Genomic DNA, 72,089 nt, shown 5'->3' with positions numbered 1-72,089 from the left:
GCTAAATATTTTTTTCAAAAACATTTAGCTAAGTTACTGTTTAAAGACAAAATAACTTTATCTCAGCTAAAAGTATCTCTCAAACTAAAGGAAGAATTTTGCTTTCAAAATTATGATCTCACCTATCTAAAAGACTTACAAGAAAAACTAAGTGTTTATCAAAAGTAAATTAAAAGATTGGAAGATAAGATTGAAATTTATCTTTGAAAGTTAAGCTAAGGCCCAGATTTTCTTCACTCTCTTGGGTATTTTGATATATGGCAAAGGGGGAGAGTAGGAAGAAATTCAAAGAAGATTATAAATTAAAATTAAAATTTTGTTGTGAATGTGCCTATGCTTTACTTATGCCTGTGCTTATTTATGCGTATCTTTATTGCATTTTTACTTAACTTTGAATTTCGGTTGCCATAATCAAAAAGGGGGAGATTGTTGGTGCAGTAAGCATCCGACGATCGAACCTCAGTTTTGATAATGGCAAAGGGATTCAAAGTTAAGATTCCTTGTTATCTAACGTGGTTAAATAAGGTTTCAGGAAAGTCCTAACTGCGGTTAGGTAAGGGAAAATCCTAAGGGGGGGTAACCTTAGGTCCTAGGGGGTGGTAACCCTAGGTGAAGGAAAATCCTAAGGGGGGTAACCTTAGGTCCTAGGGGGCGGTAACCCTAGGTGGAGGAAAACCCTAAGGGGCGGCAACCTTAGGTCCTAGGGGGTGGTAACCCTAGGTGGAGGAAAACCCTAAGGGGCGGCAACCTTAGGTCCTAGGGGGTGGTAACCCTAGGTGGAGAAAAACCCTAGGGGGCGGTAACCCTGGGTCCTAGGGGGCGGTAACCCTAGGTGGAGGAAAACCCTAAGGGGCGGCAACCTTAGGTCCTAAGGGGTGGTAACCCTAGGTGGAGAAAAACCCTAGGGGGCGGTAACCCTAGGTCCTAGGGGGTGGTAACCCTAGGCGGAAAGTCCAGTCGATCTGGAGGATCGTACTGGCAACAGGTAAATCTCCTGAGTGGAGTAGGTGAGGACGCGTTCCCCGTAGAGGGAACAGTAGGCGTCGGGTCGACCTAGGGTTTCCGGTTGGAAACCCGAAGTCAGACTCGGACAGTTCGGAGACTGTCGAACTTTCATTCATATTTATGATATTATATGTGCTAACTTTGTCTTGCAGGATATGTGTATATTTTGTGGACTAACACATTGTGCAGGGACAAAAGAGCAACATTAGCCTCGGATGAACAGTGTCCGAGGCGCCTCCATGGAGCTTGGAGGCGCCTCGGGTACAAAGGAAGAGCTGGCTGCGAAACAGTGTTCAAGGCGCCTTGAGTGGTGATGGAGGCGCCTTGGACCTGTTGAAGGCGCCTTGAGTGGTGATGGAGGCGCCTTCAACTGTGATAAGCGCAGAATGGTCAGCGCTTATCTGCACGATGGAATCGGAGCGGTGGAGGCGCCTTGGATGGCTTCCAAGGCGCCTTGGATGCCCTTTATAAGGGGACTTCGAGCAGCTTCTTGGAAAAAGAACTGACAAGCGATCTTTCTGCTACAAGTTACTCACGAGACGATTCCGAAGTGCTGCTACGAGACACCGACGACCCGGAGCTCCGAATTTTCCTCCACCCAGGAGATTTACCTGTTGCCAGTACGATCCTCCAGATCGACTGGACTTTCCGCCTAGGGTTACCACCCCCTAGGACCTAGGGTTACCGCCCCCTAGGGTTTTTCTCCACCTAGGGTTACCACCCCTTAGGACCTAAGGTTGCCGCCCCTTAGGGTTTTCCTCCACCTAGGGTTACCGCCCCCTAGGACCCAGGGTTACCGCCCCCTAGGGTTTTTCTCCACCTAGGGTTACCACCCCCTAGGACCTAAGGTTGCCGCCCCTTAGGGTTTTCCTCCACCTAGGGTTACCACCCCCTAGGACCTAAGATTGCCGCCCCTTAGGGTTTTCCTCCACCTAGGGTTACCGCCCCCTAGGACCTAAGGTTACCCCCCTTAGGATTTTCCTTCACCTAGGGTTACCACCCCCTAGGACCTAAGGTTACCCCCCCTTAGGATTTTCCCTTACCTAACCGCAGTTAGGACTTTCCTGAAACCTTATTTAACCACGTTAGATAACAAGGAATCTTAACTTTGAATCCCTTTGCCATTATCAAAACTGAGGTTCGATCGTCGGATGCTTACTGCACCAACAACTGGGATGTCCGATCAGTATCAATTGAGCGGAGACCCGCAAGTAGCCGAGTGGAGAGCTAGGCTTCAATGACATTTGAGTGGAAAGTTGGGCCTTAAGATGTCCAATCGACATTAGCCGATCAGAGAGTGATAGGTAGCAAAGCCCCGTAAGTAACAAAGTGGGGAGATGGACTCCAATATCATATGAGTGGAAAGTTGGGAACTTGGGATGTCCAATCGGCATTGGCCGATCAGAGTATGATGGAAAGTAGAGCCTTGGCATCCAAGTGGGGAGCTAGGCCCCGATGACATCCAAGTAGGGAATTGGGTCCCTAGGATGTTCGATCGATATTAGCTTATCAGAGCATTGTGGGGAGCAAAACTCCCGGGATGTCCAACCAACACTAGTCGCTCGTCGTAAGAAGAACTCATCAAATAAGTTACTCAAGTTGACCTATCTCAGACTTTGACTACCCTCTATCCTGGCCTATTGATCTTCAAACCCTACCTGAGAGCTTTTCATCATTCACCATATGGAGCCCCATATAACCCAAGGGTCACATCACACCTGTCGCGTCAAGCGTGCAGCAGCTGTGGGTGTGACACGTGGCGCACCATCACAGGCCGTCATTTAAGGAAGATGTGGGAACATGTTCAGCCTTAATGAGCGGGGATTTGCATGATTCCCAAGAAATTTGGGTGACGTTAGTCTAGCTTGCGCTCGCTCGAGACAACCCGAGGAAAAAGTTTTACAAGTGCAAACCTTTGTTCGTCCAATCGGATCGAGGGAGCGTGCTTATGATCGAGCGACAAGCTTCAAAAGGTCGATTAGCGAGAATCGGGCCTATCATGATCGGAGCCCATATAGTGACGAAGGCTGATTGGGAGGGAATCTGCTCACACAATGGTCCAGTCAATCGGACTACAGCCTCCTTCAATTAGACTTGAAGGGGAGGCTTGTGATGCGGTGATAATGAGGAGCCCCACCCTACTGCCACGGTTAAGGTCAAAGGAGATCAAAGTCAAGACGGTCAATAGTTGGACGGTCTTGGCCAGTCGGGCGAGGCATATTCTTATCACGGGTTAAGCACTGACCCATGTCTCTGATATGGAGTAATTAAACTGACGCTCAAGGGACGCACAGGAACCGAGCTGATAGGCTCCTTCGCTCCGCCTAGCAGCAGACTCGACATCGACTGAGCACGTAGACAGTGAACTACCCACTGAGTGGCTATCCCGCTCGACCTGACAACGGACGATACTTGGATAAAGGACTTTTAGTCGAGCGAATATCCGGTTCGACGCGACAGTGGACTTTCAGCCGAGCGACTATCCCGCTCGGCGTGACACCAGACAGCGCAAGGATAGTAGAATTCTGGCCGAGTAGCCACTCCGCTCGGCCAAGCAACAGACACAGCAGGATATCCTTTGACATCCTTTCAGGAGCTAGTGCCACTGACAGGCGACATGGTCAGACAAAATATTGTACGACGGAAACTTCCACTGTCACTTCGGAGATATGCTCGGCCTGTTAAGGTACTGTGTCAGGAATACTTTATTGACACGTCTTTTAAGGGAGAAGCTTTGAAATACGTGTTCATCTTGGGAAGTGTGCACACGCGCTTCCGGAACTCTATATAAAGGGGGTCCAAGCATCGGCGGAGGTATGCTTTACACGCGATTTCTACTGTTGCGCTGTAGTTCTCATTTCTTGCTTCGTGGGAGATTGACTTGAGCGTCGGAGGGCCATCGTCGGGGACCCCTTCCCTGACTTAGCACTAACGCTGCTTGTGTTGCAAGCGGGAGCGAAGTCCACCGGAAGTCAACAGGAGCGCCACACCCCCATCATCCATCTCTTCAACTTTTGGATAGGATCTTACAGCTTGCATGTAAAATATTCTCTGTCTTTCGTGACACAAAATATAAAAAAGAATATAAGGTCGTTGAGTTGAGGGATTCACCATATGCTTACATGGTCAGCCGATCGAGTTCCTCCTATGACCCGATCAACAATCGCTTATAAGGACCTGCCGATTGAACTTATATAGTGTTGTTGGGAACTCATCCTTCACTCAGCCTATTTGTTTTAGTCAAAGGATTCAATTGCACTAAGCGTTCATTCTGTCCAATCGAACTATAGTTCCAATCTGCTGAACTACTCGACCCGACTAGTTAACCATGGTATCTTCAAGTGGCAAATAAGTCTTGACTATGGAGAGTGTTGACTCGTTGTCTTGAGTTATCTATCAATATTTAGGGACTTGGCGTCGACCGGCCCAATGGTCCAGTCAGTTAATCTCTCAGTCGCGATAATCGACTACGTTAGCTTCAAATGTTGACCCTTCTTTGACTTTTACCTCCACGTCAACCGACCTTCTTGACTTTGACCCCATCTGGAAGCTCCACATCATCCATCATATCAATAACAATGCATGTAATGCATATTGATCCCGTTTAGAAAGTGAGAGGTGAACTATTGATGAGTTGATTAGGAGGTTGACTTGAAGAAAACTTTTAGCTCGGAATGCCTACGAGCATAAATAAGAGGAAAAAATATCGTCAGTAAGTAGGTCAGGGAGTCCCTGACACAGTTACTTCAACAGTCAAATCAATATCCGAGATAGAAGAAGAACAGTGGAATGAAAAGTGAGCACGTGGACTAACGTTTTTGCGCCAATGGAAAACCTCTTTTATAATACCTCGGTTATAATCCCAGCGTTAATGAGGCATCATGTCACTGTTAGACATTACATTTAATCATTTTACTTTTGGTGTATCCAGTAATCCCATCATGGGTATCAGAGGAGTATTTCGCTTCTGTGCAATGATGTAGTCTCCCTGACTCTCTGACAAATCCATGTGAATTATTAATGACTAGGTAGGTTCATGGGTCAGAAAGCCTTATGGATCGCTGGTCGTCTATCCCACTAATAGGGAGATGGACCAAGAACAAGGAGCCCATTTTCAATTGGGGGTGATTAGGCTCGTAAGTAGCTAAATGGAGACCTAACCTCTATGACATTTAAGTGAAGAGTTGAGTTACTGGGATGTCCGATCAGTATCAATTGAGCGGAGACCCACAAGTAGCCGAGTGGAGAGCTAGGCTTCAATGACATTTGAGTGGAAAGTTGAGCTTTAAGATGTCCAATCGACATTAGCCGATCAGAGAGTGATAGATAGCAAAGCCCCGTAATTAAGTAACAAAGTGGGGAGATGGACTCCAATATCATATGAGTGGAAAGTTGGGACCTTGGGATGTCCAATCGGCATTAGCCGATTGAAGTATGATGGAAAGTAGAACCTTGGCATCCAAGTGGGGAGCTAGGCCCCGATGACATCCAAGTAGGGAATTGAGTCCCTAGGATGTTCGATCGATATTAGCCGATCAAAGTATTGTGGATTTGTGGGGAGCAGAACTCTTGGGATGTCCGACCGATACTAACCGCTCGTTGTAAGAAGATCTCATCAGATAAGTTATTCGAGTTGACCTATCTCAAACTTTAACTACCCTCTATCCTGACCTATTGATCTTCAAACCCTACCGAGAGCTTCTCGTCATTCACCGTATGGAGCCCCGTATAACCCATCCCACAATCATACGCAGAGAGTTAAATCCGAAAATTGAACATGCCATCACATGGAGGTAATTAACCATTCACCGTATAACGCGCGTATTATATAGATAGAGATAGATTTATTGATCACCAATTACTTAGTAACTTATCTATAAGAAAGGACAACAGCGTAGAAAAAAAGTAAAAAGAGCTAGGAGTTACAATTCTCAAATTGTAAATTAAACTAAAGATTAACCAACAAATTATTTCCTTAAACTTCCTCAATTCCTGTCATTTGTTCCTTAATAGTAATCGTCTTCGTCTTCGTCACCACCATCGTCATCGTAGTCATCATCATCATCATCACCGCCATCATCATAGTCGACATTATCCACATCGAGCTCTGGTGCAGGCGCCGGCGCCGGCGTATCCGCATTGTCGTAGTCTTCATCATGACTTTTTTCTGGTGGAAACGAATCATCAGTGACCGACGGAAGAGGCGCAGGAGGACTCGGAGTTTCATGCAACGGCGGGGGAGGAAGAGCCACCGTAGACGGCGGAGAGACGGTGAGCGGCGGAGATACGGTGAGCGGCGGAGAGACGGTGAGCGGCGGCGATAAGTCTTTTCCACCGCCGCCTCCGGCGCCGGCGGATGCGCAGAGACCCCGGATCAACGAAGGCGAGTAGGGAGAGAAGTCCGGAAAGTAGAAGGGGACGTGGAGGAAGCAGTTCTGGTGGATCCCCATGATGGAGTCGCAGCAGGCGGGGACAAACCGAAGCCGGCCGGCGGGGTGCGGGGCGAGCAGGTCCAGGGTGCACTGCGTCTTCGCCCCGAATAAGGCGAGCCAACACTTGAAGTGCTCCGCCGGCGACAAGAAGAAGAGCTCCCTTCGCGACGCCGGCCGCGCAGCCGAGCCCATCACCCAGGTGGAGAGGAGGAGGAGGAGGAGCGCGGGGGATCGCTTCATGGCGTTGTTGTTGATGCGCTGGCATTGCCTTCTCGTCTTACGCATTAATATACACAGTCTCATCTTATGCGTTGCTGTCTGCAGGTAAGTTATTATTATTATTATTATTAGTTACGTTCCATTAATTTCTGATTAATTGATGTATTAGATCGTGTAGTTGAAGTTAATTAAGGGGGAGGTTTTGGGCTTTGAATTTAATGAGGGGAGTTAAATGGAAGGAGGGGAGGGCGCTCGTCTGGGGCTTGCTTTAACGTACCGGTTCGGATTCCCAGACGTTAAATAAAATTTTTAAAAAATGATAAAATTCTACTGATATATTAAGTTATTTTTTTTTAAAAAAAAATCTTATAACTAATTTAGTATGATTGCTATTAGGGATAAAAATGAATCTGATCGTCAATTTGATCCGAGTCGATTTAAAAAATATCAAATTCAATTAAAGGTGTTAGTTATTAGATTTAAGTCGGATTCAGATCAGAAATTTTTAAATTGTGTTAGGATTAGATTGAGTTTAGGTTGATCTGAATTGATTTGAATTTAGGATTTAATAATTTTATTAGAGTTAAATTAAATTTTATTTTAAAAATTAGGATGTTTTTGTAGGTTTCGACGTGACCAGTAAGAAGAAGGTGAATTATCCTACAAGTTAGAATTTATAATCCTTTACTTTATTTTCAGCTAAGACAACACATGTTAATTAAATAAAAGTAAATTAATATAAAAGAAAGGAAGCAGTAGAGATTTTACTTGGTTACAACTAAAGAGGTTGTTAATCTAAAACGTTGAAACCATAAACAAAGTTCTTTTTTTACATAGGTGGAGAAATCTCTTACAAAAATGAAAGTACAAATAATTTAAAATAGAATTACAAAAGAAGTACGAGTATATTTTTATCCTCGATAAAGAAGACCAGAACTCTATTTATAACCTGCTAGTGAAACTAACAATTTTGTTGGCGTGACATCTCTAGACGTCTGGACCTGGTCCAGGCGGCCCTAATGGTGCACATGATCTGCTCACAACGACTATACAACGGTCTGAGGATAAAATTTTATCCTCACAACGGCTCACCAAGATGTCCCTGCTATGCTAGGGGGTCTAGGGGCTCGAATCTTGCTTAAGCGCATGGACATGGTCTAGGCACCTGGATAAATCAACACCTACTCCGGTTGCTTGGGTGATGCTCCGACTATTCAAAGTTAAGTTCACCCTAATCCAACTTTGGCCTTCTCTCCTCGATTAGTCTTCTACTCCAACTTCTCGTCTCTCGGAAGCGCCGCGTGTGTCCTTCTAGTCTGCCGGTGTACTCTTTCGTAGCACCTCGTCCCTCTAATACACCAAGCTCATCGACTCGCTTCCCGTGTCATCCTTTTCACTAATTTCATTTTCCGCTCGACTTCTTGTATTTCTAAGTTTTTACACACTTGACACAAGAATCAAATGCAACCGGACTTAACTTAGCCTGATTAATCACATCAAAATTTATCCCTCGATACTTATAATTTTTAAATTCAGAATACTGTCCGTCTGAATAAGTCTCTATAGTGTTTTTTGATTTATACTAATGATCAATAGAAAATTTTTATAGGATAAGATCATCCATCATAGGATTAGTTTGATCGAAAAGTTGAATAATTTACTGTTAATTAAGAAAATATTTAGGTTAGTACTAGAACGATAAAGTATTAAGATAAAATTAAAATATTAAGGAGAAAATAGTAAAAAAATTTATTTTTAATCTAATCATTCTGATTCGTCGGATTGTCCAGATTCGACTTCAGGTTCGGATTGTGTTCGGTTTGGATCAAATTCGCATTGAATTTTTTTCTTATTGTAAAATTCTCATTTCAATCCGATCCAAACTCATCACACTCATAATTTTTATCGTATTTTCTCCTGTATAATTATATAAAAACATATAAAATGAATTTATTTTTAGCGACGGTCGGCGCGGCATAATCGGGTCGAGTCCACGCCGGCCCAATTTGGCATTCATTATGACGGGCCTGGCTTGCAAACGAGACTCAATTTGTCACCGGAGTCGCCGTGTCGTTCCTACGCCGACTCTTCTTCCCCTTCGCCGACTCTTCTTCCCCTTCGCCGACGGGTTGTCGCCTCAAATTCGTCGCTCTTCTTCGTTATTTGGCACCGGTGAGCGGCCTCCTCCGTTTGTTTTTATTCCTCGGCGATGGTGCCGCTGCTACCAGGTCTACGCCTATGCATTAGGGTTTCGTCTTAAGGACGCCAAGCTCGTGAACTAATACCAGGATTCTTTTCTGGTTGGTTTCTCTCTCCGTGGGTTTCTTCGATTTATCTGTGTAGACGCAATTTTCGTTCGTTTCTTCGCCCTGTTTTTTCTTCGACGTAGACAAAGGAGAAAATCTATGGGCTTCTTCTTCTTCTTTTTTTCCTTATAATGCTTATATTTTTAAGATTTGGGGATTGGGATTTTTATTTTTATTTTTTTTGGCTTCTCATGCGCATAGCTGAATTGATTTTAATTTCCTTATTCTTAGTCAGTAATTCGTGCTTTCTTACCACGCTTATCCGAGTATTTGTGGATTATGTAAATAATTAGTTTTTTTTTCATCATTTCTTCTGTGATATGTGTTGGTTCTCCTCAAGCATAACAGTTATAAAGGCACTGGAGATATGGCTTCTTCACCTCCCGTCTCTAGTAGCAAGATTGGTGATTCTATTACTGCAATTGGAGCCATAAATGGAAATGCAACATCGCAAAGGCCTAGCGCATATGGGATGCCAAAGCCTAGCCTCCGTGGGCAAAACAAGCCTAAGTGCATCAAGTGCGGGAATGTTGCCCGGTCTAGGTTGGCTTTAGTCTCTCCGTTTTAAACTTTCTGGTTAAAAGTTAATTGACACTATGTTTTAGCATCGTGGAGGTGCAATTGTTATCTTTTCAGCATGTTTGCTTGACAACTAGCAATTCCTTCTTGTCTATTATCTTCTTCGTTTAACATGATCCACGAATTAGGCAATGGTGAATCTAAGATCCAACTGTTCAGCTCTCCTTGAAAATAGATTCAACTGTTTGGTTAGCTACATGGATCCTTTTTTCTCATTGTATGCTTACCAGATTGGTAAGTTCATGTTTGGCTGTTTGCGTTATCTAACACTATAATCATCCATCCATTTGTTTTTATGTAGATAGTATTTTCAAGGTAAAATTTACGAAGTGACTCATCTAGTAAATATTGTTTCTGCAAAGGTCCTATTCTCCAATCTCCAGTAATTCTAAATTTTTGTTAATTATATCTTCATGTGTGCCTATCATAATAAGAGTAATCTTTGAAAACAAAGTCAAGCAGCAGTAACTCAAACTATCAACGACATAGTGACACTTCATCTTAGTCTTGGGGTGGGTCTTTTTGGTTTGGAGTTATTAGGCCAAGGATTCATTACCATCTTAAATTGACAAATGAGGGTGTGTAGGAATGACAAATTGACATTCCCCAAAGGAGCCAAGACCATAGCATTTCTTTTTATGTTCTGAGTTGGGAATGAGATGCAAACTAAAATTGACAATTAGATAGAGACAAGCAAGGATTTCATGCCTTTGTTACCTTATTTTGCACCTTCTTGCTTATATGTCAGTGTTTTAGTATCGCACACATTTTATTCTCAGTAGTTTGATTTTTTACTTGTTTATTTGGCATCACTCTTACCCAGCCCCAACCTCCTATTTCTTCCCATTGTTTGAGCTAGGTTTGAGTTTGTGAGTTCAAATTGTTGAACCTCGCTGATTCTTAGTGATGTCAACCACTTGGCAATTTTTGATTGCAGGCTTTAACTCTTATCTATTTTTATTTCTCAGACATTCTCTGACTGATTCTGGGGATCAATAAAACACCTGTATTAAGATTGGGTTTGAATTTGGGTGAAAGTTACAGTTATCAACTCATATCAATAAATAACTTGGATGCTTATCTTTTAATTTTCTTTTGTTTGATTTGAGTAGGAGAATATACTTAGGTGGGTTTAGGGACAAGTAGTTAATCTAGTTCAGACATAGTTGTTTTTTAGTGAGTATCAAAAGTGTTCATGTCCCTATGGCAATTGAACTAATATAACTTGGTATCAGCTTCCTAATGTTTTCTCCTCTTCCTTTTCCTTTTCCTTCTGCATCTCTTTTTTTCTATCGATTTTTCTTGTCTTCTCTCTTATTTTCTTTCTTCTTAACCCTGTATCGAAATGGATAATTTAAATTCATGCTATTATTGCACAAAATCCTGGAATATTTTTTAATAGCTGAGTTGTAAGAATGTATTACTAGCCTGTTTATCAGTATATAACAGAAGTATAAATGATACAATAATCAATCTATCTCTTATATAAGTTGCTTTTTATACTAGTTATTTTAACATTCCTATTTCTTCTGCTACTTTTACATTTTTCCCACTAAAAGTAAGCATATGTTATTATTGTTCATATGTGCACTGAAGTTTCTTATTGATTTTAGGTGCCCGTTTCAGTCATGCAAAAGTTGTTGTGCTAAAGCTGAAAATCCCTGTCATATTCATGGTATGCTCTATGTTGATAAACAGTTTGAAAATAAGTAATTAGCGAAGAGATTTTACCCTTTTGAATAACTTAAGTTGCTATTAGAATGAACTGGCATAATTTTATTAATCTCTTCTACACTAGTTGGAACATCTGGAGCAATGATACCACTTTTACGTTTCATCCTTAGTACAGTGTGTGTTACTGATAACCCCCTTTTTTCCCCTAAAATTATCAGTGCTGAAACAGAATGGTACATTGCCGGATAAACCACCAACATCTAGCTCTACATCAGTTGAGCAGCCACCAAATGATGTGTCATCGCCGTCTGGGTATGTTGTTTGCAAATAAGGAACCAAAATTATTTACTTTTGGAATGTGCTTATGGTTATAACTGCTTGCACTACATCAGGTCTTCTTGGAGACTCAATTCACTCAGGCACGCCTCTACTAATTTTGTCAATATCCTACGTGCAAAGAAGCCTTTGACCAAGAAGGTATGACCACATCAAAATTTGCTAGTAACTTCATATAGAGGATGTTAATGATTTTTTGCAACATCTCAGGATGCAATTAATCTAAATAAGTGGAAGTTTATGAAGTTAAGAGAGCATCTTGAAGGAAATGTTGAAGCTGAAAATGAGGCATTTGATAGATATGTGCAGAATGTGAGTTTGTTGGAGGAAACATTCTCATTACCGATCATGGAAGAAGCAGAAACTCAAAGTCAGGTTTCTTCTGGTTCTATTCCTTCTGAAAAATTAATCTCAGATATCAAAACGAAGCTTGAATCTGATTCTCAAAGAACTGATACTTTAAGGGAGAGAATAAAAAGTCTTATTGACCAGAAATTACTGGAATTGCTGAATGGAGAACTTGGTTTTGATGATTATGAGACCTATGATGATGACCCAGATGATGTCAAAGAGTTTAAAAGATCGAAAATGATTATGCAGTCACGCTATGACAAGAATGCGAGCATGGCAGATCTAATTAGTAAATTGAACAGAGCAGCAAGCAAAGAAGACCTGACAGCTTGTTCAGATTTGATGCTTCAGCGCAGATCTAATAATCTGAGTGGATATCAATTCACTGAAAGTAAAGCAGCATTGTATTTTCGTTCCCTGCCTAAGATGTGCTCGACTGTCCATGTTGATCAAGATGCTCTTGAGAATATCAACTCTGAGCTTTCGTCTCTAGACCACATTTTTCAGCTGTGATTTGTTAGATCAAAGGCTAAAGGCTCTGAATTCATTGTAATGAGCTTTCTTGTATGACTACTCTTCAAGTTTAGTTCTTCCATAGTTTTTTGTTGTTGTTGTAGTATTACAAGCCATGGTTCAAGTGTTAACGTGAGAACTTTTAAGCTGTGTTACCTAGAAAAGGAACGGAACCAACGAAATATTTTGTTAATTGTAACGTATCAAATATGGTTTTCTATATTTCATTTTTCTCATAGCTATAATCGAATCAATCCAAGCTTATCTGGTTTAAAATTGTTTAAGCAAATTGAGTTTAAAATTAATTAAGTTGTTAAAGGTTATTTAAGTTTTTATTATTATTATTATTATTTATTGAGGTTGAGTTTGGTTTGGTTTTTTAAAATATTATTGAATTCTCAAGTTTATTTGATTGCGTAGAGTTCTTTTACATAATTTTTTTTTAAAATGATGAATTAGGTAACATTGAATTTAAAATAACTGATTTAATTTTATGAAAATTTTTCACTAACAGTCAAGAATAAATCGGGAAATACTCGATGAGTGATTTAGTATCTCATAATTATAAGTTCAATTTGGAGGAAAAATTATTATAAATGCACTGTGGGCACTTGGATGACAATTTGATATTTGGGACAATTTTTTTTATTTATTATTATTTTTAGTTTTGGTTAGTGAATTTAATATTATAAAAATATCTATTTTAATATTTATTTATATTTTTTCATTTATATTTTTTATTTATAAATTTGATAAAAGTTTCATTAACACTTAAATTAAAGGTAGTAAAAGTTGATTAGGCTTCTTTTAAGTCTCTCTCATAGTCTGTTGTAAGATTACATAAGGAAAGATTAATCATTAGATTAATTTATAATCGACCGCTAACCTTAACAATTCATAAACTTTATTATGAATAATTTATCATATTTATTGTTTATGAATATTAATAAACTCAATATGAATGCATTAAAGTTTGTTGTTGTTTATTTTTTAATTGATCTTATAGATGTTAAATGAGCATAAATATGTTCTAAGCCGAGTATTAAATTTGCTACAACTACTTAAAAATAGAATTGTAAATTAAACTGATGAGTTACTAGATCAACATGAAAAAAAAAAAAAATCAGAATATAAGGAATAAGTATTGATATAAAATAAGAAACATTATGTCCGAATTGTTTTTTTAATCAGAAATTGCTTAATATATATATATATATATATATATATATATATATATACACACTTATTAACATACCGTTTCCCATCAAACTCTACATTTAGCCAATTGAAAATCCTTTCTAATAGATTAGCAATGTATTCTTAATTCTCTGTGTATGATAGTATCTGAGAATTTTATCCATCCCTTGATTATATTTAGCAATAACTTCACAGTTAGTTTTTATTGTAATTTCTTTTTTACTGTAAATAAAGAGCATGAGGAAAACAACAAGACAGTAAAGTACAGCGTAGGTTCCCTCCCCCCATTTTGAGTGTTATTATTAAATCTTCTACACAAGACATGAAATTTTATTTAACAATAATAACAAGTCGATCACATGGCTTCTTAGTATCTTCCTCCAATATTAATAACCATCTTCGAGTCTAAAGCTCCTCGTGTCTCTTTATTTACTTTGAGGCTTCGCCATGTCCGACCACTTGTCCTAAAGGTTATGGAATAAAATGAGGCACCATTAATATTAACTAATTAGGTCATTAACTTGCTCCGCAATTATATCATCTAGTCTAATTATTTTTCTTTCGTAGATCGACTGTTGAAGGCATTAATATGCTGGTGAAAGGGCAACACATATAGAATATCTACCTAAAATATTATAAGAATTTTTGGCTTTAGCTCTGGAATCTTTAATAAATAAAAAATTAATAATGACTCCAATTACTCCATCAAAAGCATAACCCTCAAACTTTAATTAATCGCCACCTTTTTAAAATAAGGGTCGCCACTTGCCATCACATGGCTGTCATTTAGCATATAATACGAACCATTAAATGGGTGCTTAGTGCACGGTGTCTTGATGGGGAACAGCACGAGTAATTTCAAGAGAGAAAAGGAAATTCAAAAAATTAAAAAAACTTCTCTTGTTATTTTTTTTTTGTTTGCGCCAAAATGTGCCTTAATTTTTCAAAATTTAAAATAATATTTCATATGTATAATAACTTCGTTAAAAATCATTATAGCATACAATAATTTAATTGAAATTATTTGAAGTAATATTTTTAATCATGTTAAAAAGCATTTTAATGTAATAATACTTTCTCTTTTTTAAACGAATGATGTGAATGATGAGGTTAAGACAAGTGTCTTGGGTCTGATGACGTACAGTTGTTTGTATACCGTGCTAATGTGGCACTTGGCTCTAGAATGAATAAATGCATCAATTCAGAAGGAATAGGATCCACTCGGATAGTCCTCAATTAGTTCTTATGATGCCTCGGACATGATTCAGCTGCAAGACATTTAATGGATTAAGTTTTTAGGTAAATTTTAAATTGTAGAGATCGGCTGTTGGACGAATTAACACGAGTGTGTGTTTTCGGATTTAGTCGATGAGCGAATCAGGAAAAATATCCGTTCATCTCCGGTATTAGTTGGGTCTATGAGATGAGTTGAGTTTAACTCGAAATGTAGCTAGCGAGATGAACAAATCGGAGACGCTCCGTCGCCGCCGGCGACGGGAACGTAGTGGCACGGACGTAATTAGCTTGAAATAAAGTCACCTTTACCTCGCCCGAACCGAACCACCCACGCCGTACCGTGCCCGTCACGTTCCGTCGCCTGCACCCGTTACGGCTCTCTTTCCACCGGCTGCGTCCAAATGTACGGTTCCACTCCAAACGGTCCGTTCCCCTCTGACGTCAACTTCTCCGTTGTCTTGGCGTCGTCGACTTGACTTCGCCGTCAACGTCCGCTTTACCGATGCCCGTGCCCAGATTTTTTTTTTTTTAACACGTCGCCGGGCCCCACCGACACCGAGTTTCGCGCACCCACCTCTGAGGGAGCAGGGGCGGCTGCCCACCGCGGGCCCCACTCCATTCATAGCGAACCAGGCTCCGCTTCCCGGAACCCCCTCGGAGAGGAGGTACGCGTCCGGGGGCGCTACGTGGGGCCGCTTGTTAACTGCCACCTCGCCTTCCCCGAGTGCGACGTGGAGGCCGATGCTGCTGCGATCGACGGCCCAGATTAAAAATAATAATTAAAACCTTGTCGGTGTATTTTTTTTTTTAATGTCTCTCTTATTTTCCAACATTATTCTCGATATTAAATTAATTGCACAGAAAATGAAATAATGAGAACGATCGCACGTCGTCTGCCCGAGTGCGTCAAGGAGCGTCGCGATCAAACAAAACTCAAAAGTGACGGCTCTGATGGAAAGTAGTGGAGGCGGGCCCCGGCTCCGCCTCAATGGAACATATAATTCTTTTTTAATTGATTTAATTAATTTTTAAATTAGATCGTCGCTTTTAATTAATATTATTAATTTAGTCTTCCTCGCTCGCTTCGACGCTTTATATTAACCTCGCCCACTGCCTAACCCTCTCCCGGCCCCTACACATTTCCTCTTCTATCGAAGACCTAAAGAAGAAGATCTCCATGGATTCCTCTTCCTACTCCGCCGATTCGTCGCCGTTCTCGTCGGAAATAGAGGCGGTACGCGGCTCGGCTAGATCTCGGCCTGCGAGGGCCAGATTCTTCTGCGACGGACTCGACGACGAAGAGCCGCGGCACTTTCTCGACTCCTGCTTCCTCTGCCGCAAGTCCCTTGCTGGCAACCGCGATATCTTCATGTACAGGTTCGCCCCTTTTTTATTATGTGTCTCTCGAAACAAAGGTGTGCCCCTTTGGAGTTAATTTTGAAATTGATCTGGTTTTTCTGTGGATGCGAGCAGAGGGGACATGCCGTTCTGCAGCGAGGAGTGCCGGCAGGAGCAGATCGAGATGGACGAGGCCAAAGAGAAGAACCGGAAGTTGTCGCAAAAGGCTTCCTCGAAGAAGGATTCGGACACGGCGGCCGCCGCCGCTAACGATGTGCATGTCAGGACCGATACGGCCGTGGTCGCTGGATAATAAGTTTACTATCCGAACGATCTAAGATTACAAGAAAGGAAAAGAAAAGAAAACAAAAGAAAACAAAAACACACCGGCATATCGCAGAGGAACTCGCAGAAGTTGATCAAACTTGTTTTCGACAACTGCATCATACCTGGGATGCTTCATGCTTGTAATTGACCCTTTGAGTATATTATAACAAAAAAGGGTCTTTTTTTTTTTCTCTTCTTCGGTCTTCTGAAATCTAAGATGAGTTGAGACTTTGAAGTATTCTGATCGTTCTACTCCTATTGTTGATCAAAATTTCCCTAGAGGTTTTTTAGTTTTATTTTTGTTGCCTTTGCCTTTGCTGGAGTTTAAACAGAACTAATGGGAGGCTTTGAAGGATGCAAGTTGGTAATCAATGCGGTCACGTTCTTTCTGCTTTTTCTCACCTTTTGTTGGAAAAAGCAGAGCGAATCCACTAGAAGGACCTCGCTTCCCGAATCTCCGACCCCACGAATTTCGTGTTGGCAGTGACAGAAAAAATTAGAGCAATTCCTCTAAAAGGGATTAAAGCTAAAATTTTATTTTATTTTTTCCGGTGTACGTATCGATTTAGGTTCATCTTTTAAATATACACGAACTTAGTTTTATCACCAGCGTAACCTAGGCCTGATCATGGGCTGGGTCCTAACTGGACCCTGGCCCAGGGCCGAAACCAGATCAACGAGCTGATTTTTGTTGACTATGCCGTAACCAAGTCAATGAGCTGATTGATATTTGTTGACCTTGGTCGCTGGTCTGAACCATTATTGACCTGGCCTTTGCCTCCTCGTGTAGGAGTAGATGAGACCGGTTAGAGAGAAGTAAATAATTCTGAAATTAAATGAGAGAAATTCTTTTACTTGTTGAACTAGGCAGGGATATAAGATTATTTAGGGATAAACAATCAACATTTAAATAAATAATAACTTAAAAATAATAAGTAATAATGCTAAGATTTACTTAGTTATAATTTAAATAATTATTAATCCAACACAATTAAAAATATTAAAATATTTTCTTCATTGAAGTCGGAAAAACTTCTTACACACTTTGATAGATTAAGAAAAAGTTAGGAATTAAATATAAGAATTGTTGATTTATTCTTAGCATCATGGGGCTTTGTATATCCTCTTGTGATGAAGTTTGTGATGAAGTAGCTATTGGTATTTGTCATTTGGTGACCCTCTAAAGATGTCTAGGGAGTCTTCAGTGTGGATAAATATTTTTCTAAACTCCAACGGTCAACCAACGATTCTACGAAAATGAAGGCGCCTAGGTTGCTCCAAGGCACCTCCAAGCTCTAGTAGGGTGCCTCCTTAAAGAGGCGCAACGACACCTCCAGATCTCATGAGGGTGCCTCCAAGTTAGGCACAAGAGCACCTCCGGCTGCTACAGACTCCTAAGTCAGTTTCATAGTTGACTTTCTTCGTATAGGTGATGCTCCGGTCATCCAGAATTGAGCTCATCCAAATCTAATTTTGACATTCTCCTCAAGCTGGCTTCATCCCAGTTTCTCGTCCTTTGAACGCTCCGCACGCGTTTTTCCCATCCACATGTGTACTCTTCTGTAGCACTTCGTCCCTTGAATGTACCAAGCTCAGCGACTCGCTTCCCGTGTCATCTTTCTCGCTAGATGTGTTTTCCGCTCGACTTCTTGTATTCCTAAATTCCTACACATTAAGACACAAAACATCCAAACCATATGACCTAATTTAACTCAATTGACAACTTAAAACTAACTTAGGATACTTACAATCTCCCTCTTTTTAATATGCATCAATCCGAATTAAGATTAGGGTTAAACAAATAAGTATAATACATTTAATATTTAAATGCAATAAAATAAATGCGCTAAATGTAATAAAATTCCCCCCAAACTTAATAACATATTCTCCCATTTTAATCACATAAAAAAAAGTTAACATAAAAATAAAAAGAGTTAGAAAAAAAATCTGAAAATATTTCTACAAGTTGTAAAAAACATCCAAAAGTTGAAAAATTTTACCGAAATTAATTTACAAAGAAAGTAATTATTAAAAATTAAAATTTAGATTTGCAAAAAATAATCTAAAAATTATTTAAGTTTTTTTTTTGAAAATATTGATTTTTTTTTAATGACAAAGATATGTATTTAGATTCGTATAAAAATTTTCACGATCATACTATTTTTTTTTTATTATCAAAATAATTATTTTAAGATAGAGATATATATTTTAAGAATTTAATATTTAAAAATATTTTTATACTCCGAAAAATCTTGTTAATTGTTATGAACTTATAAGATGCTATATTTATCCAAATAAAAATTAAATTTTACAAAACAAAAATCAAGAATTTTTAATTAATTAAATAATATTTTAGATAAAAAATTCATAGTAATTCATCTAATGCTAAAAAAAAAATCGAAATAATTTATATGAACAGAAAACAAAAGGTTTTTATCATAGAAAATTTAAATATTTCAAAAATCAAATTTTGAAATATTTTTAAATTAAAAAAATCTGACTTTCATTAAAAAATTTATAAAAAATGATATAACGATAAAAAAAAATTTAATTTTTTTTCATAATATTTCCATTTTATATAGAAAAAATTTAGACAGAAAATATGAATCAGAACATCTGCAAAAAATATGTTAATGAATCAAAATAAATTAAATTTCTAGCATACACAAGAAATTAAATTAATACTGATTTTGGTATCCAAATTAAATTCTTTCCTACTGGATTAACAAAATAATTTTTTGGAATATATATTCATGTTACTTTTCTAATTTAACTTTTGTGAAATTTAAAATATCAATTTAGTTATCTATTATTTCTAAAATTTGAAAACTTTGAGCTTGCATCATTCTTTTTCAATCTTTCTACTTGCTCTTTTAATTTAAAATTTTCCATTTGAATTTTGTCGAATTATTCTAGTGGACATGCTTTAGCTTAGATAATTTTCAAATCCATATTGTCTTTTTTCAATTTAATATTCTTAGATCTAAGTTTACACAGAGATTTAGATATGAGTTTAATACCTTCGTATAATTGGTGAGGATGTAGAAGACATATCTCACTTGTCGTGTCAGATTCAAAGTTGGATGCTCCTCCTTCGCAGTTACTTTCTTTTGAAGTAGCTCCCCCTTCACTGTTACTTTCTTTTGAAGTAGCTCCTCAAACTTTGACGAGTAGATGCTTGGTCCAACCATCTCTTTGCTGCTTAAGTTGGCGGTTAGTCTTTTTGAGGCAGTTGGGCACTGATTGTTGGTTGCTACTCGGAAAACCAAATGGCTCCACTGTACAAAAATTTTGTACGTGATCTGAACCTTTCCTAGCTACCATGTGTTCTTTTAAGTTAAATTTGTATCTCCTGCGGAACTTAACACGTTTGATTCCAAGTTTAACTTATATGTTCTTTTAGGTTTATATTTGGATCTCTTGCGGAACTTAACACGTTTGATCCAAATCACCTAGGTTATAAATTCAATTAAATATTAGTTTCCAAAATTGGCTTCCAGTACTGCATGGCGAGACACTTGACCTTTTTGGATATGGGAGCAACCACCACTGACTAGACAAAGCCTTTTAAGGAAAGTTAATATTTAATTTCCTTATATAACTCTAGGTTAACTAAAAGAAACAATCAAATCACAAGGAAAAAGAAGAAGAACACAACATCGAAATTAAATTCGAAAAACAAGAATCGAATGTCTCTTGTATTTGGTATTTATACAAAGAAAAATTAACTAGTATGATACGAAAATTAAATACTAGTTATACCTCTTCCTTGTATGCTAAAAACCTCGAGATCTTCTGCCGTATCCCTCGCCTCCTTTTAGACGTCGTGTGAGCGACGATCCTCCAAGACGAACACCACCCGGAAAGCTTCTCCTCCTTCTCTATAATTCGGCCACCACCACCACAAAGGAGCAAAAGAGAGCAAAGGGAAGAGAGGGGCCGACCACTTGATGATCTCCAACAACACAATATCAATTGTTATGTTTTCAAGGCCTCCCCTTCCCCCCTTTTTATATTAGTTTCCCAACGGAAAATTATGGAAAGAGTTTTATAAAAATTAGACTCATTTCTATTTTCTTTTAATTTTTTCTTTTTCTTTCCTTTTAATTAATCAATCCTAGATTGATTTATTAATTAAACAACTATTTGTTGATATTTAATTATTTGACCGGCCCCTTGCCTGGGCACCAAGCAAGGTGGCCGGCCACTTATTAAAAGGGAAAGAAAGAAAATTTTTTTATAAAATTTTAAAAGAAGAAAACTTCTAACAAAATTTTACAAACTCTTTTTTTTTTTCTAATGTGGATATTAAAAGGAAAGTTTTAAAATTTAAAACCAAGTTTTAAAATTTAAAACATCTCTAATAATATTTCTTTTTAAAAGAAAGTTTTATAAATTTTATAACTCTCTTTTAAAACCTTGTGGCATAATTTAAATTACGAAAATTTTATAAATTTTTAAAATCTCTCTTTTTACAAATTATAAATATTTGAGGAAATTTAAAAATTCAAAAACAACCTTCCTAATTTAAATATTGTGGTCGGCCCCCTTGCCCAAGGCAAGGGCCGGCCACTTCTAGAGAATATGTGGCCGACCATTGCTTGGTCACCAAGCAATGAACCGACCCCTTCTTGGACACCAAGATAGGCTTTTCTTTGGATGGACTTGAGGCTTTATTGAGGCTACAATAGGGACCTAGAGGAGAAATTGGTTTTGGCCTTCCGATGAGCTTGAGTATCCCATGCTCCCCTCGAACACACAACTCAAGTTCATCGATAATAACTCATTCCACTAGAGAGTTATTACCGCACTACCACACCAATCCCAAATTACATTATGGGCTCCTTCTTATCATGAGTGTGTTAGTCTCCCTGTGTTTAAGATTACGAATGTCTACTAATTAAGTGAGTTACTGACAACTCATTTAATTAATATCTAGCTCCAAGAGTAGTACCACTCAAATTTATTGTCATGTTGGACTAGGTCCACCTGCAGGGTTTAACATGACAATCCTTATGAGCTCCTCTTGGGGACATTTTCAACCTAGATAATTAGGACACAGACTCCTTCTATAATCAACAACACATACAAGGTTCTAAAATTCGCTAGGCGCTAGTCGGGCGGCGGACCAGCGCCTAGCGCCTAGGCCGCCTAGGCGGGGACTAGGCGACGCTAGGCGGATTCCTCAGTATTCCTTGTTTCATGTGGACTGTGGATAATGTCATATACAAATCTAAATGTTGTCTTAAACAATTTCATAGCAATGGAGATCTAACTATGTATGCTGAAATAAATACATACTTTCCAATACCAAAAAATGAAAAACTATAAAAGAAAATTAATAGTTTTGTGCAAAGGAAATATACTAGACTTAGTAAATATGAGTTAAAAAAAAACAGTTAAACAATAGAACATGCAGTAAGTTATCATAATCATATAGCAAACAGTAGAACATTGGAAAATAGTAGCAATAGTTCAATTCAAGATTACAATGCATTGTGAATCAGTAACCAGTAACCACTAAGAAAAATATAATTGTTAAATAACGTAAATCATGTCTTAACAAAATGAGTTCAAAATTACACAACTAATAATATCTCATAAACTCGTATTTATTCTGCTTCCTCTTCTCCATAATTTTCAATAACTTGTTCTTCATCGGACACAAACTCAATATCATTATTGTGATCCTCGTCTTCTTCTTCAGATTCAAAATCATCTTCATGAAGTTCTCTCACTCTAGAGCTTCTTCGGGGTTGTAGATTTTCATCCGCTCCACTTGCTTCATCAACCATTTGCCAAGTGAGCCCAGAACCTAGTTCAACTTCATCATCTTCCCCACCGTCCACAATCCAACCTTGTGCATTTGAAGCATCTTTTGCAAGAAGGACATCAACATTTCTTTCTTTTTCTCTTTTTTGTTTGTTCAACAATCTAGCATTAAATTGGACAAATACTAGATTGTTCAACCTGTTGGCATCCAACCTATTTCTTTTCTTTGTATGAATCTAAAAAAAAAAACAGAGAAAGTAAATATTATAGTTAGTACCTGAATATAGAGTAGACATTAAAAATTATAACTAATTTAATTAAAGAGTAGACTGAAAGTTTAAAACTTACTCCTTCAAATGTACTCCAATTTCTTTCACACCCAGATGAACTTGTAGTTAATGAAAGTATCCTCAATGCCACCCTTAGCAAGTTAGGTGTGTGAGCACCGTATGTACTCCACCATGCACATGGATCAAATGTATCATCATTTTTTTCACATGCTTTTGCTGCCAATGTTTTTCCAAACAACCCAGTCTTATTTCTATATTTTGGAAATTCCTTGTTAATAATTGTATCTTGTAGATCTAACTCATTGGCATGCAAAGTTTCCATGCATTCAAAAATTCCCATTGCGACCTCCTCATAAAGAGCAATAGAACTATCTTTGTAGTAAAAATAAGGATTCAACAAAAAAGCAGTGGTATGCAATGATGTATCAAGTCTATCCTTCATTTTTGACTCAATAATGACTATGATAGGCTGATAATTTGATTCCACGTTATTCAGAGCCACCTTGATATCTTCTTTAGCTTGAAGTAGCTCCCCATATAGAAACCCCATCGATGGCTTTCTATCTCCATCTACCAATCGAAGAACTCTTACCAAAGGAGCAAATATTTTCAAACAAAGTGTCACACCATTCCAAAAACTCATGCTCATCACTGTAGAGTAAGCCAATTTTCCTTTGTTTGTTTTTGACCATTTACATTTCTCCCACATATCACTTGTAAACATGGCTCTTAAACTAGTTTTTTTTTCAATCAAACTTTGCAATGTGAGGAAATTTGATGCAAACCTGGTAACTCCTGGTCGGACTATGTCTCTCTTCTTCGTGAAACTTCTCATCAATGATAAAGTCTTATGGTGAGCATAGATGAAAATGGTAAAAGCCTTGGATTGCTCAATCACCTTTTTATATCGTGGAAGTTTGCCAATACTTTCAAGCATGAGATTAATAGTGTGAGTTGCACATGAACTCCAAAAGATCCCGGGTCATTTTTCTCTCATCAATTTAGCTGCAGCCATATTGTTGGTGGCATTGTCTGTTACAATCTGAACAATATTCTGAGCTCCTACTTGTTCAACACACTTGTCAACATACTCAAAAATAAGTTCAGCTGTATGCGCCTCCTCTGAAGACTCCTTAGATTCTAAAAATGTAGTACCCTCCTTGCAATTAACACATAAATTTAAGATGCTTCTTCTTTTTCTATCACTCCATGCATCTGTCATAATTGAGCACCCATTCTTCTTCATGTTTCTTCAGCAATTGTTTTGTTCTTTCAACTTCGGCTTTCAATAGTGGCTCCCTAAGTTGATATTGAGTTGGAGGCTTGAATCCTGGTCCAAATTGACCCACTGCCTCCATTAGTTGCTTGAAGCTATCATTATCAACAGCATTGAATGAGATTCCATTTTCATAAACCCATCTCCCAACATATTGTTGAACTTGTTGAGTTCTCTCTTTGAAAAGAGCCTCATTTATATTTTTTTGGCGAAGTACTTTACTTCCACTGGAGCCTGCATTTTCTGGAGCAATTGTCGATGCATATCTATCCATGGGGCCAAGTGGAAGAGGTTTTTTAACTCCATCCATCCCTTCAATTTCAAGACCTTCTTCTTCATCTACGGAAATAGCCACCTCTGCTCTACAACTTTGTTCTTCCATTATTTTGTTCTTCTTTCTGTTCCTCCCTTCTAAAATAGCCTGTATGCACTTATTTTTGTCTTCTTGAGATGCTTTTCGACAACCAGATACATTTCCAGGTATATTTCCAATGTGCTCCTTTATCCTATACACTCCCCCTGACATTGCTTTTCCACATAACTTATATTTAATTTTGTCGAGGTTCTTAGGATCAATCAATATCCCAAACTCCCATCCGATGTCATTTGACTTTCTTCTAAGAATCCCGGATTCGGGTTGAGTGACAGATGCTGTCGAAGATGGATTACTTGCCATTGATAATAGATATAATCTGAAAAAATTATATATATTAATAACTAACAAGACATAACATGATAATAAAATTTAAATATTTAATTATACTATACAGATACAGGCATACAATACAAAATATTTTAATAACATTAAATCATTAACCAGTCTGAGAATATTTTTTTATATATCTTAATCTAATTAATAAAATTTATTAGATATGTGTTTAAATAAATTAAATTTTAAATATATTTTTTTTATATTTTTAAATCTGTTTTATACTGTTATATATAATTATAAATTAATAATATTTATTATTTATTGGAATTTTTAAAATTTTAATTTAATTTTCATATTTTTAAAATTGATTTATATAAATTAATAATATTTATTAGAATTTTAATATAATTTTAATATTTATAAATTCGATTAATATAAATTAATAATATATAAAATTTATAAATATGATTTATATAAATTAATAATATGTATTATATTTTTTAAAAATTTAAATATTTTTTATTTTTTAAATCTGATAAATGATAATATTTATTATAATTTTTAAATCTGTTAATATATAAATTAATATTTAATATTATTTATTAAAAAAGTTAAATATATTATTTATATATTAAAATCTGATTAGTGATTATATAAATAATAAATTATAAAATTAATAATGGAATTTTATATATTTAAATTTGTTTTATATAAATTAATAAAATTTATTAAAAAAATAAATCTTAAATATATTTAAATTTTAAAGGAATTGTTTGAATTTATTAAATTAAAAAAAAACAAAAAACGCCGTGAGACTCGCGCGACAGCGCGGACGCCACCAGCGCCTCGCGGGAGGCCTCCGGCGCCGCCGGACGTGTCCGGCGCGTCCGGCGAAGTCCGCCGTTGCTTACAGCGGCGCCGGAAGCGTCGCGGAAAGCTCCAGCGCCGCTGGAAGCATCACGCGATGCTGTCGGACGCGTCCTACGACGTGTCCGGCGGCTGCGGACGCGTCCGGCGTCGCCGGAGACGTGCCGCGACGATGACTCAACACTGTTCTTTTGTTGATGTATCAAGTCTAAACGTAAAAACTTAAAAACGTAAAAACTTACCGGAGCGACAAAGCCTTCGACGCAACGATGCAGCTACGCAGCAACGATGAGAAGATGAAGCGGCGCTGAGAGACGACGAAGGCGTAAATAGGAAATTTTGAACAAAATACCAAAACAGTGAAACCTAAATAACGTGTCGCGGAGGCCCGACGAGGCCCGCCGAGGTCCGCCGAGGGCCGCCTAGGGCCGCCGAGAGCTGCCTAGGCGGCTGGGCCGCCGAGGTCACCCGCCTGGGGGTTTTCCGGCGCGGCTTGCTGCCGCACAGCGACTAGGCGGCCCCTAGGCGGCCGCCTAGCCCGCGTTTTAGAACACTGAACGCATACTATAAGTAATATCATTTCCCAACTTATCGGGCATATTGATTTATCGAGCTAAACCTCACCCTTTGATAAGTCAAAGAAATAAATATTAAATATACATGCTTGTTATTATATTAGGATTAAGAGTACACACTTCCATAATAACTAAGGTCTAGTTCTTTTACTAAGTCAGTACAAAAAGAACTTACCTAAATGATCCTACTCAATACACTTAAAGTGTATCAGTGTAATTTATTAGTCAAGATAAACTAATACTTAATTACACTACGTCTATTCTGATGGTTTGTTCCTTTCCATCTTAGTCGTGAGCAACTGTTTATAATTTATAGAGAACCGACAACATGATCTTCTAAGTGTGACTCCACACTCCATGTTATCTACTATATAAATTAATTGAACAATTATATTTAACAAATAAATGTAAACATTTGACCAACGTGATTCTTTATTTCAAAATAAATGTGTACAAAAGCTAAACTTTTAAGTATACACTCCAACACTGATATCACCTATAAGACCAGGTAAAACCGGCTAGAGGAGGCTGAATATTCCTGAAAATAAGTTAGAAAAATTTTCTTACTTTTTGAACTAAGCAAGGACACAAGGTTAGTTAGGCATAAACAATTAACATTTAAAAAATGACAACTTAAAATAATAAGTAAGAAAGCTAAGATTTACTTGGTTATAACATAGGTAGTTGTTAATCCAAAGTAGTTGAAAGCACTAAAAGATCTCCTTCGTTGAAGGCATAGAAACCTCTTACACACTATGATAGCTCAAGAAAAGATTAGAAATTGAATATAAGAGTTGTTGCTTTATTCTTAGCACCAGAGGACTTTTTATAGCCTCTTGGGATAAAATAGTCGTTGGTATTCGTCGCTTGGAGGTGCCTCTAAAGAGGTTTAGGGCACCTTTAGTGTAGATAAATATTTATCTAAACTCCAACGGTTGGCCAACAACTCTGTGAGAATAGAGTCACCTCGATTGCTCCAAGACGCCTCCAATGGAGGCAAGAAGGCGCCTCCTTGAAGAGGCACGAGGGCGCCTCTAGATCCCATGAGGGCGCCTCCAAGCTAGGCACGAAGGCGCCTCCAGCTGTTGCAGACTCCTAAGTTAGCTTCGGAGTTGACTTTCTTCACCTGAGTGATGCTCTTGTCATCCGGAGTTGAGTTCACCCGAACCCAACTTCGACCTTCTCCTCAAGCAAGTCTCCTCCCGACTTTTCATCCCTTGAACGCTCCGTGTGCATCCTTCTCATCCATCGGTATACTCTTCCATACCACATCGCCCCTCGGATGCACTAAGTCCGTTGACTCGCTTACCGTGCCATCATTCTCGCTAACTGTGTCTTTCACTCGAGTTCTTGTGTTCCTAAATTTCTGCACACTCAGACATAATGCATCAAAACCGCAAGACCTAACTTAACTCAGTTGACCACATCAAGACTAACCTAGGGTACTTACAGATCCTATTTGGAAGCGACGAAAGGTGGACTACTGATGAGCTAATTTGATGGTTGACTGGAAGAAGACTTCAAATTGGAACACCTACAAACACTAGCAGAAGGATAAAGAATCTCGAGAAGAAGAAGAATAGTGGAATATTCAGAGAAGGTTAGTGGACTCGTGTACCTACGTCAGTGGAGAGGGACCCTTTTTATAATACCTCTGCAATCTCTACATTTAATGAGACATCATATCACCGCTAGACAACATGTATAATCGTCATGCTTACATTGTATTTAGCTGTCCAATCGTAGGCATGCGAGAAGTTTCTACTCTGTGCAAAGGTACAAAGTGTTGGTGCAACCTTAGGTCAAGGTTGACCTGGTTGACCCGACTCGAGTTGACGTGACTCGAGTTGTATTTTGATGTTTGACTTGGGAAGATTGTCGGTGCAACCTTAGGTCAAGGTTGACCTAGTTGTGTTGCATGTTGATGTTTGACACTCGTGAGAGAGTTCTATTCTTGATGTGGGACAAGAATAGATGTTTGGGAGATTATTGGTGCAACCGCAGGTCAAGGTTGACCTGGTTGACCTGATTCGGGAAAAGTCCAAGTATGGAGACTTGGCACGGAAAAGTTCAAGCAGGGAGCTTGGCACTGGAAAAGTCCAAGTATGGAGACTTGGCACGGAAAAGTCCAAGCAGGGAGCTTGGCACGCGAAAAGTCCAAGTATGGAGACTTGGCACTGGAAAAGTCCAAGTATGGAGACTTGGCACTGGGAAAGTCCTAACTGGGATGTTAGGCAGTGTGGAAAGTCCTGGTGAGTGAAGCCAGGCAGTGGGAAAGTCCTAATTGGGATGTTAGGCAGTTGGAAAGTCCTGGTGAGTGAAGCCAGGCAGTGAGAAAGTCCTAACTGGGATGTTAGGCAGTGTGAAAACCCTAGTGAGTGAAGCTAGGTGAAAGTCCTGGTGAGTGAAGCCGGGCAAGGGAAAATCCAGATGGATCAAGGGTGATCGGACATCTGGTGTTGTTAAGTCCAAGTGAGTGAAGCTTGGCATATGGAGTCGGAGAGGGCTTGGTAGCTCGTTCTCCGAACTAGGTTAGAGGGGGCACTCTAAACCTAGGAGTTGGATCGGTCCGCAGACCGATCCAGTGATACTCAGTGTTTCCTGATCGGTCTGGTGACCGATCAGATTCCACTCAGTAGCATACTGTGGAGTTCCTGATCGGTCCACAGACCGATCAGGAAACGATCAGAAGCGGAGAAAAGAAGCTCCTGATCGGTCCAGGGACCGATCAGGTGTATGCCTGATCGGTCTCCACGACCGATCAAGAGACGAGCGATTCTCTGTCTGTAAGAGAGCTGGGAGAGCTGGGATCGGTCTGGGGACCGATCAGGACAGAGCCTGATCGGTCCGCAGACCGATCAGAGTACGCACAGAAGGTCTGTGCACTGGCTGATCGGTCTGGAGGACCGATCAGCGCAGGGCCTGATCGGTCCGCAGACCGATCAGGGTTCTAGCCGTTGCGTTGCAACGGCTAGTTTCTTCGCTGTTTCTCCTTCGCAGGTATAAAGGGGCTGAGGGCTTCTACAGGGCTTTTTTTCTTCCTTTCTTCTTGAACTTCTGTTCTTCTGCTGCTGAAGCTTCTGCTTCAACTGAGCTTTGATTGAGCTCGCCTCCGAAGCTTCGCGTGAGCTTCCAGTCGTCGACCAGCTGCTGCGTTTGGGTTGTGAAGTTGCTGCTTCACCTCCAGTCGACAAGAAAGCAAGAAATTGGTAGAGTGCTATTGTATTCATATTGTACTGCTTTTCTTACTGTTCTTGTACTCTTTGTTTGCTGTTGCAAACGCTTGTGGCGAGGTTTCTCCACCCACAAGGAGTATATTGTATTAGCCGGTTCTCCGGGGGCTCATCCACCGACGGATTGATAGGGCTCGTCCACCTCACGGACACGCCGAGGAGTAGGAGTATCATCTCCGAACCTCGTTACATCCTTGCGTTGAGGTTTGATTTCTTCTTCCTTTTCTTTCTACGTTGTATTTCCGCTGCACTAACCTAATCGTAGGAAGAAACGCGAAAGATTGGGGTCGGCTATTCACACCCCCCCTCTAGCCGAGTACGAACGATCCCAACAAGTGGTATCAGAGCAAGGCCGCTCTTCGACGGATCAACACCCGTGGGAGCAAAGCTAGAGAATGGATCTCTATGGAGAAGATGTCACCATTCCACCTTTCTACGAATGCGGCGACTTCGCGTATTGGAAGGTAAGGATGAAGTATTTTCTTATGACTAACATAATGAATTGGTTTTGTGTACAAGAAGGTTTTACTCCTCCGGTGGATGAAGAAGGAAAACCACTTGAGAAGAAGGAGTGGACAAGAGAACAAATTCACAAATCCGAAATCAACGAAGAGGTAACGAGAATAATTGAATTTTCATTGCCTACTAACATTTTGTGTAAGATAGGATACAACAATGCCAAGGAGTTGTGGAACAACTTGGCCAAGTACCATGAGGAGAGCTCCACCTCAAGCCATGAAGAGGAGCCTAGTGAGCCAAGTAGCTCACATCATGGAGGGAGCGAATTGGAAGTTGAGGGCTACTCAATATCCAAGGAAGAAGAGGAGGAGAGTTCCTCTTGTTCAAGTTCGGAGCAAGAAGAAGAAGTTTCCACCTCCGGAAGGGTTGAAGAAGAAAGCTCACACCCATCCCCAAACCTAGGTAACTCAAGCATCTCAATTTCAAATAAGTTACATATAATATGCTTTGAGTGTAGGGAGTGTGGACATTACAAGAGCAAATGTCCAAAGAGAGTTAGGAAGACTCCACCGGCACCAAAGGTCAAGGAAGCCCGAGTCCCAACACGCAAAGGCAAGAAGCACATGGTGTGCTTTCAATGCAAGCAACGGGGACACTATAGGAGCCAATGTCCGAAGAGGAGGAAACCTCACAAGGACAAGGGATGCACATCGATAGGGGGAGCTAAGGCAAACCCTAAGGTAACCTCTAAGGTTCATTATTGCAATTCTAATAAAACTCATGCTAGTAGTTTTGTTGCAATTGTTAATAATGATAAGCATGTTAACTTTAGGAACCAATACATGTGCTTAGGAGCTAAACATGTTAGCCTAGATAGGGATACTACTAGGAATGCTAACCCTAGGATTAACACTTCTAAGGTTAAGAAAACCTAGGTAGAAACCCTAAATCAACTAGACATATGCCTAGGAATACCTCAAGGAAGAGTGATAAATCAAAAATTGAGGTATTAGAAAAGGAGAATCAAGTCTTGAGGTCAAGGCTTGATACCCTAGAAAAGGCCCTTAAAAGTTTAGAGAAGTCAACTCTAGGGCCTAAGGGTCAAAAGTCCAAGGACAAGAAAGGTTTGAGTCACAAACCTAAGTCCCAAATGATCAAGCCCACATATCATGATGTTCCATTCGATTATGGAACAAAACCTAGGGCTAGGAAGACCAACACCAAGGTCACAAGGGGAGTCACCCCTAGAGTTGATCTTGATGAGTCCCAAATGGCCAAGGCTTTAAAGCCTAAGAGGGTCATTAGGAGGGTTGCTAGGGAAGTTATCCCTAGTGAATATTTAGTGAACCCAATGAGCTCAAGTAGGTATTGGGTTCCTAGGAGCATTTTCTACCCCATAGATGGGTTAGAGAGTGTCAACTCCAATAAGAAGGGTAGTTAACCCAACTTTGAGGAAATTGACACTCAAGGAGCATTTTCAAGGTTTTGATAACCTTTGAAAATGAAAAAGAATTATTATTTACTCCTTAAAGAGTAAATTGTGCCATATTTGAAAAATATCGATTTCAATCTTATTTGGCACAATTTAAGAAAACCTAGAGAAATACCATAATTGGGATTTTGGTTTTCTCTAAGGGATATATGGGCAATCTAGGGTTAGATTCTAAGTTAGCTAAGGCTAAGGATACTTAGATAGGGAATTTAGGCATTTTATTTGTGCTAACTTCCCATGATTGGTTGCCATATGCCATGCCATGACATCATACTTATTTTATTATTATTTGAAATGTCATGATAATACTTAGGTTATTATATGTCATGTGTTAGTTTAGTTTCAAACTTTATGCCATGACATCATGACATTGACACATGTTTTTACTTATGATATCATTATATGTCATGTCATCATCTCTTGCATTATAATCAATGAAATTGATTTAAGGACAAACATATAATTTGATATTGAGATCAAATTGATGTTTAGAAAATACATGAGAACTTAGCCTAAGTTGACCTTAATCCATATCTCACATCAAATTGACTTGAATGTGGTTTGATACACCTTAGATGTGTGTGAGATATTAGGATCATGAGTTAGGATCATGGTGCATAGTTTTTGTACCTAGATGAGCCTAATTCAAGAAAAGGAGGATCATAGGGAAAGCTTGTGTACAAGTCATGTACATCTAGCCCTAAGATTATGGTCCTAAATTCAAATGATTTTAAAAGCATTTTAAAATTGATTTGAAAAACCTTGATGAAGCTTTCCTAGTGATAGCATTCATCATTGAACATTGTGATACAAAGTTGAGTTAAACTTGAACTTTTTCAAAGTTTTTGAACTTTGTATCAAGATTGAAAAATGGAAACTATTTTCATATAAAATTATTTTTCCATGATAGTATATGATATGAGGAGTGTATCCTCAAAATTTTACGATTTTTGGAATTTTCTGGAATTTATTAGGAGTTTCTGAATTTTCGGGAAGGGAAATCAGAAATCTCTGATTTCAGAGTGTGGATCGGTCACCGGACCGATCCAGGGAAGTTCTGATCGGTCTGGTGACCGATCAGTGACGATCCAGTGCGATCAGTGAAGCGTGGATCGGTCTGGGGACCGATCCAGGGGGATTCTGATCGGTCTGGGGACCGTGCCAGTTTCTGATTTTCAGCTGTTGGTCTGAAATTTCAGCTGGAAGTTGGGTTTTGTGGATTTCTAAAGGTTTGAAACTCGCCAAGACATTGTTGGTGCAATGGTCAAGGGGGAGTTGACCTTTAGGGGAAGTTTTACCTAATTGTCAAGGGGGAGTTGACTTTTAGGGGGAGTTTTTACTCCAAAAGACTTTTAAGGATTAGTGATATGGGATTATCACTAAGTTGATTGTTGAGTTTAGTATCAAGGGGGAAATTAAGAGTTTCAAATGAAAGGTATGGGACTTTCATTAGGAAGAAACTCTTGACCTTGATACCCTCCTTTTTCTTTTTGTGTGTCAAAAAGGGAGAGTGTTCATTGGAGAATTATTGGAGAACCCAAGTTAGGTTATCGGGTTAACCTAAGCTAGGGAAAGAATGTCAAGGAATGTTCAAGGAAGAACATTGGAATTCTTTTTGATGTGTGTCAAAAAGGGGGAGAATTATTGGAGAACCCAAGTTAGGTTATCGGGTTAACCTAAGGGGAGAATGTCCAGAGAATGTTCAAGGAAAGAACATTGGACATTGGAAGATGGTTGGAAAACCTAAGTTAGGTTATCGGGTTAACCTAACTTGATTATGGTTTTGTCAAACATCAAAAAGGGGGAGATTGTTGGTGCAACCTTAGGTCAAGGTTGACCTGGTTGACCCGACTCGAGTTGACGTGACTCGAGTTGTATTTTGATGTTTGACTTGGGAAGATTGTCGGTGCAACCTTAGGTCAAGGTTGACCTAGTTGTGTTGCATGTTGATGTTTGACACTCGTGAGAGAGTTCTATTCTTGATGTGGGACAAGAATAGATGTTTGGGAGATTATTGGTGCAACCGCAGGTCAAGGTTGACCTGGTTGACCTGATTCGGGAAAAGTCCAAGTATGGAGACTTGGCACGGAAAAGTTCAAGCAGGGAGCTTGGCACTGGAAAAGTCCAAGTATGGAGACTTGGCACGGAAAAGTCCAAGCAGGGAGCTTGGCACGCGAAAAGTCCAAGTATGGAGACTTGGCACTGGAAAAGTCCAAGTATAGAGACTTGGCACTGGGAAAGTCCTAACTGGGATGTTAGGCAGTGTGGAAAGTCCTGGTGAGTGAAGCCAGGCAGTGGGAAAGTCCTAATTGGGATGTTAGGCAGTTGGAAAGTCCTGGTGAGTGAAGCCAGGCAGTGAGAAAGTCCTAACTGGGATGTTAGGCAGTGTGAAAACCCTAGTGAGTGAAGCTAGGTGAAAGTCCTGGTGAGTGAAGCCGGGCAAGGGAAAATCCAGATGGATCAAGGGTGATCGGACATCTGGTGTTGTTAAGTCCAAGTGAGTGAAGCTTGGCATATGGAGTCGGAGAGGGCTTGGTAGCTCGTTCTCCGAACTAGGTTAGAGGGGGCACTCTAAACCTAGGAGTTGGATCGGTCCGCAGACCGATCCAGTGATACTCAGTGTTTTCTGGTGACCGATCAGATTCCACTCAGTAGCATACTGTGGAGTTCCTGATCGGTCCACAGACCGATCAGGAAACGATCAGAAGCGGAGAAAAGAAGCTCCTGATCGGTCCAGGGACCGATCAGGTGTATGCCTGATCGGTCTCCACGACCGATCAAGAGACGAGCGATTCTCTGTCTGTAAGAGAGCTGGGAGAGCTGGGATCGGTCTGGGGACCGATCAGGACAGAGCCTGATTGGTCCGCAGACCGATCAGAGTACGCACAGAAGGTCTGTGCACTGGCTGATCGGTCTGGAGGACCGATCAGCGCAGGGCCTGATCGGTCCGCAGACCGATCAGGGTTCTAGCCGTTGCGTTGCAACGGCTAGTTTCTTCGCTGTTTCTCCTTCGCAGGTATAAAGGGGCTGAGGGCTTCTACAGGGCGGCTTCTTCCTTTCTTCTTGAACTTCTGTTCTACTGCTGCTGAAGCTTCTGCTTCAACTGAGCTTTGATTGAGCTCGCCTCCGAAGCTTCGCGTGAGCTTCCAGTCGTCGACCAGCTGCTGCGTTTGGGTTGTGAAGTTGCTGCTTCACCTCCAGTCGACAAGAAAGCAAGAAATTGGTAGAGTGCTATTGTATTCATATTGTACTGCTTTTCTTACTGTTCTTGTACTCTTTGTTTGCTGTTGCAAACGCTTGTGGCGAGGTTTCTCCACCCACAAGGAGTATATTGTATTAGCCGGTTCTCCGGGGGCTCATCCACCGACGGATTGATAGGGCTCGTCCACCTCACGGACACGCCGAGGAGTAGGAGTATCATCTCCGAACCTCGTTACATCCTTGCGTTGAGGTTTGATTTCTTCTTCCTTTTCTTTCTACGTTGTATTTCCGCTGCACTAACCTAATCGTAGGAAGAAACGCGAAAGATTGGGGTCGGCTATTCACACCCCCCCTCTAGCCGAGTACGAACGATCCCAACACAAAGGAGCTCAGTCGAAGATATCCAATCGATGTGTGATGGGAGCAAAGCCTCATAAGTATCTAACTAGAAGCTTAGCCTTTGAGACATTCGATCAGAGATATCTGATTGGCATGTGATAGGGAGTAGGACCTTGTAAGTATATGACTGGAGAGCTGAGCTCCTGAGACGTCCGATCAAAGGTATCTGGTCGACATGTGATGGGAAACAGAGCCCCATAGGTATTTGACTTGAGAGATGAGTCTCCCTGGGGTGTCTGATCGACTTGGTCAACCGACATGGGGAGATTTCATCAGGCAGGTTATTCGGATTTGACCTACCTTGGACTTTAACTGCCACCTACTCCGGTGTATTGACCTTTGGACCCCCACCTAGGGTCTCCTCATTATCCGTCATATTAGCAGTGATGGTGGTGAGATCGAGGAGTGCAATGCTCCTTTTTTCCTTCTTCTACTTCCTGTCGTCTTTCGACGACACACTGGAGCTTTTGGTGCCCATGAGCGAGGAGGTCCTCATCCTCCTCATGTTCAAGGTAGCGATGCAAGACCCAATGACCACGTTAATGTTGTGGAATGAGGTCAATGCCTCCCCTTGCCATTGGGTGCACATTAGGTACGACGCCGAGATCGAGCGCATTCCCAGGCTCGTGCTAGCTCGAGGCACTTTCCCTCTCCAACCCTCTCCAAATCTAACTCACGTAGCTCTGGTTTGCCATAACTTGGCATTGTTCGCATTTCTGAATCTGGTGGTAGAAAACGACGATGCCCTCTGAATGACCACTTTTTGCCATGTTTTAGATACACTGCATCTGTATTATCAGCACAAGTTGGACATGCATTCTTGGCATATGTATTCCATCCAGACAAACAACCCAAACCAGGAAAATCACTAACTATCCAAAGTAATGCAGCCCGCATTTGAAACATTTTTTTTTCACAAGCATCAAATGTGGCAATTCCATTTTCCCATAAATCTTTCAATTCAGTCAATAGGGGGCGCAAATATATATCGATATCATTGCCAGGTGCTTTTGGACCAGGAATAAGGGTGGATAAAATAATAGAATAAGGCTTCATGCATTCCCAAGGTGGCAAATTGTAAGGCATCAGGACAATAGGCCAAGTACTATGTGAAGTGCTTTGATTTTTAAATGGATTAAACCCATCAGCCGCGAGTCCCAAGCATACGTTTCTAGGATCAGACGCAAATTCATAATGACGTTCATCAAATTCCTTCCATGCTCGAGAATCAGCTGGATGCCTTAGATTTCCATCTGAAACACGTTTTTTGAAATGTCATTGCATATTTTCAGACGTCTTAGATGACATGAATAACCGTTGCAATCTTGGTTTCAATGGAAAATACCAAAAGACTTTGGCTGGAATTTTAACTTCAAGACGTTTTTTTCCACCTTTATACGATCTCCTTGATGATTTCTGCAAATTTTTCCATCTTGGAAGGTTACACACTTTGCAAGCCTGTTCATTCTCATTTTCCCCCCAATAAATCATGCAATCATTTGGACAAGCATGTATTTTTTCATAATGAAGTCCTAAACTAGAAATTAATTTCTTTGCTTCATAAAACGACTTAGGCACTTGAGCTTCAGATGGAAGTACTCGACGAAGGAAGTCCAACAATGCTGTAAATGACTTATCACTCCATTTTCCATTCACTTTCAGTTGAAATAACTCAACAAGGAATGACAGTTTAGAAAACTCTGTGCATCCGGTATATAGCTGTTGTTTCCCTTCCTCAATTAGTCGATAGAAATCTTTAACATTAGACTCCATCGGTGTATGACTCGTTGATGCTCCAATGTAATTTTCATTACTTGTAGATCCTTCATGAATTCCAAATGCATCATGCAGCATTTCTTGTACCATCGGTTCATGGCTAGTTACTTCAGAAACTTGTTGCACTGAATAATGAAGTTCTTTGTTATCATGATCTTGTACAATTAGTTTTTCTCCATGAAAATTCCAGATGCGATAATCTTGTAAAATACCATTTATCATCAGATGTTCGTGTACTGTCTCACGATCATGACTCAATGAATTTATGCATTTGCAACAAGGACATGGTCTCGTGACATCTGGAGCCGCATCACCAAATGCATAACGCAAAAAATATAGGATTCCCACCCGATACTCAATACTGCCATGTGGCGCAGCCATCCATTGCTTATGCATAATTTGATGCTGTTCAATAATTTATAAAAGTTAAAACATTGAAGCAAGATTTATCAAAAATTAAAGAAACTTCGTAGATAAAATTTCCAAGAATTCAACAAACATATATATAAATACAATTACTAAATATAAAAATGAAGCTTAGCATCATAGACACGTTGTAAGCAAACTACAATAATAAACTTGAAAAATAATACGGATAACTTGTAGAAAAAAAAATCAAATTAAGGGATTCATTAGAAAAATTTACAAATCTACCGGCCAACACAAATTAAACCCTAATCGATTATAATTTTTATCACCATTAACATATAAAAACATTGTCACCATACGAAAACTAAACCAAGAAATTACCTCGAGAAACAAAATCAAAGGCGATTTATGATGTGGATGTCGAAGGATGATGCTAGGGCGCAATTAATCTGATGTGTCGCTATAATAGAGAGGATCGCTGGAACATAGATGGTCGATAGAAAAGAGAAGGTCGCTGGAACAAAGAGGGTCGCCGAAATAGAAAGGTTTGCTGGAATTGTGAAAATAATATGAGATGCGAACATGGTTTTTTATTAATCTCGTATGTACCCTTTAGGAGCGGTCATAAGTTCCTTTTAGAAGCGGTTTGAACCGCTTCTAAATGGAACTTATAGGAGCGGTTCTAAACTACTTCTAAAAGGACCTTATAGGAGCGGTTCCAAAACGCTTCTAAAAGGAACTTATAGGAGCAGTTCTAATAACCAGTTCTATATGTGTCCAATAGTAACGGTTTGACAACCGCATCAAAAAATCTCAATTGAAGCGGTTTTAGAAGCGGTTACACTTGACCGATTCTATTGGATCTGCTGTTACAACCACTTCATCAACCGCTGCTAATATTGCGGTCCTAATATCCAATTTTTTTGTAGTGCTCCTCCCTGCGCTTCGCTTCCTCAACCTCAGCCCCGACTTTTCCGGCCACATCCTGCAAAACCTCGCGCTCCTCCCCTCGCTCCTTTATGGCTCTCCCTCGACCTCTCCTCCCCTCGCCCCTTCTTTATTATTATTTTATATATATATATATATATATATATATATATATATATATATATATATATATATATATATATATATATATATATATATATATATATATATATATATATATATATATATATATATATATATATATATCAGCAGTTTTGAACCATAAATTATAACTGTCTTAAATAGTTAAGATAACGGTTAAGGTTAAGTATTGATTTGTCAAAAACCGCTGAATCGACAATTTTGAACCATCGATTCTAAACTGTGCCAGTGCCTTGCCTTGTTACATAAAGGCTTACCGAGACTACAGAATCTTTTTGCACCATAAAGATCAGATGAGCATGGAAGAAATCCTACAAAACAAGGATACTGCCACCTTATACTAGTTGAAGGCATCCCTCGATGAACCAAATTCTACTGATTTAGTAGCAATTATAGTACTCCTCCTAAGTTAATATGCATGCTTCTTTATTTTTCAAAGAATACATTCAAGCTCTTCTACGTTACGTGGTTTACGAACGCCAAAAGACAGCTCCAACAACAAAAGAACAAGCCAAAAATTTCATGAATAAAACTTCAACAAACTCATTCTTCCAAGAGCTTGGCAAAAAGTTGAGAGAAAATGTTTCCGGGGCGCTTGGTTTGCGGAAGAGAATGAGAATAAGAATGAGATTCATTGAAGTAAAAAATAGGAATGGAGAGTTTTGAATCCGTGACATCCACCATTCTCATTCCTCCTATTTTACTTGGTAATGGCTCAATCCCATATTTGGGGGTTTGAATCCGTGAGACCCATCATCAATACCCCAAACCAAACACTAACTTTCAATCTCATTCTCATTCCTCACTTTCATTCCCTCCAACCAAGCACTCCCTTAGTGATGTCTCTCGCAATCCATGCCTAACTCATATCGTAGACCTATCCAAGCGGGTACTTGTCAAACGGTTCAAGATGTGACCTCAAGACTTTGTACCTTCGGAAAGATGATGACTTGAGAACAACCTTTTGAATACATACCGGAAAGACTCGTGGCTTTAGAAATATTGCAACTCAGGAGCACCCCTTACAGGACAACCTGGAAAGATTTCATTGCTTAGGAAGTTCATAGACTCAGAAATTCATGATTTGGGAAATGTGCTCCTTGGGAGCATTCCCCTTGGGAACATCCCTGAAGAGGTCTAACATTAAGATTGCGTGGATATGAGAGTGGTGGTCTACCCGTCCTAGTCCACCAACATGGGTAAAAACCCACATAAGTACCTGTTAGCTAGAGCCCTAGAGCTAATCATTTGATGATTGTATTATGGACTTGTTGTATCATATTCTATATAAATAAAGACATTTGATTTTTTGTTATTATACTTACTTGTATTGGTGCCAAATAAACTAAGTATAATAACGTCCTTGAGTAGAAAGTTCTTACCTATATCAATCGGTTAGCTGAACCAATAGTGAGATGATATAGGGAACACTACTCTTAATCATTCCTAGTCGAGTATTAACATTCAGGGACAATGTTAATGCAATAAGACTAGCATGTAGGTCAACTCGATGACTTGATCTCACAAGTCATGGATATAGAGATATCAAGTTGACACATGGGTATGCATTAGAGAATGTATACTGAATGACCCGCCATGAAAAAGTATCATGGATCGTTATATGAGTGTCATATACTTTCTCATGTGGCTATTAGTATAACTACTAGTCCTTGGACCTGAAGTCACCATTGATCCCTACATAAGGAGTTATGTACTTTGGTTTCGTCAAATGTTACCCGTAACTGGGTGGACTATAAAGGCGATTATTGGGTATGTAATGAATTATGCAGAGGGATGTGAGTGATGTAGATGAGATCTATCCCTCCTATATGACGGGAGAGACATCGGTATTCTTGATAGAGTGAGATCACGAAGTGCATGACTATGCTCAAATGAGTCAATATGAGATATTGAGCTCATTTGTTTTAGTGAGTCTACTTGGAGTTCAAGATTTAGATTGATCAGAGGATGACACGGTCTATGCCTCACATTGATCAATCTAGATGTCTAGGATAGAAGGACACTTGTCATATATTGTGAGGAGTCACAATTAGTAGTCACAAGGTGATGTTGGATCTCAACATTCTTGTAACTTGGGTAGCAATGATGTATTGCTAGATGCCGCTCATTTCTTATGTTTCTAAAGGAGTTTAGAAACATTGCCAACGTTACAAGAACCTATTGGGTCACACACAAAGAACAAGTGGATGGAGATTAGGTTCATATGATGAACCAATTGGATTAGGTTCATATGATGCACCAAAGATTGGATTCAGATTAATTCAAATTAGACTTATTGAGTTAGACTCAATTAGATTCAATTGTTGAATGAGTCTAATTTAAATTTGATTCATTGAATCAATTTATATTAATGAATTGAGATTCATTAAATTAAAAATTGACTTGAATCAAAGGTTGGATTTAACTCAACAAGGAAGAAAATTGGTCAATTTTGACTTGACCAAATGGAAGTTGAAACATCAAGTTTGACTTGATGTATTGCCACATCATGAAGGTTGACTCATCTTACATGGCATGACTAATCTTGCCACATCATCTCTACCTTATTATGGTGTGCCACCTCATGGAGGTTACACATCCCATTCACTTAATGTGGCCGGCCACATTAAATGAGGGGGTTACAAGATGTGGCCGGCCACACTAATGCTTGTGGAGAGGTTTTGTTTTGTGGCATTGATGTGTGTTTATTATTGCATCTTCTTCCTTGGGTTCTTCCTCCTCCTTTGCTACTGTTGCCGTGGGTTTCAAGCAAGGAAGAAGAAAGGTGAGTGAATCTAATCCAAGAAGAAAAGTTAGTGAAAGTCACATAGAGTTTTTAGAGGAGTGTGTTCTCGTCTTTTCCTTTCTTCATCTTCCAATCCTATCCGAGAGCATCAAGAAGTGCTAGCACACTTGTGGTGTTCTCTTCTCCATCCTTGAGTGTTAGAGAACACTTCTTGTTCGTGTGGATACTACTAGAGGTGTGTTCGTTTGAACACACTCGAGATCCGGCGCACCTTGGACAAGCGGGATTCGCAAAAAGACACGCAACAAGGGTAACCTTCTAAACATGTAGATCTAAGTGTAGATCTAGTTAGTAAACTCGTACATGTAAAATTTTGTTCTATACTCTTCGCACGGATCCGTTGGCTAGGGAGTTTCGGGGTTTCCGCGATGCGAAAAAATGATTTTCGCGGCCCGAAAAACCCAACAGTACCTTCTTGGATAAACCCTCCAAGTTCTTTCCTTTCATAACTAACTGATAGTGTAAGAACATCCCCATCAAGGAATGTCCCTAGCCTGCCATTTAGGCCACGAGAACATCCCCGGTGTGAATATCTCCCTCGGACTTCGACCCTTTCAGTTATTTTACTTAGGGTTGTAAATGAACTGAATATTTGTGATAAACTTGGTGTTCGATTTGATAAAAATTTATTATTATTTGTTCAATACGTACAAGATCAATTAAATAAACAAACATGAACAGTTCGTTAAACTAAATGAGAAAACTTAAACAGTTTATTAAAAAAACTTTCATCAACATACTAAATAAACAAAAAGGAATAAAATTAACATACAAGTTTGAATTATCAAACTCAATAAACGATTAAATAAGCTTGAATTAAGAGTTTGATATCTAAATTAACCAAATTCAAGCTTGTAAAAAAATAAATCAAGACAAGTTTGAACAATCATTTCAATGACCTGGTTCATTTTAGATTTGACTTGGCTTGATTACCTTATCAAATAAGCTTGAACACCTCAAAGATTAACTCGACTTGACTTATCTACTTCATCAATTCCACTGACACCTCTCTAACTAGTAATCTAATAGTGATGCAATTATCTAGGCCACAAGAGTATCCCCACTAGTGGATGCCTCCCCTAGACTCCGATCCCTCCGGTAATTTTTCCTTATCATTCTTGTGAATACTTTTCTAATTAGCAGTCTAACAGGTGGTGTAGTCATCCAAGCCGCGAGAGTCTCCCCACTCATGAATATCTCCCTTAGACTAAGACCCCTTCAGTTATTTTACTTTATCAATTCCACTAAGGGCATTCACAGCGGTTAGAGCTCATTGAGAGCTCCTTCGTTGCTACATGTGCCACATCAAAAGTTAAAAATCTCACACATCTCTCCATTATCAAAAAAATCTCTCAACAACTCTTTCATAGGTCCCACACTTTTCATTATATATAATTCTTATCTCTTCTTCATATTTTACATTATATACCGTTAAATTTTTATAAAATTTAAATTTAAAAATTGCTAATATGAAATAACATTAATAATTAAAAAAATACATAAATATTATAGTGAATCAAATAAAAAGACATAAATTATAATAATATATAAAAATAAACTTAAATATATCTACACCAGGCCATGTCTCTATTTAATTTTTTCCACCATTTTTTCATGTAAATAAAGTTGTCTTAGTGTCATCTCACTAGTAATCTTCATAAGAATTTCATAATCCTTATGAAAAATCTTGGCTTCCTACAAAGCCAGTTTTTGTATTTGATATTCTTTAATATCTTGTCATTCTTTGTCAATGCTATGTTCCATTGTGTCACTCTCTCTGACTTTAAATTTTGCCTTCCTCTACGCTGTCTTTTGCCCTATTGGAAGAATGCGGACTTCAGAGTCATCCAAATCAACACTCGTATCTGGATTTGATATTAAAGTGTTCCCATTCGAATGTCCTTGCCTTCTTGTTAGAGTAATGAGCAACTGATTGTGGAGTATATTTCTCATACTTTTTAAGAACCCTCTACACATGCATATACTTAAAATTCTTGTTATTGTTGTTGGCTTTCCACATATTCAGTGCATTATCCAACACATTCTTGTCACTCCAACCGCTTTGACGATGAGTATAAATATTATTATAAGTTGCAGAAAATTCATTTACCATCGGTGCAAACATATAATAATGTGATTTTAGCCACTGATAACTTCTCGTCATAGATCTAGTGGGGCGATGCTTGTTGTAATAATCAGCTATACGTTTTCAAAAAACTTGATCCTTCTGGTCATTACTAAAAATTACATCGGTACTTATAGTTGCCCATGACTTCGCAAGGACCACGTCTTCATCGAGAGACCAAAATGTTCGTTTCGATTCATTTACTCCAGCTCAACTTCATGCTCTTTTTATGATGTGTGGTGGCAACTGAGTTGTTAGAACAGGTGATGACATTAGAGATTCTTTGTCGTTGATAGATGATTAATAGCAGCCCTTCTCGATTTATTCGAAAGTATGACTGATGGTTGAGCAGGAGAAAATACGTAAGGATAAGGCATCCCAAATTGGTTACCCATGGCTGACCAATCTTGGAGTGGATACATACCAAATGAAGCTGGGACGACGTTACTTGGATTCGTCAAAAAATTTAAAGAACTTTGAGAATTTGAGAAATTTGGAAGATATTGTAGAACATATGAAGGACTTTAAAAATTTGGAGGATATTGTGTATGAAAGAAAATATGAGGATATTTCATATTTGGAGGAATGCCAATATTTTAAGAAGATGTATTTCCTTTGACATTTGAAGAATTCAAAAGATTTGTAAATGAAGTATTGAGATTTTTATCCATCTCGAATACAAATAAAGAATAAAAGAAAAAAAATAAGTAGAGAGCAAAGCAAACAATAGAATGAATGAAAAATATAAAATCAATCTTATATTTATAGATTTCTTTATAAATAAAAAAAAAATTTAACCGTTGTTCACTAAAAATTAGTCGTTGCATGTGCTGAAATTTTTTTTACAATTATTAAAAAAAATAATATAAAAAAACAAAAAGTTGAAGAAGCGTGAGAACTCCTTGGATGCTCTAACACATTTCTAGCTAGCAGTCTAATAAGTGATGTCATCATCCAAACCGTGAGAATACTACTACTTATGGATATCTCCCTACGACTCCAACCTCTACACTTCCCTGGACTTCACTCGGGAACGCCCTAGAACATCATCCAGTCTGCGAGAATATCCCTGCACGACGATACCTCCCTGGACTCCAATCCCTCCGGTCATTTTACTTAAACATTCCTGCTAGCTATTCTTGGATCAGAGCCAGACAACAAGTCATGGTCAAGGCATGGGGGAAGCAGAAGTTGACCTAGGGTAGTGACACCCATAGTACCGACGGACTGAGCCTACAGGGAGTCTCGTATGGCGAGGAGAAGTCAACCATGAACCCTCACTAGCACTTGTCATATGTGTCAGATTGTGTCTGAGACTGAAGGTGACAGCTCCCCAACTTCTGCCCATGTCCGAGGTTAACTTCTATCTAGATACGGGCTGACAGCCAAGGCATGGGAAATCCAAGTGAACCTCGACTTCAGCTCTATATAAGCAGGAAGGTACTCAACAAGAGGAGCTAGCTAAAACCGGGCTCAATTTCTGTAAGTAGCCTCCAATCAAAGCAGTGATTGACCTTCTCAACCCTTGTGTTTCTTCTTCCTTAGCTCAAGCCAAAGTCCTTCCCGTGTGGAAGACACCCTTTTCTTTCAGCTTGCCAGAAGTCCTTCCCGTGTGGAAGACACCCTTTTCTTTCAGCTTGAAAGAAGTCCTCCTCTGGTGGAAGACATTCTCATTTTCCATCTCAAGCCCTTCTCCTTGAAGAAGGCAACCTTTTCTTCAGCACTGTGCTAACTTAACCGTAAAGCTCCAACCCCCATTGATGGATGTTGATATCGTAGCTCGGAAGCATATCGGAGGACAGCTTGGGTGCAGCAGGTCATAGGAAGCACTCGGAAATAGTTGGTCATAGAAGATTAGAGGCTCTGGAATGAACCCAAAATGAGTGCAGATGGGAGACTCGCTGGAGACCAGCGTAGATGAAGGGGATTGAAGGCTCTATCAGTGTGAACCTGAACTAAATAGTACGGTCGAACCAGGAGGACTGGGAGCAAGACGGGAGATTCGGCCCACATCACTTAGCAACGAAGAGGATGATAAGATTATTAGAATCACGAGTGTCTCTATAATACCATTCACTTTAGCATCATTCATTGAGAAAATAATCACACATCTCTAATAGTTTTCATCTCCGAACGCTATTACTCGTCACCATGTAAACCCATGTAAAAAATCTTAAAATAGCATTTATTTGACATTTGGATTATAGTCCGATCTGTTTGCAGACATTAGGGGTTTGATAAAAGAATCAAGAACTACAGAACATCTAGAGACCAAACTCCACTAAGAGAGAAAAAAATCAAGGAACAATTAGGATGACAAAATCTCCTCTTTTTCTTCAAGTTACAATTTACAAAGCAGACAGATCCACGGAGTTCACTGTGTAACACAAGCTGGAAACTGCCAAGTATGAAGTAAATGCACCTGATTTTGAAATGTAAACATATTTTCCCAGGTGTTAAACCCAATGAGATTGTCCTCATAAGAGAAAAATGTCATTGAAATTCTCTCTCTTATGCTTAGCAGCATCTCAAAAAACAATGAACAGGAGAAAGGCAGAAAAGAGACAATATAAAATTCCCAGTGCAATGTAGCCCACATTGTTCTGACTTCTATCAGGCAGATAATAGATTTATCTCTATCTAATTGGACCCTGACCCTTAAGTCAATACAACACCAAAGTAAACACATGCAGTAACTAGTAAGCAAATCAAAGTAAGATTGAGGTTCTGGAGAATTCAATGAATGCAAGAACTCATACCAAGAAAGCAAAAACTTAATTTACGATATCATATCAACAATGGGAGATAACATATGTTAAGTCGATTTCCAGAAAGAACTAACTACTACACATGGCTCCATGGCCAAAAGCTAGGAAGTAAGAAGAACAAACAAATAGCAAACTACCAGTCATTACGTCAAAGTAGAGCATTCAACCACTACCAGATTCTACGTCAAACATTGTAAGTTAAACAGAAAAGAAGTCAGAAGCTAAGAAAGCTAGGACCTTGTCAATCCTCCGGCGAGACTTTAGCCCGCTTCTTGCCGGAGACGCCTTTCAGAAGAGCATCGACGATGCGCCGGTGTGTATCAAGTATAAGTTCAGTGCGTTCCAATTCCATTTCCATTCTCAGCTTCTCTATCTCCCGTGCCATCTCCATCTTCATCTGCTCTATTCTCAGGAATCCATCCCCAAGCATCCTTACGGCCGAAATCATCTCTCTGATTGCGCTCGATTCTGAATCCATTCTGTGGCGGCGGATTTTCTTATGCACCTTCGGCCACATTCCCTCCGTCGCCGGCCGGCCGCCGCCGCATCCCTTGAAGATGCGGGGCGTAGGGTTATGATTCGTGTCAGGGCCGGGGGGCGGTCTATGCACACTTCTGTAGACCTTTGACCGCACCGCCTTGGGTATCTTGAACCGGAGCTCCCCAATAGTTCCGCCGCCGTTGCCCATGAGGCGGTGAAGCGTACTGCTGTTTCCGCTGAGGAGCCCGCCGCGCTCCTCCTCTTGGTCGTCATCATCGTTGTCAGAGGGAGGCAGGGATGGGGCGGCGGAAGGAGGCGGTGCAGAAGGACGACGAGGTCCGCCGACTCCTCCGTTGCCTCCGTGTTCCATGGCATCCATCTTGCGGAAATAAATCCAGGAGGAAGCTGGCAAGAGCGAGGGGTCGAGATGGAGGGATTTGTGACGCTCGCTTCGATAGCGCCTGCGGAGCTTCTCAACCTTGTGGCGGCACTGAACGGCCGTCTTCGGCGAGGAGGTCCCGGAGGAGCAGCGGCCGGAGATGTCTTCGGCGACCTCTTGCCAGTGATTGGCCCGGAGGTTACCGCGGCGGAGGGCGTACCACTTCTCGCGGTAGGCGTCGATGAGGGCGAGGGTTTCGTCCTGGGTCCATATGGGGGCGGCCAGGCGGCGAGAGGGGACGGCAGCAAAGGACGAGGGTGGAGGAGAAGGAGCGGAGGGCGGGGGAGGAAACGGGGAGGGCGATCTGTCAGGGTCGGGGGGCGGCGACGGAGAAAAGGATGGAGAAGGGGATGCTGCAACGGAGGCGGCGGACGCGGCTAGTGCAATGGACGAGGGAGTGTTCCTCTTCAGGGAGGAGGGTGTTGCTGCTGCTGCTGCGGCGGCGGCGGCGGCGGCGGCCATGAAGGAGGAGTAGACGGCAAAGGCAGCGATGAGGAAAGGAGGGGACGGCGGTGATGGCCATGGGGGCTCATGATGGGGTTTGTTTGGTGGTGAGTCGGGGCACCGCCCGTGGGCGGCTTACGGTGCCGCGCGCGCACCAGCGGCGTGGTGCGAGCGGGCGCGCCGCCCGAGAGACGGCGAGGGCTAATAGGGATGGACTCGAGCCGCGTCGCTAATTTGGATTTGGGTTTGGGTTGGGTGCAAGCGGAGGCGGTGTCCTGACCGGGGAGGAGGGAAGTCTGAACCGGGGTCGGTGCTGAGCCCGTAGGCAAGCTGGTGAGACTATTTCCTTAGAACATCTATGCGTGTTAAAGCATTCATTGCATCATAAACATCTCTTTCTAAATTCACCGTCACTCACATTATAATTTATTTAAGTTAGAATGAGTAGCCGGAGGCTACCTCTCTACCGATGACATCTCGTCATTCGTCCTAATTCAAATGATAATATAAAGGATGATAAATCTAAGGAGAGATTATAATCAATTATAATTTAATCATGGACATAATTCGATCATAATTATAAGTGATTTATCCCTTAATTCATTTTTTTATTGACTTAGAAATCTAGACTTTTAAAAATACACCGCCAATTTAATTCAACAATTTATCAAAAGATAACAATCTAAATCTCTCTCTCCTCTCTCCACTCAGAGAAAGTTAATCTCTCTCTCACCTATCAATTTATTCTACTCAAATATATTTTTTTCAAAACACTTTCATCAGGAAAAATAAAAAACAATAATGAATAACATATTTGAATTTCTTATCACCTTTAGAAATCTACAAGACCTGAAATAAGGACAATCGGAGCCCTCTAGGTCAATTAGTGAGTTTCGGTCAAAACTCACTTATTGACTTAGAGAACTCTTATTACACTCATTTCAGATCAGAATAGACTAATATCTCATATACATTGGACCTGAAATAAAATTCCACCTTAAAAGAATCCTAAATAAATATTAGAAGACATATTTGAACTCCTTGCAACCTCAGGAATCCACATAACTTGAAATGTGTACAATCAGAGTTCTCTGGATCAATTAATAGATTTTGATCGAAATCTCACGTTGGGTCTAATATGATTTTATCAGGCCCAACGTGGATTTGATATAAATTCATATCGAACCTAATGCGAACTTGATTATGTGAGATTTCGATCGATTTTAGTTGAAATCTATTAATTAAGTTAGAGGGCTTTGATTATATTCATTATTTTATGTCCTATAATTTTTTTTTAAGATGGTAACAGATTTAAATATATCTTTATTATTTATTCCGAATTATCTAAAGGTAAGATTTTATATCAGACATTGTATATATGAGATATTAATTGATTTTTTTTAATAAAGTTTGAAGGCATGATATATATGAGATATTAATTGGTTTTTTAAATAATGTTTTAATACCTCTGGACCTAGCAGTGCGTGAGCAAAAGTTTTTTTATAAAAGAAACCTTTGGAATTAACATGCGCCTTATATTAATTTTAACACCAATAATATGTTATAATACTCAATTATAACATCATGCGGAAGCCTTACCATTATGCGATTTTAGATGAAGACATTTTTTTACCTCTTTAATTCGTCTATTAACTAAATTTTAAATTTTTGAAATATCTGTTTTATTTGAAATTTAAATTTATTTTTTTTTAGTATTTTGTTTCTGTATCATATTAGTGAGAGAGGCAGAGACACAATTTAGACCATTGGATGGAGACATCTCACGCAATGCACCAGGACTGTCGAAGACCATCCACATTAATTTTCCTATCCAAAATATATAATTTAAGGTAAAAAAATTACTTTATTAAATTTGGATATCCACTTATTAATACATCATATATCAGCTTCTCTATTTCTTCTCTCTCCTCTATAATGTTTAGAGAATGGAATTCATTCCCTAAATTTAGATAAGTACTATTCATAAATATATAATTTAGGGAATCGATAGGGTAGCTGATGTAAAAAAATTTTAACTACCTTATCCAAATTTAAGGTAAAATATTTGAATAGAGTATCTGATGTGAATGCTCTGTCTCAAGATTAATCGTGGCCCTAGGTAAAAAATTAAAAAAAACAACGTTCTTTAACATATTTTTAAATTTTCTTTAATATTTTCATTTTTCATTTAAATTTGAGATTGAAAATGATACATTTAAATGTATATATATATTTAAAAAAAATTAAATATTATTATTTTTTTAAAAAAATAAATTTTTATAAAAATTTTAATTTTCTAGTTGGTATTTTGATAAAAATTTTATTTTTTATAATAAAATTATTAAATTATTTAATCTTCATAATGTAAATAAATAAGATTTTATTAATTTTAATTTTGAAATGAATGTTTGATTTGTTTGTATTTTTATTTTCAAAAAATAGTATTTTCTAATTTTTTTTAAAAATAATTATTTTTTTTATTTTCTTAGAAAATGCTCTGTCTTTTTCTAGAAAACGAACTTGAAAAATACAAACCAAACGTATTTTTCATTTTCTCAGAAAATAAAAATAGAAAATAATGTGGAAAATACAAACTAAACGTTAATTTACTAAAGCATTTTATTTTGTATTTTATGGATAAAAAATCTCTAATTCATATTATATTATCGAGGAAGAAAAAAAAAAAAGAGCGAGAAAGAAATTGGTAAGGAAAGAGAAGGGTGTTCTCTAAAAGTATCATGAGCGAGAAAGAAAAAACATATAGAATCATATATGAGAAAAAGAAAAGGACACAATGTTCTGATGAGAAAATGATTAAGATTTTTAAGAAATATCAAGAAGAAAAGAGTTTATTATGTTTTATAAGATGAGTATTACTACTTGTAAAATAAGATGGAATTAGATAATAATAAAAAAAGAAATATATCAATTAAAAAATAAATTATATTTAAGATAAATAAAATCTCATATTAAACTATGGTAGGTAATTAATAAGTAAATAAAGTTAGATGTAAGTAAAAATAGAAAGTGAAATGGATAATGAATTGTACGTAATCTTAAATGTTTTTTTTTTTTTTGCAAGAGATTGTTTCTAAAATTTGAACTCGTGACCTTTTGATCATATGATAATAATTTTACCATTGCATCAAGACTCCTTTCAATTAATAAGATAATTATAATTAATTAATATTAATAATACCAATTTAATTCTTTCAATGTCTTTAATTAATTAATCATGTCCTAATAAAATTAGGGGCCTAGGCGCCATGACCTACAATGCACTTCACTTGTAAGCTAGCACCGGAGTGAAACCTTCCTAAGACTTCCCCCTCTGCTCACCTTACAATTTCTTTTGTTAAATTGGATTGCTAGACAGACAGTTCATGTTCTAGAAGAGCCCTTAACTCATACAGCTTAAACTCAGTCGCCCACGGACCACGATGCATCATGCACCGTAGGTATACAAGCTGTAATAGCCATATAATAGACACAAGCTAGCAAAAATGGAAAAAAAGGTCTCACATCCTATTTATCGCAAGAATAATCATACTTTCAGTCTTATTTTATCATACTTCCCGTCTTATTTTATTATTTTATTAAAAAAATCTGAACTCAATATTAACTAATTTTAGTAAAGTTCAAAACAAAATTATATTAATATTCTTATTTTTCATACTAAAAATAATTTTAAGATTTATTAATAATTTTATGTGATTATTTTTTATATAAAAATTGATCTTGTAAAACTTATTTGTTAGACGTTACATTAGTTGCAACGTCGGGAAGATGAAGGGGTGTCGATCCTTCATCTTCCTCCATTGAAAGCTAGCCATCAAAGCATCGGTTGGTAACTGATGTTTTACTAGCTATATAAGATGGTGTCCAAGAGAAATCGTGATCAGTGTGTGGAGCGCAGCAGAGGGATCGACGAGCGAGCGCTGTGGAGGTGATCAGAGAGCTTTGCGAGGGATCGATGAGCAGCGAGAACACCCAGAGGCTGGGATTTGGTTCGTGGAAGAGTTCGAGAAGGTTCCGTGTGGTGATCTTCTCGACGACAGAAGCAGCGGCGTCTCTGGTGGGTCTTCAGTTGCGACTTCGGGAGATGATCACTGTGAGTGATTATAATTATTGCATTGTTTTATCATTGTTTAGTTTCGATTTTCATGCTATCTGGACCGACTACATTATTAGTAATTTTATGTGATTATTTTTTATATAAAAATTGATCTTGTTCGAAAGCGGAGAAGATGGCAAGCTGGGGATGTAGCTGTGGGATTAACTAAGCGGTGACTATGCGCGGTCCTACAACACAAAAGGCATTAGTGACAAGCTGGGAAGGGGTTCCCGACGTTAATCCTCCGACGCTTAAGTTAGTTTTCGGCACAGTGGAGAACAGAAAGAATGTTGTAGCAAAGAACGCGTCGAATAACACAGTTGCACATACCTCTGTCTGTAAATGAGAATCTCCCTTTTATAGTGTCACTGTAATGTCTGGGCACGCATCTCAAAGCATATACATATTTTCCAAAGTGTCCTAGGAAAAGACAAGTCGAAAAGTGTCGCTGATACTTTTCCTTAAGCTAGCGCGTAAATATCTATTGTGACAGGCGGAAAGCTTCTAAAGTACGATTTGTCTACTGAACATGCTCTGTTGTCAGTGACACTGACCTCCAAAAGGGTATGATGAGATACGCAGTTGAGTCCCACTGTAGGCCGATCGAATTTCGTTCGGACTGGCTGTCCCCATTCAGTTGTGTCGTTCGGAGCTTCTAGCTTGCCCCTTCTCTGCTTCTCGACCGTTAGTGGTTACCTTTGTCCGACCGGCCATGATGCTCAATCGGTGAGGGTTGGTCTTCGGTGGACTATCGCTTACCTCTTAACTCCAGTCGCCGCTACATAAGGATGGTCGTTCGACATCCACACTCGGCCGACCGGGGGCTCTCGATGGTCCGGTCTTATTGGCCGACCAGGGCCTTTGACCATTTTTGACCTTGACCTCCGCGTTAGCAGGCTTTTTCTCCCTTTGACCCTTTTTTGGTGGGGCTCCTCTTCATCATCATATCACAAGTCTTTCCCTTAAGTCTAGTCAAAGGAGGTTGTAAGTCCCACTAACTGGACTTTTAATGTTCTTCTTGAACACACTCGCCGACCGGACACACTATGGTTTAGAGCCACCACTCGACTACCACAATCAACATTTAAACCATTCTTTAAGAAGCTGCTCTCTTTCTGGTCTGGCGCTCTAGGGTTTAGAGCCTCCACTCGGTTATGACATTCACTCCTCTTGCCTCTTATCGTTTGTCGAGAAGTTGCCTTTTCTCCTATCAGAGATGCTAGGGTTTAGAGCTGTCGCTCGCCTATGATAGACACTTTTAGCCATCTTTGTATTTTTTCTGATCAATATCCCGATCGGTTATTCATACGCAGGATTGATGCCGCTCGGATCTATCATGGCCAACACTTAATCATTTTTTAACTTCCTTTTGATCTCTACTCTGACCGCTCACCCCCCACGTAGTGCCTTTTAATTGACGCTGACGTCACCATAATTTCTCGAAAATCATTAAAATCCCTAATCATTAATGCAAAGCACACTTGGTCATGCTCTTTAATCATGTGCTCTCCCTCCTCATTAATGTCATCTGTAATCAAATGTCATATGTCGCTTTTCCCTGGCGCTGCATATGTAATGTGACAAGCGACTGTTTAGATTTGATGCGATGGCTGCCTTTTCAAATTTAACGGCTCAGATTGAGTCTCATTTTCCAAAACTCTTGATCAGATGGCCTGGGAATGCCGCGTCTAGGGTTTTTAAACTCGTCGTCTCCTTCGGGAATGCCGCGTCTAGGGTTTTTAAACTCGTCGTTGTTGGTGCAATTTCCAGTAGGTCAAGGTTGACCTAGTTGACCAAGCGTAAACCTTGTTCATGGTTTCGATGTTTGACAATACAAAAAGACATGTAGACATGGACAATGCAGGTGCAGTTGTCTATGCGGAGAGATACTGATCAGGGTCTGATCAGGTTGGATGAAGAAGAGTCAAGTAGGTCAAGGTTGACCAGATACTTGACAGGGAAGTCCTAACTGGGATGTTAGGCAGTTCGGAAAGTCCTGGTGAGTGAAACCAGGCAGTTCGGAAAGTCCTGGTGAGTGAAACCAGGCAGTTCGGAAAGTCCTGGTGAGTGAAGCCAGGCAGTCAGGAAATCCTGGTGAGTGAAGCCAGGTGAAAATCCTAGTGAGTGAAGCTAGGTGAAAGTGAAAGTCCTGGTGAGTGAACCCAGGCAATTGGAGAAAGTCCTGGTGAGTGAAGCTAGGCAGTTGGGAAGACCTGGTGAGTGAAGCCAGGCAGGGAAAGACCTAGTGAGTGAAGCTAGGCAGTTTGAAAGTCCTGGTGAGTGAAGCCAGGCAAGGAAAATCCAGATAGGTCAAGGTTGACCAGACATCTGGTGAAAAGTCCAAGCAGGGAGCTTGGCACGGGAAAAGTCCAAGTATGGAGACTTGGCACGGAGAGGGCTCGGTAGCTCGTTCTTAGGACCATTTAGGGTTTAGGGCTGGAGCTCTAAACCTGGATCGGTCAGGTGACCGATCCAGCGATACGCCTGAGTATCTAATCGGTCTGGTGACCGATCAGATAACAAACAGAAAGGTTCTGTAAGTCATCTGATCGGTCTGGAGACCGATCAGCAGGGAGTCTGATAGGTCTCCACGATCGATTAGAGACGCATCCACCTCTCTTACAGAAAGGTGGGATCGGTCCGGGGACCGATCAGACTGGGGCCTGATCGGTCCCCAGGACCGATCAGAGGTTCCCTGGACCGATCAGGCTTCAGCCTGATCGGTCCAGAACTAGCCGTTGGCTCACAACGGCTAGTCTTCTGTCTTCTATTCTTAGCAGGTGCAGTGCAGGTTATAAGGGCTTTAAAAAGTGATTCTTCTTTTTTTTTCTTCCTACTCCTGACTGTGATCGAGCTTTGCTGAGTTCTTAGCTTACTAAGCTTCGTGTGAGCTCCTTCTTGAAGCTTCGGGTGAGCTTTCCTCGACTGATCAGCTGCTGCTGTGAGTTTCCTGAAGTTGCTGCTTCGGATTCCAGTCGACAAGAACAGTAGGCAAGCCTTGTTTTGTACATTCATATTGTCTTCTGTTTTGTGCTGTATTTTTGTACACCTTTCTTGCTGTTGCAAGAAGTTTCTGTGGCGAGGTTTCTCCACCCAGAAGGAGTGTTCTTATTAGCCGATTTTCCGGGGACTCATCCACCGACGGATCGATAGGCTTCGTCCACCTTACGGACACGCCGAGGAGTAGGAGTTTCATCTCCGAACCTCGTTACATCGACGAGTTTGAGGTTTGCTATTCTCCGTTGTCGTTTCTATTGTTTATTTCCGCTGCGCTAATCTTGATTTGTAGAAAGAAACGAACGATTTGGGTCGGCTATTCACACCCCCCTCTAGCTGAGTACGACGATCCTAACAGTCGTCTCCTTCTTCTTTCGTGTATTGCCTTCGTCTTCCTCTCACTCATTTCTATGCTCTCAATCCTTTGCTTGTCGTCGACGATCCTTCTCCAATAAGCTTCCTCTCTTTCTCCCTTTCAATCTCCAATTTCTTCCTCTTATTTCATGGTGCATCCCCCCTTCCTTCCCCGGTTGTCACCAGACTATAGTGCACCTCCACCTTGTCTAATTTTAATGGTAATGAGGTAGATCAAATGAAATTGACCTGCTACATTCCTGACGATTACCAAATCATAATCGTCATCCCCTCTGCTTATGCTTGCCCCATATGCCTCTAGACAACTTTCTTTCCTTTTTTTAAAGACTAGTTCTTTGCCGGCCTACGCTTTCCCATCCATCCCTTTTTCTTGGAAGTTTATAAATATTTTCACATTCCATTGTATTAATTAATGCCTAATTACTTTAGACTACTATGCAGAGTTGTGGTATTATTTCGTCTGTACGGGATTCCCCTTCTACCCAATATGTTTCACTTTTTTTACTATTCGAAGTTGTTCGAGCTGGACACTTTACTTTTTCAAGTCCGAGTAGGCGCCGTTTATTTTGACAAAATGTCCACATCAAATAACCACTTAAAAGAGCACTACTTCTTGTCCCCAAGGCGTAGCACAGATGGGGAGTGCATGGTTCTGTGGCTGAAAGGTTCAGGGGTCGATCCCCGGGGTGTCACTGCCTGGGGTTAACGTTTTCGCCATGCACTTTCCACCTGTGTACCTGCATTTACCTCCCTCCATATCCGTGGGACCGGCTCTAGGGGGGCCGCTGATGTGGCGGTTCCACATTTTTTTTTAAAAGAGCACTACTTCTTCGCAACTTTGTTATTCGACACACTCTTTGCTATAACATTCTTATTATTCTCCACTGTGTCAAAAACTGACTTGAGTATCGAAGAGCCAACACCGAGAACCTTTTCCTGGCTCGGTACTGTAAGTACCCCATGGTAGTTTTGATGTGATCAACCAAGTCAAGTTAGATCTTGTTATATTTTGATTCTTGTGTCTAAGTGTGCAGGAACTTAGAAGTACAAGAAGTCGAGCGAGAGATGCAGCTAGCAAGAAGGATGACATGGGAAGGAGTCGATGGGTTTGGTGTGTCTGAGGGACGAGATGCTGCGGAAGAGTACGCTGGCTGATGAGAAGAAAGTGCACGGTGTTTCCGAGGGACGAGAAGTCAGAACGAAAGATTGTTTGAAAATGCCAGAAGATTGGTTCGGGTAAGCCTAATTCCGGATGGTTGAAATCACCCAAGTGAGCGGAGTATGAGCGGAAGCCCGGGCAAAAAGTCAACTGGGAGTTAACTTGTGTCCAAGAGCCGGAGCTATTCCGGGTGCCTAGAGCTACTCCTAGTGCCCAGACCACTTTGGTCCAGCTGGAGCCCCTCAACTCCTCGACGTTGTGGATTAGCATTAACAAGGGTTCGAGCGCCCGGAGTGGGTTCGGGCGTTCGAAGTGGGATAAAATTTTATCCCCACGTCTATTACATAGTTGTTCGCGAGAGGATGAGATTTGCCACACTGGGAGACTGTGCCACATCAACAAACGGTCAGTTTCGACCAGTGGGCTTCTCCTTTTCGAACAACACACTTGTATTTCAAATCTCTTTCCATTTTTCGCTCGAAGCTTCATTTCTGTGTATGAGGCTTCTTCACCTCCGACGTTTTGTTCGAGAAGGAAATCTTTATAGTGAGCTTATTTATTTTGGAATAGTAATTCTCTGATTGTCAACCAAGTAAATTGTTTGTCTCGTACTCGTTTTTATTCTATAATATTTCTTTAAGTGTGTAATTGTTTAAAGCTCGATTATTTGAGAAAGGTATTTTTTGATTAATTGTGTATGTCAATTCACCCCCTCTTGCACGCCGCAAGGGACCTACAGGCACTAACGCCTTTTGTATTGCAGGATATGACGAAGTCGCCGCTTAGTCAACCTTACAGCCACGTCCTCATATTGCCATCTTCTCTACTTTTGAACAGGATCATATTTAACGCTTTCTGTGGGAACCCCCCTTTAATAGTGTCACTGTAGTGTTGGGACACATCCCAAAGCATACACATATTTTCCAAAACATTTTAGGAAAAGACAAGTCAAAAAATATCCTTGATACATTTCCTTAAGTGAGTGCGCAAATCTCTGATATGACAAGAAGGAAGTTTCTAAAGTACGATTTGCCTATTAGACATGTTCTATTGTTAATGACACTAACCTCCAAAAGGATACGATGAAATATGCAACTGGGTCCCACTCTAAGCCGACCGAATTCTGCTCGGACTAGCTATCCCTATTCGGTCATGTCGTTCAGAGCTTTTGGCTTGTCCCCTTCTCTACTTCCCGACTGTCAGTAGTTATCTTTGTCCGATTGGTCGTGCCGCTCGATCAGCGAGGGTTGGCCTGCCGTGGACTGTCGCTTACCTCTTAACTCCAGTCGCTGCTACCGGAGGATGGTCGTTTGACATCCTCGCCTGGCCGACCGGGGGCTTCCAATGGTATGGTCCAATCGGCCAATTAGGGTCTTTGACTATTTTTGACTTTGACCTCTACGTTAGTTGGCTTTTCCCCCCTTTGACCCTTCTTTGGTAGAGCTCTTCTTTATCACCGTATCACAAATTATGCATTGTCATGATTTATTTTAGTCTCATATCTTAGAATTGACAATACCATAAGTAGAGAAACTTCTATAAATATCTTGAACCGACTACGTTAGAAAGTATACTTTTTTCGACCTTTTGACTAAAATCAAATGTAATATTTGTTTTTACCAGTTTAATATTTGATATAAAAAATTAAATTATTTTTTGTGAGGGAGAGTCATCCTTGCATTATACTACTGTATAGATCTGACACATCTTTACAAAATCTAATTTATAAATCTAAGGTACTGCTTTACGCATATATATGCATTATATTACTTATACAACACGTATACATGATTGACTAGTAATAATTACAAATTAGCTACTATAATACTATTATATCAAAATATTTTTTTTACCAACTTATCAAAATTTCTTAAACTCCATTAAAATTATTTTAACTCGATCAAAATCATTTTAATTTTTTTTAAAAGCTATTTAGTAACTATTATATTACTATAAAATATTGTTACAGTAGGGTAGCACTATCAAAGACCGTTACAACTATACAATAACTACTTAGGCATCTGTCCTTACAAAGTAGCTGCTGTAAAATTTTAATATAATTTAAATAATTTAAACTAAGTTGATTAAAATATTTTGATATAATATTCTATGTATAATAATTTTGATTAAATGAAATATTATATTTTATCACATTGTATTTAGCTACTCTAATAATAAAAGTAAGTATATTTTTAGGATTAAAAAATTATGATGTGACACATTTTTGACAATTTTTACCAAAGAAATATCCATTTGACAAGTCTTCAAATATGGAGCGTTCTTTTAATTTTTAACCCGCGTATAATAGATGGACCGTCTTCCCTTATTTCGCCTACTAGGTAAATCCAAAATTCCAGAATATTTATCTCTAAAAAAATTCAAACTTTGAATAATCACTATACCATACCACACCACAAGATAATAAAAATAAGTGCAATCAAATTTAACTTTGATACCATGTGCAATTCACAATATTAACAATACTAAAATAACTAGATAGAGAGCCTTTTGAAATTTAAATATATTGTATATATTGTAAGCATCCTCACTGGCACAGCAGAAGCAATCATAAAATTAACTACATAAAGTCTATTGCGATTGAACTCCCAAGGTTTTTATTGCAAACTACAACACTAATTCACTGATAAAAACACACGACTCCAGTTTGATGGTGTAAACATCCAGAATTGAGATTAGCTTCCGCATGCATATATACTCACACTGGTATATTTTTGAACGCCTGTATGAACTAAGTACTGCGTAGTTGGATTGAAGAAATAACTGCGGCACGAGGCCTGCCCAGGCAATCCACTTGCCAAGTGAAAACAGTGGTAAACCAACTCATTGCATGCTGAAATGAGACTTGAGAGATCTAATCAAATGGATCGATGCGAGGATCGTGCTCGCTGGCCATGGCCATCCCTGTGCATAGGCATGTTGGGCACATAACCTACAAAATCACTAGTGTGAGCCCTTCCTGTTCAGATTTGATAAGTAACTTTGTAGTTTCAAGGACAAGTTATCATCACACTGTTGTGATTGAAACCCAGTGCGTAATAAGCATATTTGTCTAAGCTTACTGAAACCATTACTTTCAAGAAACATAAACGAGATAAGCAGGCGCACTTGAGAAAAATAAAATCACTTCAAAAAGAAAAATACTTGAACCAGCAAATTTGTGGGGCTCTTTAGTTTGTAGAGTATATGAAGCACGCCAATATGTGTAAGCAACTGCTTTTTGTGTCATGATATCTCACCTTCCCTGAACCTGAACAATTTGAACACCTCTCTGTCCGAGGTGGTGATAGAGGCCGATCAATGGGATTAACAGTGGCAACAGGCTCGGCTAAAACAAGAGTGCCAGTGCTTGAACAGCGTGCACAAGCAAGGTATCCTGCACATGATGTGAGCAAAATTTTAGGGGAAGAAGTTCCAAGGAAAAACTGAATTGCAGATATGGTGTCCATTAAGTTTAATATTTCACGGAAACAACTCTAGAGTTACTTCAACCAAAAAGGATTTCCTGAGTTCGTCAAATAATTTACTTTTCTCCAGCTTGTGAAAATTTAATGAAAAGGTTTGAATTTCTTTTCTAAAAAAAAAACATTGTGAGCTTGTCAACCCCGACATATCTTACATTCGGCAAATGAGACAATGGAAAACACATGCCCTTCCTATCTTGTAAGCAGGGTTATGGCAAGGCAATAAATAAACTAAGATTCTTTGAAGCATCATGGTCTAGGCCAAACGTTTCATTTGAAAAGGGGTGAGATATGAAATGAGCGAGGATGAGTTACGCCTACCAAAAGTTTACCTTCAAGAGTTCCAAACTCAGTTTCTAGTGCCTTTCATTGGGAATATCACTAAATATTTAATCAACCCAGGGTTTAAAGTTCCATTCTTTTCAGTCCCAGACAGGGACAGATGACGAATCCAGGAAAAGGTGGGTTGGGCTTTGGGTGTGGAAGGGGTGGGCTAAGTAAAGAATCTTTTTTACAAAAAGAACCAATGTGTAATAAATCTAATAGTGAAAACTTTTTTACAATAGGAATTAAAAAAAATTCTTTGAGTTGGGCTAAAACCCAGGACAACCCTTAAGAAGATCCGTGCTTGGTCCCAGACAAAATAACAAGGTATTATGCTAGTGTGCCAATAGAGTGTCAGTGGCACTAATGAAGCTAAGGAATTACAACAAAAAAATAAAGAACAGGCCCATGTACAATCCCACCAAGTGTTGCTAGAGCAATCTCAAATCCCACCAAGTGGTATCAAAAGCACTAGGGATCCCAACACCGCTTGTCATTTGTTACAAACACCAATTGCAAAACTGATGTTTTTCTATTCTGTACTTATATTTAAGAATAACACTCTTCCTACATTAGAAATAATAGCAGATCACATGTTTGATACAGATGAAAACAATTAATAAATTTCATGAACACTGCTAAGGATCTTGAAGATTTACCAGTTCCTAAACAATATTTGCATCTCTTTTGCTCCTGTTGCTTGACATTGTTGATCTCAACCACCATTAAAGCTGATATAACTCCCACAGCTCCACCTGAGAAAGATGCTACTATTGGATCGACCTGACTGCAAAGGAAACTTCAGTGAGATTTGAATATATGATGATAGGGCAAATGATGTGGGCCGCCGAAGTCGGGTCAAAGTCTAGAAGGAAGGATGACATGGCGATCAAAATCAAGGAAGGGTCAACACTTGGGACGAGCACGGATGATTGTCTTGGCTGAGAGGTCATCCGATCGGACCATGGGTCCGGTCGGATCCAAGCCCAAGTCCCTTAGTATTGACAAAACCTCGAGCCGAATGAGTATCATTCAGAGCCAAGTTCTCCTCGCCACTTGGGATAACACGATTAACCATTTCAGCTGGGTGGTCTAGCCGATCGAACCTATGGGTAGATCGGACAAGCTGGACACTTGGTCCAACCGGACTCTTTGGCCAAACGGAGAGGCCGAGCGAAGACCTGATAGCATTTCTTAAATCCGACCTGGCCGTTCTTGCAAGTGATATGCGATCAAACTACAGAAAAGACTCGGTCGGGTTGTCAACTCAGCATATTAAGGAACCCTCAACCCAACAATCTAACATTCCTCCTTGTCATCTTGTGCGATAGCTGTCAGAGAATCAAAGGAATACCACTTATGCAAGCTGTACATTAGAAGTTTCTACCCTGCAAAATGTAGAGATTGCGGGTCCATTTTGGGAAAAGTGTCAGAGCATCATTATGGCCTGTCCTTTTTTGGCAATGAATCAAGATTCATGCAGAGAGAAAACTTAACACTATAAAAGAGGGTCTCTATCTATAGGAGCAGCAGGTACACACGAACACTATGCTTACGCTATAAGAACGCTATGCGTCCATTGTTCATTTACTACTGTTCATATCTTCTGTTCAATCGATCACTGACTCGAGCGTCGGAGTGTCTGCGCCGAGGACCCTCCTTGGCCCGGTTGCTAATGTTCTTTTTGACACACATGACTGCTTAGAGTCATCTTTTTTCCAGCTAAGAGTGTTCGCACCGTCAACTTCATAGTCACCTGTCCAGTGCATCATCTTCCTCGCTTTCAGGCAAGATCATATGACATACAATATGTTAAATGATGCAAAAATTAAATTATCCTTGACCAGAGAAGAACTAAATTATTTCTATTGTATATCTACACGTGTTAGATCGGATGCCTCTACTTTTGATGGTAGAATAGACCCTAATATATTTCTTTATTGGTTAGACGACATTGAAAATTATTTAACTGACATACATGACATCTACTGAAGGGGAGCCTTGGCGCAACGGTAAAGTTGCTGTCATGTGACCTAGAGGTCATGAGTTCAAGTGTCAGAAATAGCCTCTTGCAACAATAGATCATTCCCCGGGACCTTGTATTAGCGGGAGTTTCATGCACCGGTTGCCCTTTTATAACATGACCTCTACTGAATGAATATGATTTGCCAAATTCACCTTTAGTGGATCTGTTAAAAATCATTAGCGGTGTGTCTAGACAATTAGAAAGCAAGATGTACAACACAGTGACATGAAATTAAAAATATACTTAATTAAGAATATACCCCATTTAGCTTTAAAAGACTACCTAACAAGTATATAAAGACAAGACACCCTTAAGTAGTTAAACTCAAATACAACATCTTAAGACCTTAGTTCAATTACAATTGATGAACTTGTATTTAAGATAGTGCTCAAATAAGCTTCCTGATAACTCAACCTTAGTAAAAGAACTCTCTTATTACAATTTTAAAAACCACTCCAGTGACACCTTAGATAAGCTCCTGCGATGCAATTTTTAGTAGAACCTCTATTGAGTTAAACAAAGAACCTTTGATTTTTGTCATTTAGTAATTAGCATTCCTATTTTGGCAACAAATAGAGAATAATTATAATCCAATTAAGATTAGCATATCTTATTTATTTAAAATATTTGTTTTAACATTTATCGTCAAGTCAAGTGTATGAAAGACCTAAAGTCTTGTACTCTAATTATCTTTAAATTGATACAATTTTCAATGTCTTTTTTGTGTGATAGTTTGTCCTTTGTTTGAGGCTAATTATCTCTTTCAGTTTATCAATTTTCTTCCCAGTTAGTAGGTGGTCTGCTGGTTCAATTTTAGTGTCATGTCAACTAGGGTAGAGAATAACTATAGTCAATTTAACACTTCAACGCAAACAAATAATAATTTATTTCTCCACATTCTTAGAGTAAATAATTAGGTCCACTTTCAGAGATTCTAACTTAGGGGAGAAATGTGAGAAAAGAAAACTAGGTAGGTTATATAGTCATTTTATGGCATCCAAAATCTTACCTTAGTTGCATAGGCAAATGCACACTTCTTATAAAGTCGGCATAAGATGTTCCTCCTATTCCCAACTTGAGCTCCAGCTGGAAGATTGACAAGAAATAGTCATTAGATTAACATGTTCAACCAACATTAGGTGAGAGAAAAGAGTATAACCACGTAAATTAAAAAATCCAATGCAAAATGTGTACATCATAAAAATTTTAATAAAAAATAAAAAAAAATAATGTATCCACCCTTGAAATTGTATATGAGACATTGAAGTATTATATTGACCTATAAAGTCAATAGCTTTTCAATTGATCAATGGTCCATCTAGTCACATTCACCCTTGATATTACTTAAGGATCAAAAACCAGTTGATTTTAAACATGAAAATATTTTTTTATGGGTTTTGTGCTCTATTGAAGAAATTTTTATAGGTGTTGTATTCTAACGAAGAAAGCAGCAAACCACACATTTTTGCAAGGGAATACAAGATGCACATACAAAAGAATGAATTTATCAACTAATAGAAATTAAAGAGAAATAACTTGAGATCTCTGTATGACCAAAACATGTTAGAACTCGTCAGTCATTTGGATTCGAAATAAATGACCTTCTTAATTTGAATATCAGTGGTTCCAGGTTTGTCTAAGGAAAGAAGCATGATGATGGTACTTATTGGTGCTTGATATATCAGGTTCTATAAAGTTGAACATTATTCCCATCAGGGATAATAGTTGCCAGCAGGTATATCTATTATAGAATAAAGCAAGTCACACTTAGCTACAAAGCTTGAAAGTTCAAAGGATAACTGATATGGACTTACAGTTGGTGCAAGAAGACCACCAAAAATGATAATTCCCCCAATGAGAGTGAAGCAGGTAGCATAGTACAACTTTAGGTTTGCTGGTGTCTGATTTCAATTGCATGTGCATTACATAGTTGCGCATTGAGAGTACACTGAACAAAGCTAATTGTTGCACAAAGTCATACCAGGGGAGGTAAGAAAGGAATGAAAGATGGAAAGTCGGGAAGTTCACTTTCTTGTTTCTCATTGAAGGTTCCTAGTTCAGCATTTTTTATTCTTTGCTGTATCCTCAGCCTGCGAACCTATAAGAATCAAAGAGAGATGTTCAGGAAAATGTCCTTTTGCTTTTTTTTGACATGGGCCACCCTTTTGACGATAACAAAAATAAGAGGCGCTCTTTTGATATTTTTTCAACATGAGGTGACTTTTTGATGATAACAAAAATAAGGGGCGTACTTTTGATATTTTTTCAACATAGGGTGCCCTTTTGATGATAACAAAAATAAGGGGCGCTTTTGATTCTTGCCCATTTTTCATCTAGTAGTAGAGTGAAAAAGAGGGAATAAATGTACCCTTCAAAATAGACCTATAGCCATTATAGCCAAGATTGTGGGATCTTCTACCTAGGAATAGGAGAGGCCCATAGGCTTGGATTGTAGGTTGAATTATAGAATCATAGCATCTTACTATTTTATTTAAATATTCGTTAGAACTATACTTGACATTTATAATTTATTTTATATACTAACTTTCAATGTAGTATTTAATAATTTAATACAAACATTTAAACTTTGTCATTCTCACATCGCAAAGCATAATTGAAATAATTCATATCATAGATATAAGGACAATGAGATATATTTCTGCATCTTCACATAGCAGATAGCAATTTTATAAGAGGAATGGCAATAGCTAATGTTAAAAGAGATTCTTCTAGTTAGGAGAATCACATATAGTTGTATTTTTTTTTTCAAAAGTTTTGATGCCAAAAAGAATACAGGCTTTCAGTTAATTTCATGCCTAAAATATTCTACGAAAAGATAATTATATTCCATCTAGTCAAGGTTGTTAGAGCTAAGATTTTATATGAACAGCGAGGAAGCATACAATAGGATCATTAGTAGGCAAGGTTCCAACCTGATTCAGATTCTACCTACGATCTCAATCGTTTAGGTCAAGATGGTAAGATCCTAAAGTCCATATCACAATCTTGACCATCATGCCCATAATTTATAAAAATAGTTTGTCACATGACCAATAGTTCTAATAGTTTTAACTATATTGTCATAAAATCTTTACTGCCTTAATTGATTATGTCCAGCAGTTTCTTATGTATCTTGTCCCCCTCATTTTTTAATTGCTGAAGAATGAGTCTTTACATAGCAAAGTGCTATAAACCTCAGGTAACTATTAGTTCTCAATGTTTGAGACGGATTGTCTTATATATGGCTATTCCTTTTTGATATCTAAAAGATTCTAATATAATCCAAGAAATTAATGGCATTTATTTAAATTGAAAATTCTCATTAAATCAACAAACCCACACCTCCTCCATGTGCAAAAAGATCTTATTCCGTCGACTTCTGATGTTATCTTGAATTTCTTGCAATTCCATTTTTGCAAAATCCTGAACTGTTTCAGGTCCTTCAATTATGCAAAAGCTGTATTTGCAGACAAAACCAAAATAAATCAAATAAGGATACACAAATACCTCAATTTTGAGGTCATGCATATAAATACCTTCCTTGACTTAGATCTAGAAGAGGGCGATAGGAGGTAGGAACAATCAAATATCTGATTTTACACTCAAGAAATGCATAAAAAGATACATATAAGAGGAATGAATATTCTACAGTGTAGTTATATAATCAAGGTTGCTAAGTATTATATAAAATAGGAACACACGACTTAGTCATAAAATTATGTGAACATTATGAGGTATGATGCCTTAGTTTTTAGATTAGTTAAGCAGAGTATATAAAAATATATAGTATCCATGTTTCAGTAGGCAATGAAATACATATTTCTGCATCATAGACTTCTCCCTTCCACATGAAACCCTACACCCCTGCGTAGTACCTGCCCTTCCTTCTTCCATGCTGTCCATCTATCTCTATTGTCTACAGTGGTAGCCTCCTCTACTTTGTCACCACCACAAAAATTGTTCATTTCCTCTTAATTTCTCCAGCCTTCACCTGCATTCCTAATCTCTAGCTGCCACCTCAGTTCTAATCCTGACCAAAACTGAGAAAACTGTATGCTCCTCCACCCTCCTAGTCCAACCCAGGCAAAAATTGATAAACCAGAACCCACCCATCCTCAGCTACAGTCCTCAATGCTGGCCAATTTCATCCAGCGCTATTCTCGCAGATTGATTCCATTGTACCTAACCCCCCGTAGCCATGGTACTCATTCACTGCTAGCTTGAAACTGACTCCACCGTCCCCATCCCTTATAGTCATGTCAGCTCTCCCACAACTTGCATAAACCGATTTCTTTGTTCCTGTCGCTTGAAGTCGAGACCCTCTCCTTGTAGCCTTGATAGATCCCCCTTGGTCTCTTATTACCTACAAAGACAAATCCCCCTATCTCTGTCCCCTATAGCCAAGCCCCTCTCCCTTAGCCCTAAATTAACCACACGCACACACCCTGAAGTAGTTCTACTACCTATAAAGACCAATTCCCTCACAATCAAGATGAATTCCAACTACTAGATCCTGTTTTAAAAGCTCTATCAATATTTTTCATATTTCTCAAATTGCTTTCTTCATCATTTTCTAGCATCTATTTTCCACCAGAGAATTGCAATCCTCTTTAGAACTCAGCCCTAACTTCAACCTATGTAAATTTGTTTGTTCTTGTCCACCACATCATCCTCTACCTATGATCCTAAACCCAATAGTGTCATTGAAACCAATGAAACTCAACGATTCCACTTATATGAGTTATCTCCTTGAGCTCAAGACCTCAAGCATTTAGCATTCTTATAAGTTCTTAAAACAAAGATAATCATCTCAAGTCTCCACCTCCAGATGAGAAAGAATCAACCCATTTAGCATGGGAAAGTTAGGATGTCATTGTTTCTTTCTGTAGTTTCTCATTAGTATAGGGTCAATGATGTTATTTTTTATTTAAATATATTTGTGTGTGTGTAAGAAGTTTTTCAACATATACACTCTAATTAGCAAAAACATTTCCAGTATATATATAAGGTATCTGACAAATTTCGATTTAAAATACCAGAATATTTCCTTTCTCTTCGAAGCAAGTGGAATGAACTGTATATATGCTATACTATATCTACAAGAAAATTTTGAAACCCCAACATGAGAATTTCAAGTGGGCAAATTCTTATGATAATTCACATAGAGTAGGTAGCTCACACTTGGCAATTAAGAAATTTATAGTATTCTTGAAGGTGCCAGCTAGGTAAGTTAAAATTCTTTGCAAGTTGTTGGCAGTGACTTAGGAATGAATTTTGCCTTGACCATAATGTCTCTAACTCCGGATCACATAAAAATGTGTAACCATTCTCCTGTCTTTAAAAATAGCTAACAGCTTTTTGCCTTCATCAACTCCTACCATTTTCACAATAACATCAAAACAGAGGAATTGTGTGTGTGTGTGTTTTGGCAAAAGGCATGCAGCGACCACACCAGGTTCGGCAGCCTGAAGGAATGGAAGATTCCTTCATTTCATTCAACAAATAACAGGAATTACATTATCAAGAGAAGCCAAAAGGCTACTCTCCAGGTCCAGCCGTCTTGATGAAAGATACGAAGGAATTCGATCAGGATAAAACTCTCAATATACTACCAAGTTGTAGACAAGAATATTGCTTCATTTACCAAACAACACAAGCCACCTCATCCAAAGAAACCAAATAGCTTCTTTGAAATGTATAATGATAGTCACAGGAGAGTCATCCCATCCCTCGCCCCCCGAATTTAATTAGGTCAACAAGAAAGCTCGTCTTGATTCAAAACAAACTCCAAAAACTAAATAACACGATTCGGTGAGACAATTGTTTCAGGAGGTAGAAGATTACCCGGCAGGGTTTTTCTCAGTGGACGAACCACCGGCGGCGGCCGCGTCGACAGGGTAGGGTGAGCCAGCAGCGTCAGCGTCGCCCGAAGCAACCGGCCGCCTCCACCTCAATTTATGCGGAGTGTTAAGCCTCCACGTCATCATCTCGAGGGCGAATCTGCAGGTGGGAGGGCGAGGGATGGTCGGCTTCGAGGGAGGAATCAATATTCGGCCGGAGCACAGCATGGCTACCTAATCTCTGCTGATCTGCACAGGGATCGGGAGAAGAAATAGAATCGATAACTGGAGCGGGGATTGGATCTGTTCTTCTTCTTCTTCTTCTTCCCTTCCTCCGGGAAGAAGACGACGGAGCACAGAACAAATCGAAGTGGCAAGTTCCACCGGCAGAGAGTTCACCTGTGGCTACGGGCGCTGCGCCGATAACACAATGGTGGACGGCGTTCACTAGTGGAGTGGATTCCCCACCACTAATAAAGTAATACCGCGAAAATAATATGCAAAAAAAACCTTTTATTTACCCAATGTCCAAAATACCCTAAGCCCAATCCGTTCTCAAGTTGAGCACTTACCCACGGCGCAATTGATTCACTCAACTGACGTGGAATGCCATGAGTGAATGTTGATGCAGCAGGGACAAGAAATGAGGGATGAATTATCTATAAAATAAGAATTATCCTCGTCATATTTTCAACTCTAAAATAATAATAATAAAATAAAAATAAAATAACATAAAAGAAAAAAAGAATATTCAACAATTGACTTTGTTAAAACCTAGATAATTATTAATTCAAGGCGGTTGAATAGCTCTACTAGAAACGTCTCATTCACTGTAGGCGGAAAAACTTTTTTACACACTAAGAAAGCTCAGATGTTGCTAGGAATTGAATACAGAGTTGATTGAATTATTTCTTAGCTCCAGGGGCCTTTATATAGCTCTGAAAATCCTATCTCGAGTCTTGAGAGTGCCTCCAAAGGGGTTGAAGGCGCTTCCAAAGGGATAAGAGGATAAAATTTTATCCGCTCACAAACGGTCTGTTTGACCCAGTTGAGGGCGCCTCTAAGGGCATTAAGGGCACTCTCAATGCTGTTGAGGGCGCTCTCACTCTGGTGAGGGTGGAGGCGCCTCAACAGTTGTTGAGGGCGCCTCTAGCTGCTTTTCAAGCACTTTTTCGTCTTCTCTTTAGCTTCCGAAAGTCCGATAGCTTGGGTAATTGTGACCAACCGAAATAGGGCTCACCCGAACTCAATTTCCGGTCTTCTCCTCGAGCAGACTTCCGCCCTGGCTTCTCGTCCCTCGAACGTCACGCACGTTCTTCTTGTCCACCAGTGTACTCTTCCGCAGCTCTTTCATCCTTCGGACGCACTGAGCCCGTCAACTCCCTTCCCATGTCGTCCTTCTCGTTAGCTACGTCTTCCGCTCGACTTCCTGCGCTCCTAAGCTCCTGCACACTTAGACACAGGGATCAAAACCAAATATAACCTAACCTAACTTGGTTGATCATATCAAAATAATCACAGAGTCCAACAGTGAATTCTTCTTTACTTGTGTTGTTATTATTGGATAATGATTTATTTTCATTCTAGATAATGGAGTGTCACCCTGGAGGAGGGGCCATCGAGATAACTATTTTAACTTTTACTATCAAAGGAATATTGGACGTTACAACAGTTGTAACATTAAGAAGATTAAGAAGATCAAGGGGTATTTATTCATCATCTTCCTCTATTAAAGCATTGGTTTGTAATCGATGCTTGTTTCCTATTTATACTGGCGTCCAAGAGTAATCGGGGAAGAAAAAATATGTGAGTGCGACGGTGAGCAAAAGAGAACACCATGTAGTCGGGATTTGGTTCGTGAAAAATCTGAGGAGGTTCTAAATAGTGATTTTCTCGACGACAACAACAGTGTCTTCTTCAATTTCTTCTCAGAAGATCATTGTGAGTGTTTACAGTTTTATTTCCTATTTATTTCATGCATATAATAGGCAACAATGATATCAGAGTGATGCCTAATGCATGAAACTTATCTCTTCGTCTGAAAAATGTCTCTGCTGTCGTCGCTAGGCAAGATCGTGACTGGGTCGCAATTTGCTACCGTTGTCGAGCCTCGAGAGGTTGCTGGCTATCGGCTTTCGTGTCCGAAGAGTGCTGGCGACCACGTCGAGAGGCTGACAATCGACAATCACGGCAACTGCGTTCGTCACGGCAGAAGAAGAGAGTGTCGCAGTCGCGACAGAAAAGAGAAGAAGAAGTTTAATCGATTAAACTAGTCGATTAAAATAGATCTTAATCGATTTAAAGTCTGTGTAATCGATTAAACTAACGAAGCACAATGAATCTGTGTAGTCAATTAGTGTAATCGATTCAAGCACTGTAATCATTAAATAAATTTTTAATCGATCTTGGTAATCGATTAAAAGAGGATGAAAATATTAGTTGCTGTTCATCCGTCAAATACTGTTTTGATTGAGAAAATAATTGAAATCATAATCGATTAAAACCCCAAAAAAGCATGAACAGTATATTATGTTCATCATGCGTGAACCGATTGTATCACTATTTAATCACTTGAAATTGATTAATCAAAGTTTGATTAATTGAAAATTGAATTATACCAGTTTCATCCAATCAAGCACAGATCTGGTTTAAATCATTAATTGATTTAAGTATACCAGTTTGATTCAATGATACCTAGATCTGGTTCAAATCATTTGTTGATTTAACCAATTCGATTTATTATTGAATTAATTGGAGTGATTTTGATTACATAAGTTGGGATGATCGAATATGATCAGATTAGTTCTATAGTGTCAGATTTGATAAAAAAGATTAGATTTGTTCTAATGGATCAGACTTAATCCAATGGGCATTGGATTGATCAAATAGACTTAAGTTTGGTCAATAAATCTGAAATTAACTTAAATGAGCTTAGATTAAAATATTAACATAACATAGGTCAGAAATCCCTGTCTAATTAGATTAGTTCTAACAAGGATAATGGACTAATCTTAGAATCTGGATTCCTGATCGACCGATCTAATGGGTCAGTCGACTTAAACTCTTAAAAATCGAGAAGATTTGTTTTTCTTGATTTATAATGATGATTCTATGTCTGTATAAATTAAATTAAATTAAATTAGTTTTGTACTAGTTAGTCGATTTTGTACTGACTTATTTAAATTCAATTTTTCAGATGGCATGGACGATTACCACATTGACTCATCGCGAAGTGCGACGAAACTAGCTCCGGGAGGAGATTCAGGAGATAGAGTATAACTCTGCTTATGGAGTCGACCGACATGTTAGACGGCTTGATAGACTATTTTGGAAACTTGAGCAAGAAGAGTTTCCAGTCCTGGACACTTAATTATAGGATCTGGGGTTTGATGCGTTTATTGCTAGAGTATCCTAGAATAATATCAAATTATGTATGGGGACGTCATGAAGGACACGTCACATATTCAGAACTGTGTGAGGAACTATTTCATCACATGGGTGAAGAAAAGTCTGAAGAGGACCAGGAAATGTTCGAGGAAGATCCTGAAATGGATCCGATGGAGAATCCTAAAGCTGCCCCATCTGAGATTATCTCAAATGAGTCCAAGTTGATAAGGATAATGTTGCCCACTGCACTAGCATTTATCCTAGTGAGAGTGGTGCTAGCTTATCTATGTTATAGTGTTCTGTTTACTATCGTTATGTATGAATAGTATTAGCCCATTTAGTTTGTGAGTCATGTAATAATTTTTGTCGTTATGTACGAACAGAGTTATATTATAAAAACAGTTATGTTATATGTTAACTAACTTGCCCATGATTAGTTCATGTGCTAATGATTAGCTCATTTTAATTATGATTCGTTCATATCAAATGATTCGTTCATTATATGAGATGTGTGTAATATAATTAATCAATGTTGATTAGATTGACACATACAAATGATGAGTGGAAATATAGTTATCACTTGATTTTGTAAATTAATTCTAATTTACAATAAGTCAAGAATTAATTACATGCATATGAATTACACTGAAATAATAAATAATATGTTTATTTATTGTAGATTATGGTAACTAAAAACATCATAGCTGAACTCAATAAGGGAGAGAAATTATATGGGGATAACTACAAAATCTAGCACCTCAAGATACAATACATTCTTGAGAAACAAGAAGTTCTAGAGGCTATAAATCAATTCATGGAGGAACCGACTGATGATTCTACAACACAGCACACACGCGACATTGATGTCTATAAGACATGGAAAAGGAAGGACTCCACTGCTAAGGGAATATTGATTAGTTCAATGGTGAATGACCTAGTATTTGAGTATGAGTCATTACCATCAACTTATGCTGTCTAGGTAGCCCTTAGAGAAAAGTACAGTGGAGTAAGTCTCAGTAAGCTCCGTTAGCTAACAATTAAGTTTGATAGTTGTAAATGGCCCAACATCTCAGGGAGATGAGTAATATGATTCGAGAACTTATGAATGTTGGTCATGTGTTGACTGATGAACAACAGATTCAAGCAGTAATCCGTTCCCTTCCTGATTCTTGAAAAACGATGAAATAGAACCTTACTCATAGTGAGAGTATTAAGACTTTCATTGATGTCTCACTTCATGTTGAACTTGAGGTGGAGAGGATTGAATCCGCCAGGATTTCTGGTCAAGCTTTTGTAGTTGAAGGTTCTGGTTCCAAGAATAAGAAAAGATGACTTAAGAAAGGAAAGGGAAAAGGAAATG

The 72,089-nt window shown here is 39.1% G+C and overlaps 4 protein-coding genes and 1 pseudogene across 4 annotated transcripts; 3 read left to right on the top strand and 2 right to left on the bottom strand.

Moving 5' to 3' along the window:
* The first annotated feature begins 8,680 nt into the window (after positions 1–8,680).
* LOC122007942 lies at positions 8,681–12,519 on the top strand. Its single transcript, XM_042563479.1, has 6 exons — positions 8,681–8,828; positions 9,303–9,505; positions 11,155–11,216; positions 11,434–11,527; positions 11,608–11,692; positions 11,762–12,519. The coding sequence occupies exons 2-6, from the start codon at positions 9,330–9,332 to the stop codon at positions 12,413–12,415; spliced, it is 1,071 nt and encodes a 356-aa protein (XP_042419413.1). The 5' UTR covers positions 8,681–8,828; positions 9,303–9,329; the 3' UTR covers positions 12,416–12,519.
* A 3,431-nt stretch (positions 12,520–15,950) lies between these two features.
* Positions 15,951–16,751, top strand: LOC122010463 (FCS-Like Zinc finger 3-like). The gene is made up of 2 exons (XM_042567005.1): positions 15,951–16,225; positions 16,322–16,751. Exons 1-2 carry the CDS (start codon positions 16,026–16,028, stop codon positions 16,497–16,499), a joined length of 378 nt encoding a protein of 125 aa, XP_042422939.1. The 5' UTR covers positions 15,951–16,025; the 3' UTR covers positions 16,500–16,751.
* Positions 16,752–45,650: 28,899 nt separating this feature from the next.
* LOC122010600 (trihelix transcription factor ASIL2-like) lies at positions 45,651–47,160 on the bottom strand (the record flags this gene model as incomplete). The annotated part of the gene is made up of 1 exon (XM_042567118.1): positions 45,651–47,160. A coding segment is annotated over one exon (1,257 nt), but the record flags the coding sequence as incomplete, so codon positions are not given.
* A 10,080-nt stretch (positions 47,161–57,240) lies between these two features.
* LOC122013085 lies at positions 57,241–57,382 on the top strand (annotated as a pseudogene).
* A 794-nt stretch (positions 57,383–58,176) lies between these two features.
* Positions 58,177–67,809, bottom strand: LOC122007940 (protein ORANGE, chloroplastic-like). Its single transcript, XM_042563478.1, has 8 exons — positions 67,347–67,809; positions 64,845–64,959; positions 63,484–63,600; positions 63,317–63,403; positions 62,512–62,588; positions 60,136–60,263; positions 58,928–59,064; positions 58,177–58,620 (listed from the first exon to the last, which is right to left on the bottom strand). The coding sequence occupies exons 1-8, from the start codon at positions 67,568–67,570 to the stop codon at positions 58,543–58,545; spliced, it is 963 nt and encodes a 320-aa protein (XP_042419412.1). The 5' UTR covers positions 67,571–67,809; the 3' UTR covers positions 58,177–58,542.
* Positions 67,810–72,089: the final 4,280 nt, after the last annotated feature.

The sequence above is a fragment of the Zingiber officinale genome, chromosome 8A (assembly GCF_018446385.1).
Source record: "Zingiber officinale cultivar Zhangliang chromosome 8A, Zo_v1.1, whole genome shotgun sequence".
Lineage (NCBI taxonomy): Eukaryota > Viridiplantae > Streptophyta > Magnoliopsida > Zingiberales > Zingiberaceae > Zingiber > Zingiber officinale.
This window is presented reverse-complemented; position numbering and strand designations above follow the sequence as displayed.

Bases quoted from the DNA above. Each gene is read 5' to 3' on its own strand.
- LOC122007942 (XM_042563479.1), top strand. From the start codon at position 9,330: ATGGCTTCTTCACCTCCCGTCTCTAGTAGCAAGATTGGTGATTCTATT. The intron at 9,506-11,154 runs GTTGGCTTTAGT...TATTGATTTTAG, and splicing joins GGGAATGTTGCCCGGTCTAG to GTGCCCGTTTCAGTCATGCA. The intron at 11,217-11,433 runs GTATGCTCTATG...TAAAATTATCAG, and splicing joins AAATCCCTGTCATATTCATG to TGCTGAAACAGAATGGTACA.
- LOC122010463 (XM_042567005.1), top strand. From the start codon at position 16,026: ATGGATTCCTCTTCCTACTCCGCCGATTCGTCGCCGTTCTCGTCGGAA. The intron at 16,226-16,321 runs GTTCGCCCCTTT...GGATGCGAGCAG, and splicing joins CGCGATATCTTCATGTACAG to AGGGGACATGCCGTTCTGCA.
- LOC122007940 (XM_042563478.1), bottom strand. From the start codon at position 67,570: ATGCTGTGCTCCGGCCGAATATTGATTCCTCCCTCGAAGCCGACCATC. The intron at 63,404-63,483 runs GTATGACTTTGT...AATTGAAATCAG, and splicing joins TTCCTTTCTTACCTCCCCTG to ACACCAGCAAACCTAAAGTT. The intron at 59,065-60,135 runs GTAAATCTTCAA...CATCATGTGCAG, and splicing joins CAAATATTGTTTAGGAACTG to GATACCTTGCTTGTGCACGC.